At 44.4% G+C, this 72089-nt stretch overlaps 1 protein-coding gene across 1 annotated transcript; it reads right to left on the bottom strand.

Annotated features, from left to right (window-relative positions):
- Nucleotides 1-4885: 4885 nt before the first annotated feature.
- SEPSECS (Sep (O-phosphoserine) tRNA:Sec (selenocysteine) tRNA synthase) lies at nucleotides 4886-46380 on the bottom strand. Its single transcript, XM_055140761.1, has 11 exons — nucleotides 46156-46380; nucleotides 44704-44858; nucleotides 43051-43169; nucleotides 42553-42711; nucleotides 38917-39070; nucleotides 33594-33696; nucleotides 21820-21949; nucleotides 21582-21673; nucleotides 12152-12245; nucleotides 10469-10559; nucleotides 4886-5516 (listed from the first exon to the last, which is right to left on the bottom strand). The coding sequence occupies exons 1-11, from the start codon at nucleotides 46267-46269 to the stop codon at nucleotides 5210-5212; spliced, it is 1518 nt and encodes a 505-aa protein (XP_054996736.1). The 5' UTR covers nucleotides 46270-46380; the 3' UTR covers nucleotides 4886-5209.
- Between the last annotated feature and the right edge of the window lie 25709 nt (nucleotides 46381-72089).

Genomic DNA, 72089 nt, shown 5'->3' on the forward strand with positions numbered 1-72089 from the left:
AAATGGGAATGAAGAAGCAAAAATGAACACGGGGGGGGGGGTGGACAAAAGAAACCATGAATGTATGTTACCTTTCATATCCCTCTAGAAGCTCTTGTGAATTCGATGACCTCAAGTTTAAGTTAAAACCAGCAGCAGGAATAGAGAAAGAATCCCCAACCCTCCAAGAGGAAGCGGGGTGGGGGGGGCACGGGGGGTAATAATAAACACCACAGCTGACTTTTATACACCCGGAACTGAGACAGTGTCACGTAGCTCTCACTCATAGCTTCACGTCATTTATCTTCAATTAGAATTATTAGCTATTCAGCAACTGGAGCCAAAGAACTGCTGATACGCTGCAGATGAGAAAACATTTGCTCATCTCCCGGCTCCGGCTGTGCTTAAGCTAAATGGTGGTCACACAAGAGAGAGATCACTGGCTCCGGAAAACTGTTCGGGCTTATGTGTAGAGAGCAGGCTGCACTGGCAGCATATGCATCATGTCCATCTGCAGCATTCCTCCATCCCTCCTGGGGCTCCGTTGCAACTCTTCAGTTTCATTGGTTCTAAAATTCAGGCCTGAAAATCACACTAAAAAAAGTGAAAATAAAAATAATGTGTGTTTGTGTAGTGTGCACACTACATCACTGTGTGTGATGCCAGAAGTTAAACCCAGGTCTCAAATATGGGAGGGGGTGTGCCTACCACTGAAATACATGTCTGGTTACATCGTTTAATGTTTTTTTTAGGGGGGTGTGATTTTTTTTCTTTTTGGGTCACACCTGGCAATGTTCAGGGGTTACTCCTGACTCTGCACTCAGGAGTTAATCCTGGCAGTGCTTGGGGACCATATGGGATGCCAGGATCGAACCCAGGTTGTCCATGTGCAAGGCAAAAGCCCTCCCACTGTACTATCTCTCCAGTCCCCTGGTCACTCAACTTTTAAAAAAGATTTTATTATTGAATCATTGTGAGATAGACGCTTACAAAGCTGTTCATTAGGTTTCAGTCATAGTGTTCCAACACCCATTGATCCACCAGTGTACATTTCTAAGCACCATGTCCCCAGTTTCCCTCCCATCACCCACCCCCCAGCCCCCCCAGCCTGCCTCCATGGCAGACACTATCCCTTTAACACTTAGTTCTTGTCCAGTGTGATCATTCCCAGCTATTATTGTCATACTGGTCCCTTCTCTATCTTACCTACTCTCCACCCAACACATATTTGGGGTTGATCCCAACCATTGACCAGTCCTTCCTCCTAGTCCCTGTTTTCCCTGGCTGTGGATATGTCTTCTAATATATCTCTGACATCATCATCATCCTGTTGATTGTTGAGTTTCTCAAGCGGTCTCAGAAACATCTCCATTCGTACTATCCCTGAGATTTTAGAAGCCTCTCCCTACTCGTCCCTCCAACGATGCCGTACTGGAGGCTCTTTCAGGGTCAGGGGAATGAGACCCAACTTGTTACTGGTTTTGGCATATGAATACACCATGGGGAGCTTGCCAGGCTCTTCCATGTGGGCAGGAAACTGCCGATAGTTTGCCGGGTTCTCCCAGAGGGATAAGTAGGCTATAAGATAAAAGCTTCCGGGAGCTTACTTTTAAGTCTCTGGATGCTGGCCGTTGACAGGATTGCACGGCACTGGGGGCAGTCCCTGGGTGTGACCGCCTAGCTACTGGGAGATGGGAAATCTGGGGGGAGCAGGCCCAGTCCTGATCTGAGCAGCCTTGGAGGTCTCAACCCCAGGTCCCACACACCTGGGTTCCTCTGCTGGTTCCTTCATGCATGAGGCTCATCCAAACGTGTGGAGAGGGGCCTTGAGCATGGCTGTGGCTAGGCTCCGGAGGTCTTCGGCCGCCAGGAGCTCTGCTCAGGTTGGGGAAGAAAGCTGGAGCCCATCCCCTTCGAGGAGGCCCTGGGGAAGACAGCCAGGCACAAGGGCAAGAGACCCTTTATTTATGTATGCATGTATAATATACCACAAATGAATGCAGTGATGCAGTCATTCTATATCTGTCCCTCTCTTTCTAACTCATTTCACTCAGCATGATACTCTCCAAGTCCATCCATTTATAGCCAAATTTCATGGCTTCATTTTTCCTAACAGCTGTGTAGTATTCCATTGTGTAGATGTGCCATAGTTTCTTTATCCATTAGTCTATTCTCGGGCACTCGGGTTGTTTCCAGATTCTGGTGATGGTGAGTAGTGCTACAATGAACATAGTGTTTCTGCTGTGTGTTTTTGGGCCCCCAGGATATATTCCCAGAGTGGTGTTGCTAGGTCAAATGGGAGCTCAAATCTAGGTTTTTGAGGAATATCCATATTGGTTATACAACTTTTAAACCCAGGATTTACTCCTAGAAAATAAATGTTTTTTTGGGTTTTTTGGGTTTTTTTTTTCTCTTATAGGTCACACTCGGCGATGCTCAGGGGTCACGCCTGGCTCTGCACTCAGGAATTACTCCTGGCAGTGCTCGGGGGACCATATGGGATGCTAGGAATCAAACCTGGGTTGGCCGCGTGCAAGGCAAACGCCCTACCCACTGTACTAGTGCTCCAGCCCCAATAAATGTTAGCTATTTTTTTAAATCAGATTTCAAAGAGCTGAACATTGAAAATGTAATTTTATAACCTTTAGATGAAGTACTTTATCTCAATAACATCTCACCTTCCAATATTGTCAAATCAGTGTAACAGGATTATCCTGACACACCAGGAAGATGTGGGAATGGTACCTGGTATCTGCCTGAGCTCTTGATTTACACAACTAGAGATAAATACAACCCAGAAATCCATGCAGCCTTCTGTACTGTTTTTCAAGCATACTCCAAGGATGCCAATGAGTATTTAATTTTGAAAGCAGGTCCCATCTTTGAAATGGGTACATTCAATCTCATTCCAAAGGAACTCTTACAATCTCTAATATACCAATAAGCAGTTTGCAAAGTCTCCAAAGTATCTGTCTACGAATGTCTTGTTTTTATTTGGGGGCCACACCCAGCAGTGCTCAGGGCTTAGCCCTGGCTCTGCATGGAGGAATTATTCCTAAGGGGTATGGTGGACCATATGAAGTGCCAGGGATCAAACTCAGGGTGGCCATATGCAAGGCAAACACCCTACTGCTGTCCTATGGCCCTGCCCCACCCACAGAACCTGTTATCCCCATGAGCATCTCTTAGGAATGATGTTCCACCCAAGGAGGCCTGGGCATGGGTTTGGCATTTGGGTGTGTTCAAAAGCTTCATTCATCCCTCAGGCTGTAAGACATCAGTCTAAGTCTTTAAACTAACAACAAAAACCAGTGTTGTAGAGTGAGTCTAAAAATTCAGACTCAGAAAGGAACCAGTGAGCAGTGAGGGCAGAATGCACCTGTTTCTCATACTCCGTGGTTCTAGCTTTCTGAGCAGAAGTAGGTTTAAAATCCCCATGTCCCTCACCTTGGGCGATGGCCGCGCACATCTGAATGTGCCAACAAACACATAAAGGTTGCCCAAAGTGGAAATGGTCGCACAAGTCTTCATTTGTTCAAAGGGAAAATTGCTTAAGTGCCACACGAAACATTTCTATTTACAAGTGCAGAAACAGCAGCCTTGGTTATTTCACAGGAGGCTCTCTTATCTACAGATTGCACACATGGAGTTAGATTTTTGGAAGTATTACTGGCTAATTAGAGTTGCTATGGAAACTTCTCTTGATTTAAGGGGTTCATTCACTTTAGAGCTTTACTCAGAGTTGCCTCAGCATGATTGAAGTGCTGGACCAGAGAACACTTCGCTTCACAAAGTTGCCTTGTCCACTGTAGGACACTGAGTGGCACCACCTCATAGATGTTAACAGCACTCCACCAGCTGTGACTGACAGAAATGGAGCCAGAATCCTTGCTTGAGACCCAGAAATAGATCTCAAAAGAGATCAAAAGCCGCACTTAAACTTGGACCCACACAAGGCTGAAAAGAGAGGGAGAAATCAAGGTGGGGAAGGGTGGGTTGGCCTGGTGCCCACCCAAGCAGAGCCCAAGCAGAGCCCCTGGCAACCACTTGCTTCCACAATCCAAAATCTCCACCATGCCCCGGTCTGACTCCACGGTCTTGGGATGGACCTCACGAGACATAATCTGCTGCAAATTCAGGTATGTGGGTTTTGTGACTGAAATCTCCAGGCTTTCTAAGGGTGGGGATGGGCAACCTCACCCCATCTCCCTGTACTTCCAGAAGTCTCAACCATCACCTCCACACCCCAAAGCTGGCACCCAATTGAAAAGCTACTCCAGCCTTACCACCCTGACAAAAGTATTGAACACCTGAACAAACAAACTGACCTCTTAGTACCTGAACTACAAACCACAATGCACAAAAGGACAGAAAGAAGAAAAGTGCCCACCATACAGGCAGGCGGGGGTGAAGACTGGGGTGTTGGGGGATGCTGGGAGGGGAACTGGGGACATTGGTGGTAGGAAATGTACACTGGTGGAGGGACGCGTGTTGGATCATTATATGACTGAAACTCAATCATTAACAGTTTGTAATGGTCTATCTCACAGATACTCAATTAAAAAAAAGTAGAGAGTTCATGCCTGCTTCAGCTTTAATCAGTGGCTGAATAAATAGCAGCACTCCTACATTTAAAAAAAAATGGAGCCAAAAGTTGCTTAGATATAAATAAATTAGTTCTGTTCGGGAACTACTGCTGCTGAGTGAAAATTAAAATTTATACCTGGATTCCACTGCACCGCCAGCCCCCCCATACCCACCCACTCTGGGAACATCCATTTTACACGCATACTTTGACTTATACATATCAATAAACATCTAGCATTTGGTCACATTAGAGCTCTTTTTAAACTCCCTGTTATCAGAAATATAAGAAATTTATAAATGGGAGAGAAATGGTTAGGAGAAAGCAGACTACATACTTGAAAGATGTATTTTATTGTCAGATTAGCAAGAATTATCTGGATATCTCAGTTAACAATGACTCAAACAGAAAAATTCTTAGTATATATTATAATCTATTAAGCAGCATAAAGATTCAGGCAGTCTCATAATAAAAGGTCTTAATCATAAAAGAGGTTAGCTCAGACTGTATTCTATCCCTTGGCCAAATATTTCTCAACAGCTGAAATTCTCGAGCCAGAAAATCTCAAGTCTTGTCTTTAACTTGCTTGCTTGCCCTGTCGCGTCATCACTTCCCTCCAAGGACCAAGAAGAAACCCTTCGTATATCATGAAGAAGAATCCTGGTATGTCTCGAGCCGTAAATGATCTAGTTTTAAAGCCATTTCTTTTACACCTACATCTTTGGTTTCACCGTGATTGTCAACTTGGCATGTATCAATCTCTTTACTCTGTTCTTTTCTTACTGTCTTTAGACACTTGTCTAGTTTCTTTATGAACAGGTCCACATCCTGTTTCGTCATGCCAATGGCTGCTGCAGCATTGAGGTAAGCGCACGGGTAATTGTTTGCATGGGACATAAAGCCTTTGAAAGTGTAGCCATTCACGGTTTGCACAGACCCAAGAGGCACCACCCTGCAAGGGAAAAGATTTATTAATTTAATATGTCTGGCAAGGTTAAGAGAATATTACCTATAAACAAGATATCTGTGTTACTAAGTCATAGCTATTTATTAAAAAGTTAAAACACATTCATAAATCATGGTCTATGCAAAAAGAGTGTGCCCACACAGCTTGGCCAAATACAAGACTAATTCCAAGCCCCTGAGCAATGACGAGAAAGTACCTCTCCCCAAGCCCCAAATTATATGGGGCCAAGGATGTAGTTACTGAACTACACAGGCATTGCATGTGTGAGGCACTGAGTTCGAAATCCCAAATGCCACAAAGTGAAAAAACTAAAATAAAAATTGTATAACATACTGTTCTTGTATACAGAAGAATATTCCCTGGTGATAATCATGTTCTTGTTTTAACTCTTTATTGAGATATGACTGGGATATGACATATTTGTTTTTGGATATACAATAAAGTGAATGAAGTATTTATGTACACTGCCAAATTATCACAATGTGTGTTTTTCACCCTACAACCTTGTAGGATATCGCCCTCTTGACAACTCTCACGAATGTCTGCAATCTTACTGGCACTGGCTGCAATACTGTAAACGATCCCCAGAAATTCTTTTTAATTGGGATTCCATGACTCACAATGCTATTAATAATGGTTCTGGGCCCAAGCCAGAGTACTGTCAATAAGGCACTTGCTTCACATATGAATGACCTGTTTCAATCCCTGGTGCCCCATTTGGCTCCCCAAGCCCACCAGAGGTAAGCCCTGGGCATCACTGGGTGTGACCCCAAACAAAAGGCAGTTTCTCATGCATAGAATTCCAACACTACACCATTTCCCTCCCTCTCTCCACCACTACACACATCCCAGTGACCCTCCCACCCCACCACTACACACATCCCAGTGACCCTCCCTCCCCACCACTACACACATCCCAGTGACCCTCCCTCCCCACCACTACACACATCCCAGTGACCCTCCCTCCCCACCACTACACACAACCCAGTGACCCTCCCTCCCCACCACTACACACATCCCAGTGACCCTCCCTCCCCACCACTACACACATTCCAGTGACCCTCCTCTCCACCACTACACACATCCCAGTGACCCTCCCTCCCCACCACTACACACATCCCAGTGACCCTCCCTCCCCACCACTACAAACATCCAGTGACCCTCCTTTCCACCACTACACACATCCCAGTGACCCTCCTCTCCACCACTACACACATCCCAGTGACCCTCCCTCTCCACCACTACACACATCCCAGTGACCCTCCCTCTCCACCACTACACACATCCCAGTGACCCTCCCTCCCCACCACTACACACATCCAGTGACCCTCCTTTCCACCACTACACACATCCCAGTGACCCTCCTCTCCACCACTACACACATCCCAGTGACCCTCCCTCCCCACCACTACACACATTCCAGTGACCCTCCTCTCCACCACTACACACATCCCAGTGACCCTCCCTCCCCACCACTACACACATCTCAGTGACCCTTCTGTCCACCACTACACACATCTCAGTGACCCTCCTGTCCACCACTACACACATCCCAATGACCCTCACTCTTCCAAGGACACTAAGCCTACCTAAGCCTCCCTACCAAGAGCATCCCTCCCCCACAGCTCAATTTTGGGTCAGTTTTCCTGTTGAGTTGTCCCTGGGTGTGTAACTTTAGGCCCTGCTTATGAGAGCAATCGCTCTGTTTCTGTCCCTTTTCTTCTTACTGACTTCACTCAGCATGTGAACCTCTAGTTCCATCCATGTTGCTGCAAGTTGCATGATTTTGTTCCTCCTTGGAGCCGCATAGTATTCCACTGTGTCTATACACCACTTCTTTTTTTTTTTTTTTTTTTTAGAGTTAAACTTTTTTTTTTTATTTATTTTATTTTATTTTTTTTTTAAATTTATTTATTTTTAATTAGAGAATCACCGTGAGGGTACAGTTACAGATTTATACACTTTTGTGCTTATACTTCCCTCATACAAAGTTTGGAACCCATCCCTTCACCAGTGCCCATTCTCCACCACCCGTAAACCCAGTGTCCCTCCCACCCTCCCCAATCCCATCTCCCCCCCACCCCACCCTGCCACTGTGGCAAGGCATTCCCTTCTGTTTTCTCTCTCTAATTAGCTGTTGTGGTTTGCAATAAAGGTGTTGAGTGGCCGCTGTGCTCAGTATCTAGCCCTCATTCAGCCTGCAACTCCCTTCCCCCACATGGCCTTCGACTACAATGTAGTTGGTGATCGCTTCTCTGAGTTGACCTTTCCCCGGAACGTGAGGCCAGCCTCGAAGCCATGGAGTCAACCTCCTGGTACTTATTTCTACAGTTCTTGAGTGTTAGTCTCCCACTCTGTTATTCTATATACCATAGATGAGTGCAATCTTTCTATGTCTGTCTCTCTCTTTCTGACTCATTTCACTCAGCATGAAACTTTTCATGCCCATCCACTTGACTACAAAATTCTTGACCTCCTTTTTTCTAACAGCTGCATAGTATTCCATTGTATAGATGTACCAAAGTTTCCTCAACCAGTCATCCATTCTGGGGCATTCGGGTTTTTTCCAGATTCTGGCTATTGTAAACAGTGCTGCGATGAACATACATGTGCAGATGTTGTTTCGATTATACTTTTTTGCCTCTCTGGGATATATTCCCAGCAGTGGTATTGCTGGGTCAAATGGGAATTCAATATCTAATTTTTTGAGAGTCGTCCAAATTGTTTTCCAGAAGGGCTGAACCAGTCGGCATTCCCACCAGCAGTGAAGAAGGGTCCCTTTCTCCCCACATCCTCTCCAACAGCGGTTGCTTTTGTTCTTTTGGATGTGTGCTAGTCTCTGTGGTGTGAGGTGGTATCTCAAAGTTGTTTTGATCTGCATCTCTCTGATGATTAGTGATGCAGAGCACTTTTTCATGTGCCTTTTGGCCATTCGTATTTCTTCCTTGGTAAAGTTTCTGTTCATTTCTTCGCCCCATTTTTTGATGGGGTTGGATGTTTTCTTCTTGTAGAGTTCAACCAGTGCTTTATATACCATTGATATCAACCCCTTATCTGATGGGTATTGTGTAAATATCCTTTCCCATTCTGTGGATAGTCTTTGGATTCTGGTCACTGTATCTCTTGCGGTGCAGAAGCTTTTTAGTTTAATGTAGTCCCATTTGTTGATCTCTGTTTTTACTAGATTGCTTAGTTCCGTGTCACCTTTGAAGATACCTTTATCTTCAATATCGTGGAGGGTTTCGCCGACCTTGTCTTCAATGTACCTTATGGTTTGTGGTCTAATGTTGAGGTCTTTAATCCATTTTGATCTGACTTTTGTGCATGGTGTCAGGTCAAGGTCTAAACCCATTTTTTTGCATGTATACACCACTTCTTGATCCATTCATCTGCAGGAACTGTGTACCTCCTGAACCCCTCTCCTGCTCTGCTGATTCTTTGTTAAAGAACTGTAAGCTCTGGGAATCACAAACACCTTTACATTTCATTCAGAGAGAGGTAAAGAAAAATTTGTTTAGCACCAAATATAGAATCTGTCTTCACATACGCCCACTTTAAAGGAATACTAAAATTTATATGTAACACCACTTTGATCAATGGCCTTCTGTCACTTCAAATAAGCCACAAACTACCTCAAAAAAGCCACAAACCCAGATCTCTGAGCAGTGCTATGCAATGGAAAGTTTAAAAGGAAGGACCCAGAAGAAACTGACTGCTTACATGAATTTTTGGTACTTGATCTCATTGCTAGATCTGGTATAAACAAATTTCTAATAGTTTTTTTTTTTAAGGCCAAGAAGCACAATCTAGAAAGTGTGTCCATCCATACTCCCAAATACGTAAGCATGGGGGCGTGGCTCAAGTGGGGGTCCCAGGCTTCCCATGTGCAGCTAAAGCCCCAGACTTAGCCCCTGACACTTCCTGGTCACAGAGCACGAGGACTGACATGGGGTTGGTGGCCCCTGAGCAGCCCCTGGTGTGGGTGGTAACACACAGTAACACACAAACACTACACTGAGACACAATTACACGCTGAATTAATCGAAGACTGTTTCTTTTAAACACTTGTACTCTGGGCTGGGGGGTTAGCAAAGAGTCGGGGGCTCACAACACTGGCTGGATCCCTGGCACCACAGGGACCCCAAACACCGACGGGTAGGGCCTAGAGGAGATAGCAGTGCTCGGGCCCAGCACTGGTGCTGGGAGTGGCCACAGACACACTGAACACCACTTGGGAAGTGAAAAAAAGCAGAAAAAAAAAGGAGTATCTTCGATGTGAAATCTCTAATCTCTGGGAGTTGGGCAGAAATTCTTTAACAGAAGCCTGTAAAGAGGAGTACACAGAACAGGACATCCCAGGTCACTTCCCCCACCCCTAAGCCCCAACTTCAACAAATGTAAAGTGAAATTCTGGTTTGGGCAACGTCCCTCTAAGAACAAAGGAGACATTGATTAAGGCCGGGAATGCAGCTCGGGGTAGGGCACATGCTTCACAAACGTTAGGCAATGGGTTCAACCCGGACACCACAAAATGAAAGCGCATTTTCCAAAGGCAAGACTTAGAGAAGAACTGCCTGTCCTTTCTGCTTAGGAAGCCAACTTTTCCTTGACCCCTTTCACCCAGATTCAGTAATAAAGCTGACTTTATTTCCCACTCAACAGTGTGACAACCATGGAAGATCATCAATCAAAGAAAAACAAAGATAAAACTGTGCAGAAAGGTAATGAAACTCCATCTCCGACACAAACCAGTCCCTCTCCCTCCGAGGCCATTCGAGTGCAGCCAATGGGCAGGTGGGCGGTGATGCGCCTGGCCAATTCTCTCCTGCCGCTCCCTCCACAGAGAGCTCTCGGGGACAGGCACTTTCCCGTCGGGAAAGGCACTTGATCAGAGTTGCGTCGGGAAAGCCAAGAAGTCAAGGGCACCTGTGCCTTACCTGGCCCCGGAAACCTGCCGGGTGAAAAGCATGGAGCCAAGCTGAGTGACGGCTTTGTCACGGGGTTCATCTAGTGTTTGAAGTGTCACAGCTAAAAGAGAGAGAAAGAGAGAGAGAGAGAGAGAGAGAGAGAGAGAGAGAGAGAGAGAGAGAGAGAGAGAGAGAGAGAGAAGGAGCTTCATGAGTCTTGGATTACCAGCACGACCCACACTAAGAAAATACTCAGCGCTGAAGCCTCACATATTTTATTATCGTGTTAAATGACACTGAACGAAATCACCACCTTGACTGTTTTCAAATATCATGCAACCATCTCCTGTCAACTAACCATCACACCTGCTGCCTCTTCAATTCTGACTACTTAGGAACTTCCTATAAGTGGAATCGTCCAGAATTTGTCTCTTTGCGACGAGCTTATTCAGAAGGTAATGGAGACATTCATCATCAAGTAGCACTGTTTCACGATAATGCACTTAGCGGTAGTAAAGCTCTGTTTTGCATGTCAGACAAAAATATGCCATATAATTAGCATATTCAGAATTGGAACAAAATTTAAATATTACCCTTCCAAAGGGTGGAATTTCCAATTAAAAAGATAGAAGAATGACTTGATCAACCTGGCAACTTATTACTCAAATTGAATCAAATTGTAAGAACTTGCAAAATGAGAATGTGAACATACTCAGCCCGTACATATGACTAAGTATGACCAACCTCAGCATATAGGGCTGGAAGTGATCTCTCTAAGGTTATGGTGGGTAAAGTGGATTCTTTTTCAGACTACTACTAGTAGCCACTTATTTAGACTGACTTACCACACGAGATACTTGACAAATACAATCTCAGCCATTCGTTAGCAAAAGCATTAGAGGTTAGAGCACGGCAGCATCAGGATTCAAACTATACTCTATCAATCTACCAAACTATACCATGCACCTAGGCTATAATTATGCCAACTAGACGGAGGCTTCTCAAAAAAGAGACTGGGTGGGCTTCAGGAAATGGTGGCCAAATGGTTTCCCTCGGAAGCTCACTCCTGAAAAAGACCTGAACTACAAAGAACTGCTTCCTTACCTTCGTTGAACATACAGAAAGTATGAAATATTATATATTTCATATATATCATATATATCACAGATTCACAAGTTTGAAAAAGCAATTATGAAACGCAAAATTATGGAATGCATAAATGTCAACATTCATAGCATCCTGTGTAACATTCCATGTATACATGGCCAAAACACAAAGTCCTTATACAAACAGAAGAAATGATCGTAAACAAATAAATACATCAAGTTACTCTAAGTCTAATACGTACACAATAGCATTAAAAACAATCACAAAATAGTTTAAATTTCTGATATTATGGTCTTTATCAACAATAGATATTTTAAAAATATTTTCTAGTGTTATCAGCAACAAATAATTTTGGTTGAGAGCAAAAATTATTTTCTGTATATTCATATAATATTGATCTGGATTCTTTTGGCAATTGTTTTACCTTAGAAACAAATAATAAGCATTTCTAAAAATTAAACATTTTTTTAATTTACAAATGCACACTTGACTGCATTAAGAGATATCACCGGAACCAGAGAATTCACATTCTTTTAAACTTCCTCCCAGGGACAACTCAGAGGCAAAGTTGTTCTCCCCCACCCCCACCCCAAGAAAAATAATTACCTAAAGATATGGGGTTGTGAGGGGTCTGTAAGAGCCTTTCTCCATAGGCTTCTGATAGTGTCTTCAGTTGGCTCGACAAATAAGAAAACATTTCCTGTGGAAACAAAACGCGAGGTTGAAAGACAACCAAACACCTACTGCAAACCGCCAGACTAGCAGGACAAAGTCTGACTGGTGGGACGTGTGTGCTGGAACTCGGCTCACCAGGGCGCGGCAGGTGTGACGCTTGCCTTTTCCCCACAGAGTGACAGTGACGTCGCCACCACGGTGATCGGAAAGCACAGGACGAAGGCAGAGCAGGGCCGGAACCTGCCCGTCCCCTCTGAGGGACTCGGGTGCATGCCTCCTGGACCACTGCTCTAGCCACGCCCACCTCTCCAGTGGGCCGCTGCACTGGGCTCCTGCTCTGTCCCTGGCCTGCTCCCACACAGAGGCCAGAGTGGGCCTCCACAGGAGGCACCAGCGACAAATGGGTGGACATGGAGGGCACCACGCAGAGTGAAGTGAGTCAGGCACAGAATGACGGCACTCACTTGTGGCGCAGAGAAAAATATACAGTAGGAGACTAATACCCACGGCCAGGGAAAATAGGGGCTAGGGGAAGGTAGGTAAGAGAGAGAAGGGGTCAGTATGACAAGAGCAGCTGGAAATGATCATGCCGGACAAGAACTGAGTGTAAAAAGTAGGTAAAGGGACATACGTGATAACCTCTCAGCATCTGTATCGCAAACCACAATGCTTAAAAGGGAGGGAAAGAGGGAGGGCGGAAGGGGGGGGGAGAGAAAGAGAGAGAGAGAGAAGTGCCTGCCATAAAGCAGGCTGGGAGGGGGTGGCGGGAGGGAACCTGGGGACACTGGTGCTGGGAAATGTGCACTGGCGGAGGGATGGGTGTTGGAACACTGCGTGACTGAAACCTAATCAAGAGCAGCTTTGTCGGGATCTATCTCAAGGAAAGGCCGACCCCTGATGGAGAACCTTCCCAGCCAACCTGGCCCAGCAAACAGCCAGCCCTACGCCTTCCCCCCCCCGCCACCCCGCGCTCACAAGATGTGGGTCACACCCGCTTCTCCACCTGCCCCTGACGAGAGACCCTGGGCACCTGGCTGCCCCAAACTCCCAAACTCTTCTTCCCGCCCCAGCCTTCGAGGTGGCTGCTTCCCTGACACCGCCCGCCTCCCATGCCTTCCCACGCTGGAATCTGAAACGAGCTCCGCAATCGGGGTAGCGGACACGGATCCATCAGGCCCTAGGGCGCGGACTCCAGGCGCTGCCTTCCTCACCTCTGCATCCCCAGCATCAAGGGAAAGATGGGCCACGTTTCATATGAAATTGGAGAAAAGGCACTTTTTAAAAAAATTTTTTTCAGGGGATGGGAGGTGTTTGCAGCCACACTCAGAAGTGCTCAGGGGTAACTCCTGGCTCTGCCTTCAAGAATCTCTCCTGGCGGCGCTCAGGGGACCATATGGAATGCCAGGGATCAAACACCGGGCTGGTTTGATAGTGCAAGGCAAGGCAAGCGCCCTACTCACTGTACTACCTCTCCAACCCCAGAAAAGGTAGTTTAAAGATGTATTTCCCTTAAGTCACTGTCACTGTCACTGTCATCCCATTGCTCATCAATTTGCTCGAGCGGGCACCAGTAACATCTCCATTTTGAGACTTGTTGTTACTGTTTTTGGCATATTGAATGTGCTTGCCAGGCTCTGCCATGCGGGCGAGATACTCTCGGTAGCTTGCCGGGCTCTCCGAGAGGGGCGGAGGAATCGAACCCCGGTTGGCCGCGTGCAAGTCAAATGCCCTACCGCTGTGCTATCGCTCCAGCCCATAAAACCACATAAGCTGAAATTAACAATAAAAGGAATAAGTCCTGAGCACTGTCAGGTGTGGCAACAAAAGCAAAAGAAAAATATTTTTTGAAAAAAAAAATCATCCTAAGTAAGTGTACAGATAAAACCCATTTGGACAGCCACAGTTAAAACATTTAAGCACTAGTGATACACCAAAAAATAGGGCGACAAGTGAACCGGCAGAAAGTGACACCTCCCCTTGGGAGGCACCGAAGTTGCTCCCTCTTCTTCAGGGTGGGGCAGAACATCTGCACTGGACAGGATCCAAGAAGCTTTTCCAAGTCTGAAGCCCAGACATAACTAATTCGATATTTTTGTTTGGTAAAGATAAGAAGGGTGAGGTTTCTAACCACTTCATACATGTTCAAGGAGTCTATTTAAGCAAAAAAAAAAAATAAATTCCTATCCATGTTTACCCTGAAAAAATTCTGACCTGAAAAAAAAATCTGGTTATTCTTAAATGTTCAGCATGTTTTCTAAGATCGATTCTTAATGCAGAACTCTGAAATCTTAGGTAACAAAAATACGATCATCTTATACATCCACATTTGTCAAATCTAATGAAGTCATAAGCAAATGCCGCTGTTAAATGAGATAAAGTGCAGAGAAATACTTCAGAACAGAATCAAACTCCGCTTCAGAAACGAGGGGTGTGTGTGGGGGGGGGGGGGAGTAGAGACAGGCATCTTTCCTTGCACGTAAACATTCCCAGACCTCCTACCTAAACCAATATTCTGATATGCACTTCAGAAGGTGAAACAATCTGATAATTAAAGAAATGAAAGGCTTTTCCTATAACTGGAACAACTCATTTTTATTATCACACCAGCAAGCACCAGTGAAGAGTAGAATTCCTGGATTTCATTTGCATATTTCCATCCACCATCAAGTTAACTAGGTCATGGATTTAAAAGACTCTGTATTATTTATTAAAAGAAAAAAATGTTTGTGCTTAAATCACATTTTGATTCGGATATAATTGCTAATTTTTACTCAGCTATATTAGATACACTCAACTCTTAATAGACACATGAGGGTCTAATTCTCCTAGTCTCAATCCCTCAACCTTGCATATGCAAAATCGAATCTGACAGCCAGGAAATGCCTTTTACAGGCATTTCTAACAGTTTTCTTCCTAACAGTAGCAACAGTGAATTTGTTTCAGTAATAAGAACTAAATTAAGGTATTGTTGGAGCTGGTATAGTCCTCAAAACCATCACAAGTGCGTGGTACTTGCAGAGGAAGAGGTGTTTAAGAGTAGTTAATTTGTACTTAATTGACTTGGCAATTTCTAAAAAACAAAAGAGTAATGTTTCCTTAGTGACACCCCTAGAGGGTGCTTCTAAACTTGCTCAAGCGTACATGACTATTAAAACACCGAGTTCCCCTATGTTCAATCTCTAACCGTATAACAAATGGCTTTTAAACAATTCTATCAATCGCCCCCTAATGCCATCGGAATCCGGTTTTGACAGTAGCTCACAGGAGGATAAAATACCTTCAGACTACCAACATAATACTAAGGTACCTAAAACTCACGTATCACTAGCTTGGAAGTAATGAGACCAAAAAGAAAATATTTGTGAGTGAAGTTTACGTTAATCTGCAAATATTTATAGTACAGCAATATGCTACGTAATTCAATAGGCAAAGTTAAAAATATCTTCAAGTGCAATATATAGAATCCTACCATTGCCTACAAATCTGGGCCCTGCGTGCTCCCCCATTAATATCACTACATCTTAAATATGTTGTTTAGGATACCGCACCGCCGTTTCTTACACTAAAACTTAGCTAAGCAGTTTTTTAACCTAATATATTAATGGTAGTACAGAACCTGCACTATTTTTTGCTACGGTTAAATCTATAACTGACATTTATTATAAAATACTTCTGCAAAGGCAAAAATTTATAAGCACCCCGAGCAAATATATATAGAAAGATCTTACTTAAAAGAAATGAAATATTATCGATTTTCTATGTCTTTTGTGCTGTATTTAACTTAATTTTAAAAGACTTTCCACTAGAGATAAACTGAACTGTACACCTGAATGCTAATGTCAGCTGTATTTCCAGGATGAAAACACAAGACTTTACACGGCCTCTTGAGATGTTGAGTGGAAGTGGAATTAGATAGTGAGCATTGTCTTTCAGATGCTTTTCGAAAACTGATTTGCAGCTGCGGCATCAATTATTCCATGTAACCCCAAAGATATACATAATTCACTCCTTTTAAAAAAAAAAATGGTCATACGTAAACATGCGGTTTTGTGCAGCGAGATTAAGATGAAAGGAAAGGTCGAATCTCCAGCACCACACAATCACCTAAGCACCAGCAGGTGTGGCCCCCAAACCAAACAACCAAACAGGCCTGCCCCCTATTTCGGAGCCTGCCTCGTGGGGGGAGTAGGGGTGCCTCGCCTGGGCCTCCCTGCAGAAGGATAACTCAACAGCGCACAGCTCATCTGTGGGGCTGCCCAGATCGGGGGTCCACACGGCAGCTTCCGGGAAGGCCAGCTGCAGTTTGCGGCCCGTGTCCTTTCAGACTTCCCTTTGGCAACTCACCAACCACGGCCCACAACAGCCTTCCCCTCTGTGCCTCTTCCCTGGCTGCTCGATTCACAAGGAATGAGCCCGCCCCACCCCAGGGATCTGCTCCAGAAGCAATGCAGCATGCAGACAAACTTCTAAAACTGGATCTTTTATTTATTTATTTTGCATAGAGAAACACAAAGAAATGGTCTCTTAAAAATGTCACCCCCTACCCCGGCTGCTTTTAAGAGGGAGGTCAAAGTTGTGCTCACTGTCCCTTCAATGAAGCAGAGGTGCTGATCGGGAAGTGGCTGAGGGCAAAGAGGTTCGATTCAGACAGAGCTTCACTCTCTCTCATCCTTTCACCCTTCAAATAAGGCAGCTTGATGAGGTTTCTGACTTAACTGTGGAAAGGATCAAGCTTCTTCTGAAGAGAGAGGAAAAACTAGATAAAATAACCTCTAAAAATACCATTGTGGCGAAAAAGTGCACAGAATTTTTTTTAAAAATCCCAAGTTTACTTTTAAAGCTCCTTTTTTGAGTACGCAATAATATAAAAAGGAACTCTCCATGATGGTGTATATAAATAGCTCTAGCTGGAGCAAAATAGATCTGCCTCAGCTTCTCCAGAGCTGAACCAATAAACTATCATGATTAAAATTTCACAGTTCAAAAGTCCATTTAAACAAAAGACGCCCTTACTTCTGCAACAAAGCCAATAAAAATATATAAGTAAATAAAACACCACTATTTATGCCATAATTTATAATTATAGATGCAATTATGGTTTATGGAGAACATCTACATTTTTCAACTAAAGGACTGTCTATTGGATAAAGTTGTTAAAGAGCCAACTTTTACTCATTTGCATTGACAGTTTTCAAATGACCATTTTAATACTCGGAAGATTACAACTAAACTATAGATATTGCCTGCTCTAGGTAAATTCTCTAGAAAGAATTTTAAGGGGCCAGAGCGATAGCACAGCAGGTAGGGCGTTTGCCTTGCACGCAGCCGACCCGGGTTCGATCCCCGGCATCCCATATGGTCCCCCAAGCACCGCCAGGAGAAATTCCTGAGTGCAAAGCCAGGAGTAACCCCTGAGCATCACTGGGTGTGACCCAAAAAGAAAAAAAAAAGAATTTTAATAATGCCAGTGACTCTATTCACATCTCTAGAGTTGAGTTGTCCATGCCACTTCCAGATGAGAGCCGGGTCCACCTCGGCTCAAATGCCAACCCAGCACTGAGCGCATGAGTGGGTATGGCCAGAGAAAGCCTCAAAAGGGCAGGAAACTGGGCATTCGGGCACTTACATGGGTCCGTGAGAACGTACTTAAATTCCCCAAGCCTCAACTTTGTCATCTATGAAACAGGAATAGCACCTAACTGGCTCAGAATAGTAGATAAAGTAAAGAATATAATGGACTGAGCAGCTTTCCTGACATTCATCAAATGTTAGTTCTCTGCCCACCCACCGGCTCTTCACTTGCGTTTCACTAAAGAGTCTCCAAGTTAGAAATCACGTACATTAGCTAGCAAGACTCCCGCGGTTCCGACTGATACCCTGTGGCTCTCATCCTCTTCTGGCTAAGAGCAAAGGAACACAGGTCTGGGTGTTTCGGAGAGCTTCCTCTTGACATCCTGTGATGGAACCCTTTCAATTCATAATCTCCACTCAAACATAAAACCCCTCCCAAAGATTAATAAAGAACAAAGCCTCGGTGCCCGCGAGACCCACTCACCAGCCGAGCTCCACAGGCCTGCAGTCTCTCTCAAAGTCGGCAGATTCTCATTCATGCTAACAAGTGGGCAGGTGCGCGGGCTTTGGAATCGCCTACACATCGCCAACAATTTAAAGTTGGACTGTGAATGGTGAAGTCAGAAGAGGGGCTGAGGGTGTGGCTCAAGCAGTAGCACATGTGCCCTCCATGTACAAGACACCGCCCTGAGCCCACGCATGCCACCAGTGGAGCCTGCGTGCCCCCTGGGCAGCCTGCAGCTTCCAGAGGAAGCATGACAGAATCTCAGGTTCCAGAAAGAGACCCCGAGACGACTAACAAGGCCACAATCACAGGAAAGGTAGATCACTGGAGTAAGACAATCAACTAGGAGAAAGTCCTACTTCCAGAAGTACAAACCCTGCTAGGCAGAGCAGGATGCCGCCATCTTTTCATTCTATCATTATCGTTATAATTATTTTAGTTTTGGGGATCACACCCAGGGGTGCCAGCACAGAAACATAGTCAGCTCCATGGCGAGTGCCTTACCTCCTGTACTAGCTCTCTGAACGTCTGAACTCACTCCCTCTAAACATACTTTAAGTATATTCTTAAGACAATGCTCCTGGAAGAAATCAAGCTCGTCAGGTGAAGTCAGTATCATGCTCCCTGCTTTGCGATTTCCCAGGAAGATACTTATTAAGTCTCTGGGAAGCCACCTGGAACCAGCGTTCCCAAATGCCCTACCTTCGTTCACTCGCAAAGCGCACCAGAGCCGCGCCTCCGGGTTAAGGAGGACCACAAGATCAGAGGCCAGCCCAGGCTCCTGGCTGACAGCCTTGGGGCTGCCAACGTGCCAGGATCACACACTGGGGGGGGTGGGGGGGTCACACAGCAGAGCTGGGGATCACACTCAGCAAGGTGGCCTAGGGACCCAGACACCCAGAAACGCACAAGCGAGGCAGGACTCCACCATCGAGGCACATTGCAGGGCGACCCAAGGCCTTCAATTCTAAGAGCTGTGCACTCAACTGGTTTAATTTGCTTCTAACTTTAACAGCAAGTTCACTCAAAAGTTCTATTTATGTATTATAGAAAATAGTCAATATTATTGACCTCTGCTGCTTATACTTTCGAATCAAGAACAAAAAGCAGGGAATACCAAATAGTATTTGGCATTTAATTTAGTGTGTTGTAACAGATAGCTGATACGGTTTTGTAATAACCAACTGCCAAAAAGCTTTAGAGCCCATATGTAAAAAGTGTTCTTTAAAATACCAAAATAAGGGCCCGAAGTGACAGTACAGCAGGCAGGGTGCTTGTCTAGTACGTGGCTGACCCAGTCCGATCCCCAGCACCCCAAGTGGTCCCCAGAGCCAGCAGGAGTGATTTCTGAGCACAGAGTCAGGAGTAAGTCCTGAGCACTGTGCCATGTGTGGACCAAAACCAAACAAAAATCTAAGTTAGCCTAGGAGTGGGGGCAGCAGATTTTCTCCCTTGCAGAATACGTCTGTCCAGCAGCTGCCACACCTGACCTCACCTCAGCTCCATGACTGGGCTTCTCGAAAAAGCAGCCAAGCCCCCAGTGACTGTGACACCTCCTTCATATTTCACATATTAACAGCCCAACAGGAGCACAGCAAACTTGCTGATCTATTTTCTGACCATTCTGTTTGCCATTTTGTCTGTGACAAGCAATATGAAATAAGTTTGTGCCAACAGGCAGGCTTGGGGCTGGGGGTGGGGAACTGGGGGCCTCCTGAGCGGCACTTGGGAGGCCCAAAAATAAATAAAATAGGGCTTAGTCTGCAGGGCAAGCTAGCTGCATTGACAACGCCTCCTTAAGGCACCATTAGACTTGGTTCTTCAGAATTACAGCTATGCGGGGGCCAGAATTATAGCTACGTTAGTACAGCGGGTTCAATCCCTGGCACCCCCTAAGGTCCCCTGAGCCTCACCAGGAGGAATCCCTGAGCACAGAGCTAGGAGTAAACCCTGAGCACCACCACGTGTGGTCCCAGAACAAAGGATTACAGCTATATGGCACAGTTACATTGCTACCTGGATGGATCACTGATCTATACAGGGGAAAGCAATGGAGTGCCAAGGGTCAGACACCCAACCTCCCAGAGTAAATCCACATCCCACAGGCGGCCTCATCGGGTTACCTCTGTGTCCTTCCATTTCCCGTGAAAATGAGGGAACAGTAACGTCACCTCACAGGGATGCTGTGAGGATTCAATGAGTGCATGAACATGGATTCACAGAGGGCCTGTCACACAGGAACGGTTGAGGATCCGGTGTCACCAGGTCGCACATACATAAATGGACACACGTGCATATGCCTGGTATTGAGGGAGGCGGCATAACCCTGGCACTGGAAAACTATGCTGGCAGCAATTTGCTACAAACTAAGCACTTTTTTTTTCCTGAGCAGTGCTATGGTACTACTCTCAGCTCTGTGCTCGGGGATCCCTCCCAGAGGTGCCACGTGGTGCTCGGCAAGGAACTCAGGCCTCTGGCATGCCAAGCTCGCACCCACCTCCTGGGGTGCTCTCGCCAGCCTCCCCCAGAACTCGGCACCGAGTTCCTCTCTGGTCATTCCTGCCACCAGTATCTCACACTGAAAGCACATCTCAGGGCTTCCAACACTGAGGAGCAAGAGCCTGTCCATCTGTTACCTCCAACAGCCTCATCTTTTAGGGAGCCTCTTGTCTATTTTTTTTTTGCTTTTTGGGTCACACCCAGCAATGCACAGGGGTTACTCCTGGTTCTACACTCAGGAATTACTCCTGGAGGTGCTCAGGGGACCATATGGGATGCTGGATTTCGAACCCGGGTCGGCCGCATGCAAGGCAAACGCCCTACCCACTGTGCTATCGCTCAAGCCCCAGGGAGCCTCTGTCTTTAAATCACCTAAGAATTTCATTTTAATGAAATGGTGTTCTTCTTAAAAACCCTTCCAGCAGGAATTCCATAGAGATACGAAACAAAATCGCCAATCCAAGGACCTCGAGCTGTCGAGACAAGCAAGAAAGCAACGACTGGTCGAAAGCCACGGAGGAGGGTCTGATGAAAGCAGAACCCGGGGAACCATACCCAGCACCTGCCTTCCCGGAGACAACCTGAAGGAGTATCATTCTAATCAAAAGTCTACCTCAAGACAGTGCGGGGGCTGACCTCGCCTTGCGTGCTGCTGACCCCAGAGCAATGCCAGGAGTGGCCTCTGGGCTCAGGGCCAGGGCTCAACGCTGGGCCCAGGAGGGCATGAGTGCATGGCCCCAAACACACGCAAAAAGTGTATTTTCCACCTGACCGGAAGAAACTTACCTTTCTTTCTTTTAACATCCTTCTGTAGCCGTTCGATCCAAGTGACAGCAAAGTGATAAGGACATCCAGAGAAGGGGAAGCAGACGCTCTCCCTGAAATGGGAAAGAACCAGTCTCATTCCGGAGGCAAAGAATGTGTTGGAAACAAAGATTTAAGACCTACTGATGCAGCCTACGTGCAAATGGATTCCTTCAGTTAGATTTTGTTTTTACAGAACAACAACTGAATTATTATTTACCTGGATACATCTTGCTGATTTCCTGAATGAAGGCATCATTGAATCCAGCAATTATAGCGCCACCTACTGGAACCATAAAATTTTTGTCCAAGCTCTGAACGAAAGCATCTATTCTCCCAACCCGAGCCCCCTAGAATGAAATAACAACATAATATTACATTTTAGTCTCTAGAACAGATAAAAACTACTAGCAAACAAATACCGTCAAAATTATTCACAGACATCAAAAACGGATTGAGGATTTTTATTTTCTTTGTAATAGCTCTAGTAAAATATTTTAAGGGTTTTTTCACTGTTGGTTTTAAGAGGCCACACCCAGCGGTGCTCAGGGCTTACTCCTGGCTAGCTCTGTGCTCAGGGGTCACTGCTGGCAGGCTCGGGGCACAATACGGGGTGCCAGGCACTGAATGTGGGCTGGCCAAGCGTGAGGCAAGCAGATGCTGTACTACCACTCCTGCCCTGAAATTTTTTTTTTTTTTTTGGTTTTTGGGTCACACCTGGCGATGCTCAGGGCTTACTCCTGGCTAGCTCTGTGCTCAGGGGTCACTGCTGGCAGGCTCGGGGCACAATACGGGGTGCCAGGCACTGAATGTGGGCTGGCCAAGCGTGAGGCAAGCAGATGCTGTACTACCACTCCTGCCCTGAAATTTTTTTTTTTTTTTTGGTTTTTGGGTCACACCTGGCGATGCACAGGGGTTACTCCTGGCTCTGCACTCAGGAATTACTCCTGGCGGTGCTCAGGGGGCCATATGGGATGCTGGGATTTGAACCCGGGTTGGCCGAATGCAAGGCAAACGCCCTACCTGCTGTGCTATCACTCCAGCCCTGAAATATTTTGATGCTCTAAACAGAGTTTTTTTAACTGTGGTTCCTTAGCATGCTACAGCACTTTATACCTTACACTCTCCCTCCACGTATCACTCCTTCAGCCCTCACAACCCTGCTGTGAGGACGGCACAGGGCCGGCTCCAGGGAGGGGAGACCAGCAGAAATGGAGCTTTCCACCTTACACCCACTGCCGGCGTGTCGGCCGGATCGCCTCCCAGCAGGCCTGCGATGGCCGGTCACCACGCTGCCTGTGGGAGCTGCAGCGTGTCCACCACCGGCTCCTTGGGGGCCAGGGACACCCCCTGCTGCTAATTCTGTCCACGTACCATGAGGCTCCAGGCCACGCCTGGAAGTGGCTACCTGCATGACCAGCGTTGGCAACAAGTACTGTCCTACCCCGACTCAACCAACCCCAGAGAAAAGAACCTTTTTTGTGTTTCGTCTCCGCTAATGGATATTTCTTGTTTTATGTGCTCTTGGCAATGTCTCTCCATAACTCATTATTTCCTAATGTTGTAAGCTTAGATGATCTCATGCCACCGCAAATGAACTTCAAGTGAAAATCTAATATTCTGTGAAAAATTGCATACTTACTAGAAATGTTTAAAAAAAAAAAAAAACCAAGTTCTAGTCCCCATGCAACACCGTCTGTGACCTTCTGTCTAATGTGCTTCAATTTTCTCCTCTTAAACAAAGAGATACTATCTCAATTTCAATGAAGATAGTTTTTTTTCTTCCTCCTTTATCTACAGGCACAGATTTTTCAATCTGCACTCACAATCTACATTCCTATTAATACTGGGGCTGCCTCTGACCTTCATCCTCACACACTCGCTCCCCCCACGTCCCTATCTCAGGGCACGCAGGGGGCCGCAGAGCTGGGTAATCTTGGGGACCAGATCCGGACCACAGGTGGGGGCGGCAGGAGCCTGGGGAGGAGGTGACCGCTGCCTCGCCGCCCCTGCTCTCCCCTCCTCACCTGCTCACACGCTCCGGTCTGAGGCAATCCCCCCGTTTCTGGAGACCAGGGAGCACGGCCCAGACGACGCAGGGGGAGAGAGCCGCGAAGACACGCCGAGGAGTGGCAAGGCACACTCACGAGGAGCGGCTGCAGTTGCCGTGACCGGTGAGCTGGTGAGTGGTTCCTGGGCTACACTGGGGCGAGGGGTAAGCAACAGTCGGCACCCCAGCCTCGCCGGAACACTGGACGCCCCGGGGAGCTGCAGCGTGCTTGGGGCTGGAGCCACAAAGGACACGCTGAGCGGCCCAGAGGCCACTGGGCGAGTAGGGTGACGGGCCCACGCCCAGCGGGAAACTAGGGGTGTGCTCTAGGAAGGGCAGGGCTGTGCCGTGAGCTCACTCCCTCTGCTGGAGGAACACACACCCGCACCAACCACCGGCCCCTCCTGAGAACAAGCAGGCCAACAACCGCCAGACCACACCCATGGATGCCTGACACTCAGGCTCTTAACCCCCTGGGCCTTCGCCACGGCCATGAGGTAGCTGTGCCTAGGACGGCCACCACAGAGAGGAGCAACGGAAGGGACAATGCAAAGCAGGTGGCCTGTCCGAGATCCGGAATGTGTCGAGGGGCCAGAGTGACAGTACAGCAGGGAGGGCACTTGCCTTGCATGTGGAGGACCTGGGTTTGACCCCCGGCAGCCCATGGGGCGCCCTGAGCCCCACTCAGAGTAACCCTGAGCCTCGCTGAGAGGGGAGGGGGGAGAGAGGGAAATCAGGGAACAGTACACACAGCTGGGATGAGAGTTCGGCACCAGACAATACTGCCAGAGCACGGGCTAAGGAGCCAAGCCACCTCCGACAGCTTTCCCAGGCCTCCAGCCACCCAGCGGGAAGCCCTGGGGACCCCGAACCCTCACTGCCCCCGACCCCACATGCTACCCCCACTTCTACTACCTTGGCCCGAGCACCCCCATCCTACACACACACACACACAGAGGCATGCACACATGCACGCACACATGCACACATATGCACACACAATGCAAGGGGCTGGGGACTGTCATACCTCAACCTGGCCTGTCTGCGACATGAGCACCTGCCGGCCGACACTGGGCCCCCCGTCACTCCGCTGTGCAGGGCCCTCCATGGCTGACAGCCACACACCTGTAAGGCGGCCCTCAATCTCCTCACTACCCGGAGCCTTCCCCTGGGCCGGCTGCCTGGCTGCGGGTCCTGCCCACGTACGTGCTGTGGAGTCTGAGGCCAGGCTGCTGCCCACTGCACCCAGCTGCCGAGACGCCCGGGACCCTGCACAGCCCGCTCCCAGGCCCCTCCACCTACTCGACACCCTCGAGCCAGAGTCTTGCTCAAGATGGGTCTAATTTCCTGTTTGTTGTCCGCTTCTGCTCCACGAGGGCATGGAATTTCTTATATTCGTTACTGCATCCCCAGGGCCAACCCCTGGTGCCTGGGACATTGGGAACCTCACCAGTACGGTATGAATGGACAACCGAGTCTGCTAGTACTAACATCTACTTCCTCTAATTCCTAACAGGCAAAGTTCCTACTTCCCATGAGCTGTGTGAGTTCACAAAGTAAAATGCGGGGGGTGGGGGGGCTGCTGCAACATGTGTGTGTGTGTGTGTGTGTGTGTGTGTACGTGTGTGTACGTGTGTGGGGGGGGTGGGGGGGTCAGTGGCTCTGTTCAGTGGCCCAGAGCCACCTCCCCCGACCTCTCCAACAGAGAGAGAGAGGGGTACTGGGGTGGGAGGGACACAACACCACAGCCTGATGGTGAAAATGGCCCTATAATGCAGAATTGCCCGCATACTTGTAGAACATCTGAGGGGGCTTGCGGTTAAAGACACAGGTGTGATGGTCATTTACATAGATAAACACCTGGCAGAGGAAATTCTCTTGGGGAGATTAACTCAAGGTATGACAGTCCCCCGCCCCTGGCATGTGTGTGTGCATGTGTGCATGCGTGCATGTCACTCTGTCTCCCAGGGACAACTATATTGCTTTTATCTTTCCCTCTAGTTGTATATGTTATCAATATTTGCAGCTGTCTGGATAAACATGGTAAGAGACAAAGATCCCAACATTTAGTTCTCTGGGCAGAGAGCAAACAAGGCCTTCTCACTTAGTTCTCTGGGCTCTGAGAGCAAACAGGGTCTTTACCATAAATCCCAGACCAAGTCCTCGGGCCAGGTCAGCTTGCCCTTCCCCACGGGGGCCTGTCTCTTAAACTGTAACAGCTCGCACCAAGACCATGCATTTATGCTTTCTAGAATGCCCCATTCCGATGCCGGGGTAGCTTTGCCACTTGCGCCGGGTCCGTCCCAGTCCCACGGCGGGACCTCCCTTTTGGGGTGTTAGGAACTACAGCAACTGAAGCCTGAGTCAAGTAATTATGACCAAGTAATTATGCCCAGGGGTAGATAGATTTCAGAGTCAATCAACTTCCAAATATTAGGAGCATAGCATTAATGGTCTTTCTGTGTTTAACCAAAGAATATTGCCCTAGAGTACCACTGTACTGTTGTCCCATTATTCATCGATTTGCTCAAGCGGGCACCAGTAACGCCTCCATTGTGCGACTTGTTGTTACTGTTTTTGGCATATTGAATACGCCACAAGTAGCTTGCCAGGCTCCGCCGTGTGGGCAGGATACTCTCAGTATCTTGCTGAGCTCTCCGAGAGGGACAGATGTAGGATGACATTGCTTTGTCCTTTCCCCCCTTGCCACAAGGAGCTTAGGTTCATCCCAGTCACACCCATTAGGGTGCTCATTCCCATTCTTTTGTTTAGCTGTAACCACTTCTCTATGCTCTCTTCCCCAAAACAGTTAATCAGCTTTCCCCCTAATCTGACTCTGTTAATTTGTTTTTTATAATAAATTTATTTATTTTTAATTAATGAATCACCATGAGGGTACAGTTACAGATTTATACACATTTGTGCTTATGCTTCCCTCATACAAAGTTCGGGAACCCATCCCTTCACCAGTACCCATACTCCACCACCAGTAAACCCAGCATCCCTCCCATCCTCCCCAATCCCATCTCCCCCCACCCCACCCTGTCACTGTGGCAGGGCATTCCCTTCTGTTCTCTCCCTCTAATTAGCTGTTGTGGTTTGCAATAAAGGTGTTGAGTGGCCACTATGCTCAGTCTCTAGCCCTCATTCAGCCCGCAACTCCCTTCTCCCGAATGGCCTTCGACTACATTATAGTTGGTGATCCCTTCTCTGAGTTGCCCTTTCCCCAGAATGTGAGGCCAGCCTCCAAGCCATGGAGTCAACATCCTGGTACTTGTTTCTACAATTCTTGGGTGTTAGTCTCCCACTCTGTTATTCTATATACCATAGATGAATGCAATCTTTCTATGTCTGTCTCTCTCTTTCTGACTCATTTCACTCAGCATGAAACTTTTCATGCCGATCCACTTAAATAAAAAATTCATGACCTCCTTTTTTCTAACAGCTGCATAGTATTCCATTGTATAGATGTACCAAAGTTTCCTCAACCAGTCATCCGTTCTAGGGCATTCGGGTTTTTTCCAGATTCTGGCTATTGTAAATAGTGCTGCGATGAACATACTTGTACAGATGTTTCGATTATACAATTTTGCCTCTCTGGGATATATTCCCAGCAGTGGTATTGCTGGGTCAAATGGGAGCTCAATATCTAATTTTTTGAGAATCATCCATATTGTTTTCCTGAAGGGCTGAACCAGTCCGCATTCCCACCAGCAGTGTAGAAGGGTCCCTTTCTCCCCACATCCACTCCAACAATGGTTGCTTTTGTTCTTTTGGATGTGTGCTAGTCTCTGTGGTGTGAGGTGGTATCTTGTGGTTGTTTTGATCTGCATCTCTCTGATGATTAGTGATGTAGAGCACTTTTTCATGTGCCTTTTGGCCATTCATATTTCTTCCTTGGTAAAGTTTCTGTTCATGCCCCATTTTTTGATGGGGTTGGATATTTTCTTCTTGGAGAGTTCAACCAGTGCTTTATATACCATTGATATCAACCCCTTATCTGATGGGTATTGTGTAAATATCCTTTCCCATTCTGTGGATAGTCTTTGGATTCTGGTCACTGTATCTTTTGCGGTGCAGAAGCTTTTTAGTTTAATGTAGTCCCATTTGTTGATCTCTGTTTTTACTAGATTGCTTAGTTCCGTGTCACCTTTGAAGATACCTTTATCTTCAATATCGTGGAGGGTTTTGCCGACCTTGTCTTCAATGTACCTTATGGTTGTGGTCTAATGTTGAGGTCTTTAATCCATTTTGATCTGACTTTTGTGCATGGTGTTAGGTCAAGGTCTAAGCCCATTTTTTTGCATGTGGTTGTCCAGTTGTGCCAGCACCATTTGTTAAAGAGGCTTTCCTTGCTCCACTTCACATCTCTTGCTCCCTTATCAAAGATTAGATGATCATACATTTGGGGTTGTGTGTAAGGATATTCCACTCTGTTCCATTGGTCTACGGCTCTGCCTTTGTTCCAGTACCATGCTGTTTTAATTGTTACTGCTTTGTAGTAAAGTTTGTGACTCTGTTAATTTGTAAGGTCAGACCTTCCTAGGACACTGAACTTTATATCATAAGTCAATATTGAATATCATAACACTGAATATTATAATATTACCCTTCTCTTCTCCTTATGCCTTTTGAATAATTTACTTTAAAGCAATGTCCTTTTTGAATAGACACAAGAAGACAATATTATGCTTTTGTAACTTGGGACTTAATTGGCTTCGAATATTATTCATTCCCAGGCATCTGCCTTCTCCACTTAAGCCTCAGCTGCCCTCAGTTCCTAGCACTCCAAAAGCAGGGTCCCGACGAGGGATGGGACGGATCCAGGGCAAGCGGTGAGTTATGTGCTACCCTGGCATGGAGATGGGCCTGGCCAAAGTGCCTAATTCTTAACTATAAGAGCTTGATCATGGACAAATGCTGTAATGATCCAAAAGTAATGATGAGACTAGGACCCTGCTAGGGATAGGAAAGACTAATCTGGCCTGAGCATTGTAGTCTGAGATCGAGATGGCCCCAGGAGAGCAATTCTATAAGCTTTAATGCATTTCTTATTGTGTCCATAAAAAATGATTAACATTATGAATGCTTTGCTGGATGAGGAGAGGAGAAACACACTCATGGGACTCCGCCCTTGGGTGGATCCTCCTGCTGAATCCTCTAGAATCAGTCCTAGAAGAAGCATCCCCTGAGGGAAAGGAACTTTACTCCTATTGATTGTGACCACACCTATGTGTAAGCCCCAAACCCCTCATGCTGCTGGGGGGATTTAACTATGCTGTAAGAGTGGGTTGGGGGGCCAGATCCACAGATCCAGAGAGAGAGGTCAGAACCGGGAGAGAAGCAGAGAGAGAGAGAATGAAATAAACTGATCGAGCAAACAGTTTGACTTTCTTCCTTCCATTGCCTGCCCTTGACCAACAGCCACACACAGCAGTTCCAGAGCACAGAACTAGGGCAGTGAGACAGAGCCGCCCAAAGAGCCCGCGAGTGCACACGCCCGTCGGTGTGCTTTAGTTTTTTACAGACAGAGAAATTGAACCCGGGTCGGCCACTATGCAAGGCAAATGCCCTACCCACTGTGCTATCGCTCCAGTCCTGCTCTATAGTAAAATATGAAAAGACTATAGAGGAAACAGGAAAGTGGGTACCAATACACAGCACTTCAAATACAAAGCAGTACAAATACAAAGTTCAGAATTACCAGAAAGTTTTGGCTTATAAGTAATCAAGACTGACTTGGGGAACTATTATAGTGACAGGTAAACTACAAAGGAAAGGTTAAAGATAAACTTTTAACTAAATTAGGGATGCTAGCAAGGGCAGGGAGCTTCCCTGGGAGGAAGAAGGGGGCAATTCACTGATGAAGCCTAAAGCACTTAGGGTTAATATCCAGCAAGCTGCACACCAATCCTGACTCTTAATTAACCCTCTGTGTTTTGTGACTCCTGTACTCCTCTCCATCAATCCCTCTTCATACACACATTCCAAGGGCTCAATCCATTTCACTGCTTCACAAAAGTGCAGGTTCTTCAAAGTCAACTTCCTGGAGTTGACTACGGGTACATATCACAATATTCTCGCAATGAAGACATTCCAGGGTGCCATCCTTTCAAAAAGAATTCTAAAACATTTTTTGTTATATCTCTTTCTTCCTTAATTGCTTGAGCTCTGCAGTACCAGTCTCCAGACTGAAGTTGAAATGCTGTTTGTAGCAGGAATTTTGGGTGCTGGCGAGGCAGCGGACCAAAGGGGGCATTTTATAATGATGAGACCTGGGCGAGTCACTTCATCCTGGTGGCGCTGCTTCTACATTTGCAGAACAGCAGCAGGATACACTAGTATCAAGTTAATAAATTCTAAGAATATAACAGGATCCGGGAAGGGTGGAGGGAAGCCAACGGTCTGGCAGAGGACTCGGTGCTCAAATGCTATATGCACGAAATCCTGCCATTAACAGGATTGTGAATCACAGCACCTCAAATAAAACTTTTATTAAAAAAAAAAGAATGGGAGGAGAATCTAATAGTATGTTTGATCACGGTGGATACTCAGTAAAGGGTACCCTATTACTGATATGAATCACAAAAGGAATTCAAGCTAAGGGTAGCTTCTTAAATGTTTCACAAAACAGCAATGAGCATTCAACAAGGTAGAAGGATCTATTTCATCTACAGCAAAAGTACCACCACCTCTTTGTGTGAGGGTCACTTTAGAGAAAATGAAATATTTATGCATTTCCCTGTCTAAAAAGAAATGTCACTTTTAGAAGGTAATTCGGTATCTGCAACTATAGCTACGATGAAAACAATCATTTACCCATCCTATGGTGTTACCGTCTATTAGGATTTCAGATTCCTCACAATTGGAAAGCTCATGAAAAAGTAAGGAATCGCTATGCGGTCCAAGGCACCTTTTACAATCTATTGTTGAGCTTGTTTTATTTTCATCTTAATCTCTTCAAGTAATACCCTGAATTTCTAGAAGTCAGAAATTCACAAGTACCAAAACACTGAATAGTTCCGGGTTAAATACATAACATTTAGGTGATTATAAAGGAGTCATGGAAATAACCATGTAGAAAGAGCAGGCATGTGAAGAGAGTATATTTAAATTCATATCTTTATTTTAACTTTATATGTCAAGAGAAAGAGGAGAGAAGGGAAAAGAAGGAGTAGAAATCAATCAACCAAATACAAGTTTTTCAAGATCCATATGGGGAATAGTAAAACCTTCCTCTGTACTGTTTCGAGCAGATACAAGTTGCCTAGAATATGCTGAAGCCTTCGAAAAGTTACAGAATCTGTCCCGGGCTACACACTACCAACCCCAGTTCCATCACCTATCTGGCCCCGTAAGCACTGTCAGGAGTGATCCCTGAGCCCAGGAATGATGCCTGAGCACAGAGACAGGAGTGATCCCTGAGGCCAGGAGTGATCCTCGAGCACAGAGCCAAGAGTGAACCCCAAGTGCAGAGCCAGGAAGGAACCCCCAATGAGGGGCGATGTGGCCCCAAGCCAAAAATAATAAACAAAAAAATGTTCCAGATTCAACCAAAAAAAAGCTCCAGATTCACGGAGAAGGACACCAAGGGGTTAGGAGACAGTCTTCCTCCATGGGTCTTCAACCATGGGTTGGTTCTCTACTGTGTGGGAGCCACACCAGTGGGTAATCGGGTCTGGAGCTTAGGAGTCTAGGGTCCCATCTAGGGGGACTGGGGGCTCGAACATGCATTGCTGGGGAACAAAACCCAGAGTGTCACGTGTGCAAGGCCTGTGCTCCACCACTGCAGCTAATCCCGGCCACGCCAAAGGCTTAGGGAACCCCAGCAAGTGAGGTGCCCGATTCACCCCATCTCTGACCTTTCTTAGTTACGTAAACTAATCCCTTTTCTTGTCAGTTAAACCAACGTGAACTGGGTTTCTGTTACTTACATTCAATTCAATCCTGACTGAGATTCTCTGTAACTTAAGAAATTAAATAAATCAGGTGTTACTAGCATAACAAAACACATTGATATCAGAAATAATACTCTTAAACTCATTCTGATCAAAGGGGGTGAAGAGACAGTACAGTGGGTAGGGCACTTGCCCTGCACAGGGTCAACCCAAGTTCAATCCTTGGCACCCCAAACGGTCCCTCAATCCCCACCAGGAGTGATGCCTGAGCACAGAGCCCCGAGTATTACCAGGTGTGATCCAAAATCAATCAATAAATACCAATACTTGTTAAATAAAAGCCCAGTTCAATGGTATAATGTAAAAAATGTGCATCTTTAACATCAATACACATGATTTTAAAGGGGGGGAGGGGGCTGGAGCGATAGCACAGCGGGTAGGGCATTTGCCTTGCATGCGGCCGACCCAGGTTCGATTCCCAGCATCCCATATGGTCCCCTGAGCACCGCCAGGAGTGATTCCTGAGTGCAAAACCAAGAGTAACCCCTGTGCGTCTCCAGGTGTGACCCAAAAAACAAAAATAAATAAATAAATAAATAAAAGGGGGGGAATGAAGAGGAGGAAGCTGAGGGGGAGTGTTCTTTTACTGCTGTTTTTACCCATAGGGTGGCCCTAGGAAGGTGAGAGGACAAGCAACTCCCCAGGAGAGCAATGAGAGAGTGAGCAGAGTGGAAGCCTGACAGTCTGTGCAGGGGGAGCAAGCGGGGAGCAGAACCAGGGTGAGCATGGCCCAAACAGCAGGGCGGAAAGAGAGGAGCAGAGAGTGCATACAGGAAGCTGCCCAAGCCTGAACACACAGGCCTGGCCTCTAGGACTCACATTCCGAACAGTCTGGGAACACCTACTTCCAAACTGGGACCCAGAGCGGGTTACTCAGACATAGCTGACGCTCTTAAAAACACAATTAAGGCTGCGAGACTCCACCGTCACACTGCACAAGTCTTATTATATAAATGAAGTCATTTCCAGTCAAGGGTACTAAGGTAAAGTCATTCCTTAAATAATAAATATGTTAAATCATCAATATATTAAAAAGTGTCACCCTCAAATAATGTCATTTAAAATGTGATGCGGGGGGGCTGGAGCGATAGCACAGTGGGTAGGGCGTTTGCCTAGCACATGGCCAACTCGGGTTCAATTCCCAGCATCCCATATGGTCCCCAAAACACCTCCAGGAGTAATCCCTGAGTGCAGAGCCAGGAGTAACCCCTGTGCATCGCCGGGTGTGACCCAAAAAGCAAAAAAAAAAATAAATAAAAATTTAAAAATTTTAAAAATAAAATAAGATGTGATGCAGGGACCTAACAATGGTTGCACTGTCCATCTTTTTGCTTAACACTGCAGCTTCCAAGAACCTCCTGTTAATGACAACTTACTGCCGTGTTTAAAATACCGTCTCCCAGTATGTTAGAAAAATGAGAATCTCGGCAAGAAAACATTCTCAGACAGTTTAAAAAATATACTATGTGTGTTGGGGCAGGGGTGGAGCGATAGCACAGCGGGTAAGGTGTTCGCCTTTCACACGGCCGACCCGTGTTCTCGGAGAGCCCGGCAAGCTACCGAGAGTATCGCACCCACACAGCTGAGCCTGGCAAGCTACCCGTGGCGTATTCGATATGCCAAAGACAGTAACAAGTCTCACAGTGAGAGACGTTACTGGTGCCCGATCGAGCAAATCGATGAACAACAGAATGACAGTGACAGTGACACACGGCCGACCCGGGTTCGATTCCCAGCATCCCATACAGTCCCCCGAGCACCGCCAGGAGTCATTCCTGAGTACATGAGCCAGGAGTAACCACTGAGCACACCACACGCCGGGTGTGACCCAAATAGAAAAAAAAAAAAAAGAAAATTCTGGCTGTAAATGTTCCATGGTCCATGAGGCTTGAGGTACAGGATATTGTAAGGAGAACAAAGTCATAATCCTCTGCTATGCTGAAGTCGATTTTTCTTTTCTGGCCCTATTTCTTTAAAGTCTCCTACCTGCTGAATGAGATGCATACACTTGGAAGACTGCACTCCGTAAGCATTGTTGACTATGTGTGGAATTCCATACTTAGCACATATCACAGACAGCTCTTCTAACCTGCAAACATATTCAAGAGAAAGACATGGTCACACTGTGTTTGATAAATGACAACGGATTAGTTTTTAATTTAGTAGCTACCCTTGGCATACACCAGCAGAAAGAAAAGTGATAAAACTGAGAACATCCACTACAATATAATCTGGTTGCTTGGAAATACATATCAAGCACCAAAGGCCCCCAAAAGAGTTCAATCTAACACTATCACTAAGTAAGAAAATGTGCGTTTATAAAAATGAATATAGATGGTAACTTTAAAATTTCCTATATAAAAAGCAAGAAGCAGATCATTTATAATGATTCCTTCCAAGGTAGTGTTCAAATGCTTTGGCTATTTATCATACTAACAGTAATATCTGGAAAATAATTAGCACATCTTGAAATATTAAAAATCTCACACTAAACATCCCATAAAGTGAAAAATATATTTTCTAAGTGATTAATTTTTTGGTTTGGGGGCCACAGTAGCTGTACTCAGGGCTTATACTCTTGGCTCTGTGCTCAGGGACCACCAACTGTGTGGTTTGGGAAACCTTATGGGCTGCCAGGATCAAACCCAGATCAGCCATATGCCAGGCAAAAGCCTTACTTGCTGTATTATCTTTCCAGCCCTCAAAGCAACTTTAGTGCTTTAAAAAATACAGATCATTAAAGTGTTTTTGTACCAAAATAACATTTCTAGCAACTCAGATACAAAAGAATCCTTCAAACTGCTGTTGATTTTAAATTCACTCTTTTTTTTCATTTGGCATTTATATTTAGGCAATTTCAGATTCTAACTTTATGCAAAGGAAGATAATAAATTCCAATTAGCACGTAATAAATAGATAATTTTTCACAAAACTAAATATTCCTTGCAACTAAGGTCATTGCTAATAGAAATGTCTTCACAGTATGAGGCCAAAACTAAATCCTATGGTTGAATAAATTTTTTTCTCATTCTCTCTCTCTTTTTTGGGGGGATCACACCCGGCAATGCACAGGGGTTACTCCTGGCTCTGCACTCAGGAATTACTCCTGGCAGTGCTCAGGGGACCATAGGGGATGCTGGGAATCGAACCCGGGTCAGTCGCGTGCAGGGCAAACGCCCTACCCACTGTGCTATCACTCCAGCCCCCTTTTCTCATTCTCTTTCTATAACAAAAAGAGTTTACAGGGGAAGTACTTTTTACCCTAATATGTAAAGTTATTTTCTAAGGCAGGGAAATGCCTAGAGGGCCAGAGAACATGTTTCTGCATGTAGGAGCCAAGATTTGACCCTCCCCCTCCAGCACCACACTGTCCCCTGAGCACCCCAGAGGGATCCTGAACAACAGACAGGTACCCCCCAAAAAGCACCGAGCCAGAGGTAACCCCTGAGCATCACCAGATGTGGCCCCCTCAAAACATTCATTCTTTTTATAAGACATTACATAATTTTGTTATCTATTTTTGCATAATATATTTTTTCAGTACGTGTGCAAAGTCATTAAACTACAAAGAGCACTGACAATCTATTTCTCAGTTTTCAATTATTAATTTCCATGAAGTTTTTCACAAAATAGCACCAAAAAAACCCCTTCTGTTAAGCTAATCACATACGTATCAGATACTGATAATTCTTCATTAAATGAAAGATACTTTCACGTGTTTGTGTTCTAATGAAAGTATTTTTGATGACAAGCTTCCTCGTTTTTTTTTTATTTTATTTTTTTTTATTGAATCACAGTGAATTACAGAGTTACCAAGTTATTCACAGTTGAGTATCTGGTGTGCATTATTCCAACACCAATCCCATCACTAATTGACAAACTTCCTTGAGTAAAAGACACTATAATAACCATTTAAACAAGAAAAAAAAATACTTAAGTAGTTTTAAGTGTTCTGAATGAATCTGTTTCGGCAAAGCAAAAAAGCAGAAAGTCAGTAAAGTTTTATTCTGTGTAAACTGAATCCAAACCTTACAAGCTAATTTAAGGTATATGTTGGAAGAAATAATACCCATCCCGTTCTTTAGCATTTCCTTTGGCTTTGATCCATGATACTCTGTGCAATTTATTAATTAAAACAGTGAAAATATATCTACCCATTAAAATTAATAAGGAATTAGGGCTAATGTGAAGACATTAAAATGTATCTTGGGGAGGAAATATCCTTCTTCCTTGGTTTTTCTTCCCTCTGTGGGAAGGAGCGGCGTGGCGTCCACCATATTATGAGACTTTTAAACAGGTATGAACTTGATGGCGTGGGGGAAAGAAAAAAATATGTGTTTTGAACTTGAAACAGCGGGACACCTGGGCAGTCTCAGGCCTGGGCCGGTACCGGCTCGAGCTCCGCCGAGATTCGACCCAGGTGGCCATGCCTTTGCACAGCCGCTTTGCTGCTGAATGACCAAGATCCAGAGCCAGCTACATTACTTCTGGTCCCAGCAAGTGCTTGCAGCCATGTCTCCAGACTCTGAACTAAGCTTTTGCTCCATGCTGCCCCAGGAAGGAAAATGATGCAATTTCCAACATAAATCTCCCTGGACTTAATTACTAAAATACAGAAATCCTAAACCGCGCGGCCGCGGTATCTCTTCATTCTCATCAGTGGAAAACTAATTATCAAATGTTTCCTTGTCAATAGTGCCGTATTTTGGGGGGATAAACTCCAACAAGAATAGTGAATTCTGTGTTGAAACTCCAAAAACAATAGTGAGTTTTGTGTTGAAATATGGAATGTAATCAAGGTAAAGAGAAAATGAAGTGAAATTTATCAGTTATGCAGGTGCAGGTGGGGGGACTGGGGGGTGGGGGGTGGGAGGTATACTGGGGATTTTTTGGTGGTGGAATATGGGCACTGGTGAAGGGATGGGTGTTTGAGCATTGTATAACTGAGACATAAGCCTGAGAACTTTGTAACTTTCCAGATGGTGATTCAATAAAATAAATTTTAAAAAATAAATTAATTAATTAAATAAATAAAATAACGCACAGCGGGTAGGGCATTTGCCTCGCACACGGCCGACCTGGGTTCGAATCCCAGCATCCCATATGGTCCCTGAGAACTGCCAGGGGTAATTCCTGAGTGCAGAGCCAGGAGTAACACCTGTGCATCGCCGAGTGTGACCCCATCTCATAAAATAAAAAAATGTATCTTGAAGTTTCATAAAATCAAAAAAATCCAACTTAGGAAGTGAATACTATTTTCCTAATGCTCACAATTAACAGAAACATAAGTTACAAAGCACTGCTAAAAAGTGGGAAAAATGAGACTATTGCTATCAAATAAAAATCTTAATTTTTTCCAAAGGATGTAGTATCTATTGGATCTCCACGCATACTGTAAATATTAGCAGTTGGTCAAAATAAAACAAAAACAAAACTACCCTCAAGGACAAATAATGAAATTACTACAAATAGTCATACACTGTTTTAGACATGTAACTTACTTCTATGACAGTAAAGCTTTTTCTGTCATAGTAGTTTAGTAGTTTCTATTAAACTACTAAAAAATAAAGATGTCTAATATTCAATAAAAATTTATAATCTACTTGAAAAGTAATAAACACATAAAGTATATGCAAACTAATATTAAAATAAAATTCACACACATCAATGAAGCCAGGTAAATTTTCAAGAGCATCATTTTAAACTCATCTCTTCAAATCTGTCTTCAGGGGCCAGAGAGACAGTGAGAACAAGTAGTATGTATGTATGCTTGCCTCGCACATGGCCGAGTTCAATCCCACATGGTCCCCTGAGCCCTGCCAAGAGTGATCCCTGAGCTTAGCCAGGAATAAGCCCTGAATACCACGAGGTGTGACCCAGAAACAATAGCAATCTGTCTTTAAGACAATAAACGCTCACATAAATTCACTGTCACTGTCATCCCATTGCTCATGAATTTGCTCGAGCGGGCACCAGTAACGTCTCCATTGTAAGACTCGTTACTGTTTTTGGAATATCAAATACACCACGGGTAGCTTGCCAGGCTCTGCCATGCGGGCGGGATACTCTCGGTAGTAGATTGCCGGGCTCTCCAAGAGGGACGGAGGAATCGAACCCGAGTTGGCCACGTGTAAGGCAAAGATCCTACCCGCTGTGCTATCACTGCAGCACCACATAAATTCATTACTGCCAAAATGTGTGATTCATAAATTAAAACTACATAAAGGATTGGAAAGATACCCCAATAGGCAGAGCTCATGTGCATGCAGAAGGCTGAGGTTCGGTCCTGGTACACTGTGGGGGTGCCTCAGCACCTCAGGGATGCCCCCTGAGCACCACCAGCCATGGCCCCAAAACTAATTAAGTAAAACCAAAGTATAACTCAGTGCTACCACACTAAAAATCCAGAGTCAATAAGTATTCATAAATTATTACAACTTTTGGGGACTGGAGTGATAGCACAGCGGGTAGGGTGTTTGCCTTGCACGCGGCCGACTGAAGTTCGATTCCCAGCATCCCATATGGTCCCCTGAGCACCTCCAGGAGTAATTCCTGAGTACAAAACCAGAAGTAACCCCTGTGCATTGCCAGGTGTGACCCAAAAAACAAAACAAAACAAAAAATTATTACAACTTTGGGGCAAAATGTTTTAAAGTGACAAAAATATTCCTGTCAAGATTAGATATCTTTATTAGCAGAACTAAGTTTATTACACTTCTAGAACAAAATTTTTGTGAGCATCCTTTCTTTTAGCTTTTTTAAAGAAAAGAAAGAAAACATTTGCATATTTCTCCAAATGCAAAGACAACCAGTCTTTACACCTATGTGTACATGTGAGCTTATGCTCCAACTTAAGAGAAGTTAAGAACAGTAGCTAAATACTAAATACTTCTATTTTAAGCTTGCTAATACAGAGATTTCCTACATTTAAATACTAAGTCTATGATCAAAGAAGTAAAGGTGGGAGAGGAAACCATCAGTTATCCTTATAAAATCACACTGCTGTTAAATAATGAGGGAAGATACTGAGCAATGAGAAACAGAAAAAGAACCTGAGAACAGGGCTTCCCCAGCCTTGGCCGGTGATGACGGGGTCTCCACTCAGTTGTCAACTCTCTTATCCCAATCAAATCACTGCATGCCATACAGTGAAAAAGCAGTCTGTTTCTGCACACGGGCAATCTACTTCCTTAAACACATGTGTGACTCACCTATCTGCTGGCAAATGAGCATATTTGAGAATCAGTGTTACCTGCATTTTACCTAAAGACAATGAACCCCGCAAGGATGAGATTCACAAATCATTTACCGATCAGGCACCCGTGGAGCAAAACAGGATGTGGTCGAATGAACACACAGAATGCAATCAGGCCCAAGTTCCTGGACTTTAGCCTCCACCGCGGTCAGGTCTGTGCGCAGCTCATCACCTTCTAGAATGTTCTCTATCACCACGGGCTCAAAACCTAATCAAGCCAAGCAGAAATGAACACATCAAGGTACACTGAAATCAGGGAAGAACCTGGAGCTCCAGGAAGCCGTGCAATTTCTCTACCCAAGTGAACTGCGAATAGTGATTTTGGTCAATGAGTCCTCCCTCTGGTAATAAAGACCCAACTCAATACTGATTGGAGTCAAAGGCAGGTCAAAAGAACTAGACCTCACGGAGAATCACAAATCCATTTAAACACTTTGCTCTGAGAAAGATTAATTCTATAAGGGAAAAACAAAGCTTTAAAAGAAAAGAAGGAACAGTCATTGATGACAAAATAAATCAAACTCAATTTCAGTCCAGAGACCAATCTATTTTAGTCATTGGCAATAAACTTCACTTTCTTGATGAACAAAAAAATAATAATTCAACTATTAAAACAAATCAAAAATATCAACTCCATGTTTAACAGTCAAAAATAAATGTGATGCACATCAACAGCTTAACGTATTAACTGATCTTTTCATAACCTCCTAAAATTTAAATATGAAATTGCTTTTAAATTTTTATTTGAATTAGCCAACTAACTAATGGTAAAAGTTCCACCCACACAACAAAGGTCCAAAGGAAATATAATGGTCGAACTGATCCACATAACAGAGTTGGAGGGAAGGGGAGAGACGGTGTTGGGTTCTTTACAGGAGGAAGATGGGTACACTGGTGATAGGTGTGGTGTTCGAATTATATGCGTGAGAAACCATCATTGATAGTATTATAAACCACAGAATCTCAAATTAAAAATAAATTTAAAAAAATAAAGAGAACTGTGAGGAAAAAAGTTCCACCCACGTAATTATGTAAGCCTATATGGTAAATATTTAGATATCCATAAACTTTAAAAGCTGTTATCTGGAGCCAGAGAGGGTAGGGCACTTTCCCTAAATAGCAAATGCAGTGGCAGGTGGCATGTAGTCAACCTGGTTCAATCCCTGGAAACACACATGGTCCCCTGAGCCAGCCAGGAACGATCCCTGAGCACAGAACCAAGAGCAAGCTCTGAGCACCATCAGAAGTGTCCCTTCCCCCACCATAAAGAAAAAGGTTGTTATCCAATATATACAGAAAATATACAAAGTATTAAGTATTTGTGGTAGTGGGCAATAATTAGACATGGGAGTACAATATAAGTAAGACTTAGAACTTGTTTTAGGGGAGACTAGGACATGTCTTGGTTTTGGGGTCTCGCCCAGCTGTGTGAAGGCTCACTCTGGTGGTGTCCAGGGGACCATATGTGGTGTCAGGGAGCACAATATATCACTGTATCACTGTCATCCTGTTGTTCATCGACTTGCTCGAGCGGGCGCCAGTAACGTCTCAATTCTCCCCAACCCTGAGATTTTAGCAGCCTCTCCTTACTCGTCCTTCCCAACGGTGCCAGGATCAAACCTCATCAAACCTCAGAGGCCCACAGCAAGGCACACGCCCTACACACTGTGCTATCTCTCCATCTTAGAATCTGGATAGAAAATAAACAGGAAATTCTGCAGATAACGTTATTCGAACATCTTCAATTTCCCTAAATACCAAATGCAGTGGAGGGCTAGATTCATGGACTTGAGCGCTATAAGGGATTTGCAAACTATTAGCTGAGCTCCCTCATTCTGAAGATAAGGGAGCCAGAGTTCAGGAAGATTAAGAGGCTTTCCAAGGTCACACGATCAGTTAAAACAAAGTTAAGCACCAGTAATTTTACCTTCCGCACCAATTGTTCATCCCAAGGAAAGTGAAGTTTATTGGCATTGACTAAACAGATTTCTTTTTCTCTGGGTTGAAATCAAGTTAGATGTCTGCATTCTAGCTGCAGAATATAAAATCTCAAGCCCTCTAAAAGTCATCAATCCAAATATACTTGTTCAGAGATGTCGCAGGTTTGTTATCCCTACCTAAACAAACAAACATTTACCAAAGTCCAAGGGAGAGCAAATTTTTTTCATTATTTCTAAAATTCTGGGGGGAAAAAAATTCTGTAGACCAGCTTCTCAAACGGGACTGCAGCCCTAGGCACAAGCACATATCTGAAGATGAGAGTTCAGAAAACTTTGTTTCTAAATAAATATATGTTATTTTGATTTTTTTTTAATCATTAAATGTTTGATTTGGAATACCTATTTCTCAGGACTGGGATTGTATAAAAATTTCTCAAAAAAATGAATCACAAATGGAAAAAGTCTGAGAGGACCTGAACTAGACCCAATCCTATTTTTGCTTTCAAACAATTAAAACACATGTTTTATTAAAGACTATCTCTACCTTGCTTCCTAAAAATAGATACCATCCTAAAAGTAATAATCATAATAATAGCTCTAAATTATGGTAATAAGCCATAACATGATTTTGAAAAAGTTTCCAGTTTTTCAAATATGGAGATGCTTTTCAAAAGTTTGACATACAGTGATTTGATTTGGATAAGAGACTTGACAACTTATATGCTACTTCAAATAATGAATACGTTTTTTAAAAGCCATGAAATTTCTGCTACATGACCTTATTATGAGCCCCTTTAAATCAGCTTCTTCAGGACTATTTAAGCAGTGTAAATGAAGTCCAACAGTTTCATTCAGACTAATGCTACTCAAAAATACCTTAAATTAAGGAGGTCAATACAATAACGCCAATTTGGGACTTTGCTCTCACCTAAATTGCGTGATGCCTGTATCCATGCATTCTGATTCATGGTAATAACACTGGTTAGTGTACATTCATCGAACATACCAGATGCACCACTTTATGCTCTGGGGACAGCTACTGAGCATTTTCATGTGTCATCCCATTTACTCCTCACAATAGGCCTGTAATCATATCCCCACTTAAGAAACAGGAACCTATAATTCAGCTTTGATTCCCTTTCTGAATATACACCCAAACAAATTCAAAGCAGGGATGAGACAGGTATTTGTACACTTCTGCTCACTGCAGCATGACTGCCAAGCACTGGAAGGTAGAAACAACCCAAGTGACCAACAATGAATGAATGAATGAATGAATGAATGAACACCATGTGAGTTACAGGCAAAGAGATACCATTCTGTTTTTAAAAAGGAAATTATCATCCATGCTCTATCATAGATAAACCTGCAGATACATGCACGCTAAAAGTTAGTCATGGAAGGAAAACACTGAATCATTCCACCTCTACAAAAGATCTGGAGTAGAAACCCACGGACAGAAAGGAAGACGATGGTTTAGGGGGCCAGGGTAGGTGGAGGGGGAATAACTGAGGGTAGAGTATCAGTTTGGGAGAATGAAGAAGTTCTGGAGACAGGCAGCTGTGACAACTGTACAGCAACACATACATACTTTATGCCACAGAACTGTACACTTAAAAATGGTTAGAACAGCTGATTTTCTATTTGTATATTTTACCACAATTAAAAAGGTATGAACAGATGCAATTTCCTTTCATCTCTGAATAAACATTTGAACTAAAGAAGAGAATCTAGAGAACCCTTCTCTTACCTGCTGTAACCATCGATTTAAAGCAGGATTTCTGATCTATCCTTGGCCATATAATATACTTCGCTTTTGGTCTTTTGTGTCGCAATGTTAAAAAACACAAGGTTAGACTCATACCAGTTGCCATAGGAACTACAAAGCAGTTGGCCACTGTCTGGACACCTGTGAATGAGAAATAAAACAGAAAGTTGTTATTCCACAGTTAGAACCAGCTTCCTTTTGAAGAAATTACAGACTTCTCTCAAATACTAATTCAGTTACCTAGCATGGCTTCTACACTTGTTCTAGAACTCTCATTGCCAAATTCACACTCCAGGCTTATGGCCCGATGAAGATCTTATGGCTATTATCTCATTTGAAAGGCTTTCACATGTGTGTATATATACTTTCTTTTTCTTACAAGTCATTCATCATTTTTTGGAAAGAGGCATTGTAATAAATATTAGAAAAAGGTGAGTGCAGCTGGTCAGAGAAAAGTATTATGATTAACACTGTACATACCAGCCAATTTTATGATGTCCAGAACCAAAGAATTGGTAATTTTGTTCAATAGACTAGAACCTGCAGCTTTGGGTTGCACGGCAGAAATATCACCCGATCGTCCAATTCCATGAATGAACCTGAGCAAAAAATGGGCCAACAACTGGACAAAAATATTCAGTGTTCTAAGCAATCTACCATACATTATACAAATATAACTAACCAAAAAATATCAGAAGCAATATTTGACTATTATAGATGAATCTGATAAAATCCTAATAACGTGCAAATAACCTGGAAATTGAAACAAATTCATCAATTACGCTGTGGCGGGCAGTCTTCCACAGAGGTCACTGTCAATTTCCTTTCTCCCTGTGCCCATCTGCCACAACCGGAGATGAGCCTAATTTCTCTCCGCTTGAAATCTCGGACTCACAAGGCCAAGAAGAATGTAGCACAGGCGTTAATCTGAAACATCTGAGCTAGGTCTTCAGAAACCTCCGAGTTTCCTCATGGAAGGGCTGGTCAGCCTTTTGCCATCCAGCTACCTGCTGGGAAAGCCCCAAGACACGTGGAAGAAACTGAGCCATCCTAGATAAAGTAACCAGTTGGACTATCAGACAACTGAACTCTTAGCACACATCTGATGACAAATGTAGGAGAGACCCAGACAATAACCTGAGTCAGGCCCAGGGAACAATGATAGTAAACAGTTGTTTTAAGCACTGAAGTTTCAGAGTGGTTCTGTTAGCAAAAACAGAAGACCAGAACATGCACATTAACTTCTCTCTTTTCTGCACACGGGGATTATCACAGAACACTAGCACATTTGACCACTACTGAAACTTCACATGCAAAATATTTTTTAGCATATATTAACAAGCTTGTTACCAAGGTTGTTGATAACCAGGCCTTTAACATACAACTATCAATGGTTTTGACCGCAATGGTTTGTATTGAAATAAATTTCTACTATTCTCAAGAAAACTTCATCACAATTTACTATCATGGGAGACAAGAGCCAGAGTTTACCTATATTTCAAAGAAACACTGAAGAACAGAGGGACGATCATATATGGAACCAAACTCAAATGACTATTAGAACTGACAAAAAAACTTCTAGGAAATCTGGGGGGGAGGGAAATTACTAAATTTAAGATGACCTTTAATATACCTTTTTTAGACCTATCCCAAAAAGCAAGTTACTTAGAATGCACACTTAGTTCAGAACAGATTTAAAATATTTTTAAAGTGCTACCTTTACATCATTCTTTCAAAAAATTCAATATTAGAAAATAAACATGGAAAACTATAAACTATACCTTAGGTCTTAAGACCAGAGTAGGCTAAACAAGACAGATCACTTAGCCAACACGTTACCCACAGAGGCTGACAGGGTAACACCAGGTACTGGAACTTGTATCCTTTCTTCCCTCCCTTCTCTCCTTCCCCAGTGTCTGAGATCAATACCCTAGACTGTACCAGCGAACTCCACTGTCCTAAATAATACCTGCTCAGGCCATTATTTCCACCTCCCTATCGCACCTAAGTCATGGTCCATCTGAACAGGGAAAAAGCTGCTTACAAAGGGACACTTGATAATTCCCTATGATGCCGTCAGCTTTGTTTTAAATCAGAGGAAAATGTTTTCACAAGCTACAAAAACAAACATACCTGTAATGCCGCCGGGCGACTAAAGCTGAAGCCACTCTCCCTTCCCTTTCTCCCACACCACAATTGCCCAGGAAATTGTTGCTATCCATGACTGCCAGCTCATGCAGGAAGAGTTCAAGTGTGCTTTCATCCCAGCCGTCCTCTGGACACTTGCCCTTAAGAGAGACAAATGAAAAGCTGACACTCATTATATTGAAGAAAACTAGAAGGGGCCATGGAGATGGTTTAATGGTCTGGAAGCATGTTTGGCATGCAGGAGGTCATGGTTTGGGGTTTGATCACCAGGCACCTCGATCCCAAAAGCACCCCACAGGAGCGACCTCAACAACCCTAAGTATCCCTGAAATGTACACCGGTGGAAGGACAGGGTGTTGGATCACTGCATGACTGAAACCAAATCCTGAACAGCTTTGTAATTGTCTAACGGTGATTCAATTTAAAAAATATTTTAAATAATAATTTTTAAAAATAATAAGCTCAGACTGGATCGATAGCACAGGGGGTAGGGCATTTGCCTTGCACGCGGCCGACCCGGGTTCGATTCCCAGCATCCCATATGGTCCCCCTAGCACTGCCAGGAGTAATTCCTGAGTAAAATGAGCCAAGAGTAACCCCTGTGCATCGCTGGGTGCGACCCAAAAAGCCAAAAAGTAATTAAATAAATAAATAAATAAATAAATAAATAATAAGCTCATGGTCTATGCAGACTTTGTATATTAAATGTTTAAGACAGGGGGAAAAAAGTATCTCTGAGCACTGTGGGGCATGGCCTAAAAATCAAAAGAAAAGAAAAAAAAAAAGAAAACGATCGTTCCCTAGAATCTTACTTCGGTGATTCTTAAGGCTTCTTCAAGTGTATTCTACCATGTTCCTGTCTTTAAAAAAATAAAACTAAAACTCACTGTTCTGAAGAGGACGAAGAGGGAGGTAAGCCAAATAGTGCCATGTTACAAGTCTTTGATTGCGACAAGCGATGGCTAAGGCTGGCTCGGATGTGTAAACTGCAATACGGGAGAGTCACCGAACACCAGCAAGCACCCCCCATCTGCAACGAAGGCTGCAGCCCCAATCAGGGCGGTCGGTGCAACTAAGGCTGCGACTGCAGCAACCTGAAAGCTCGGGGGAGGGGGCGGGGCGGGAGGGTCGTTGCAGGGAGGCGCTAAGGCGGGCAGGTGCGCGGCCTGGAGGGCCCAGGTCGAGGGTCTCCAAGGAAAGCGAGCTCCCGAGTGCTCCTGCGCGGGGACAGTGAAGGTGCGAACTTTGTCCTTCGCGCACACACCGCCCCAAAAAGAAGGGGCTGGGGGTGGACGGAGCCAACGGGACTTCCCTTCACTCCGGCTCTACATCCCGACGCCCCACCTACATCCACACCCGGGGGACACCCCTGGGTGCTGGGGCGGAAGAAGGCGACGGCGTGCAAGCCGGGCGGGGGTCCCGGCGGCGGCGCGCTACCTTCTCCAGAAGCAGCCGGATGAGGTGCTCGTGCGAGCGGCGGGCCTCGCAGCCCTGCCGCACGTAGGCGGCGGACACCAGCCGCTCGCCCGCCGCGAAGCTCTCGCGGTTCATGCCGGCGGGGGGCGACGGTGCGGGGACCGCCACCCACACGACGGGGTTCCGGAGGCCGCTGACTTCCTGGACGGTACGGCGGGGCCGAGGGACAAAATCCCTCTCGCCTCGCTTCGCCCCTGCGCGGGCCCGCGCCCGGCGCATGCGCAGCCGCCTCCCGCTGAGCCCGGGCCCCGCCCGGCTCCTCCGATTGGTCCAGGCTGGGCCTGGCGCCTCTGAAACCGACCCAGGAGGAGCCGCGCCGCGCTGGGTCTGAGCCCGAGGGAGCTCGGCCGCGGGGACCCGGCTCGGAGAAAGCCTGGGGTCCCAAGGGAGATTTGCGTAGCCCCTGCTTCAGGCGTGCACATCTTGCACAGTCAGGCCGTGTTTCCAGCCTCCTCTTCCTAGTCTTATGAGAGCATCACTACGGAAGCCAGGGGGGGTGCAGCTTCCTCCTGTAGCGGCTCGTGGTCGGCTTAGGGCCCGGTGAGGAACTGATACAGTTGTCGAGTATAGAAGGCAGTGAGATGGCAACTGAAACGGGAGAGTGACTACTGGCGTTACCTGGATGAACTCCAGAATCCTAATACCCTGAATATTATAACTTCCCTAGTACGGATTATAATGAGGTCAAGTAATCTGGCAAAGCAAAGTTGAAACCATGCGTTTCTTTGATAGTTTTCCATAGACCCAAAGAATGAGAAGTTTCTAAACAGTTTTTGCCAATAATAAATTTTCAAAGATTTGTTGATCTTCTCTCTATATGTTAAATTTGCTTTAGGCACCGTTGATGTATGGTGGACAAAACAGACAAAAATAAGAGAACCTTCTTTCCACGGAGTTCACATCCTAAATAATGCCACTCAATATTATACATTATTCTAATTAATTTTAAATTTATGTCTTCTACTAATTTAGTCTTCTACTAGCACGACCTCTTATGGCCTAGTTCTCCCTCTCGGAGAACCAGACAAGGTACCAAGAGCATCTTGCCCGCAAGGCAGAGCCTGGCAAGCTCTCCGTGGGTATTGGATATGCCAAATATAGTAACAATTATGGGACTCATTCCCCTTACCCTGAAAGAGTCTCCAATGCGGCACCACTGGGAAGAACGAGTAAAGAGAAGCTGCTCAAATCTCAGGGCTTGGATGAATGGAGACGTTACTGGCACCCGCTCAAGCAAGTTGATGATCAAGGGGATGACAGTGATACAGTGGTCTTCCTAGTTACAGTATTTCACGCTTTCACACTCAGCCTTTTTGTTTTTATTTGCATCACCATGACATACACTTGCAAAGCTGTTCATGATCAGGTTTCAGTCATACAATGTTCCAACACCCATCCCTCCACCAGTGTCCATGTCCCACCAACAATGACCCCCTTTACCCTCCTGCCACCCCCCACCCCTATAGCAGACTCTCTCTCTCTCTCTCTCTCTCTCTCTCTCTCTCTCTCTCTCTCTCTCTCTTTCTCTCTCTCTCTCTCATCTCTCTCTCTGTGTCTCTCTCTGTCTGTCTCTGTCTCTCTCTCTCCGTCCCCCCTACTCCCAGCCATGGGCATTATGCCTTGCAATACAGATACTATTCCAACTCTCATTACCAAAGTGGAACTGCCTCCCCTGTCAGGCACCGCCCCCTCAAGCCATGAGTCTAATATCTTCAACTCAGGTGTGTGAATCCTGCAGTCCTGGTACACTCATACTCTTATCCTTGCTTCATGCTTTGCAAAGCTTACTACCGGTTACTACTGATTTCATGCTTTGCAAAGCTTATTGCCGCTGATTACTCTTGTCACGTGAAATAGCATTCCTGCTCCTTTTTTCTTTTCCATGTGTAACACACACACACACACACACACACACACACACAGACACACACTTCCAGAAAAAAAGGACCTTGGGTTTTGCTCTATTCCTCCAAACACCTTGAGTTCTAACAAATTACAAATGAGGTTAAAAAAGAAAACTTTTTAATGCAGATTTAATAAAATCAATAGGTCATTGAGCACCCTGGTGTGCACTATCAAAGATATAAGAATTAAAAGGCAAGAATTAAAAAGCAAGCCTTCTGCTTTTTTGCATTTTAAACAGTAATTCCTGGCTTGCCCTTATCTGCCGTGATCTAGAGCCCACTTGGCATTGATTCATACCTTTGGCAAGTGCCAGTTGTTAAATGTTTGATCATATGGGCTGTTTTTCAAATACAGCACGTGCTCTTTAAAAATGAATTACAAAATAATAATAATAATAATGAAATAATAAATTACGGGGCCATAAAGATAGTTCAGCTGGTAAGGTGTTTGTGTTGCACATAGCCAATGCAGGTTCAATCCTTGGTATCCCATAACAGTCCCCTGAGCACTGTTGGGAGTGATTCCTGAGTGCAGAGCGAGGCGTAAACCCCAGCAATGAAGGTGTGACCCCCAAACCAAAATAAGTAAATTGGCAGAAGCGTTTGCTCGGTGAAATGAGGCCTTGGTTTACCTGCAGGAGGTTTTGTTTTGGACGCTACAGGATGTGGCCTCTAAACCAAAAGTAAGCTTACAATCATGCCGTCTTTTTTAAATTTATTTTTAATTTTTTTAATTTTATTTTTATAGTGTTCACAATGGACTGGAGTGATAGCACAGCAGGTAGGGTGTTTGCCTTGCATGCAGCACATCAGGGTTCAATTTCTTTGTCCCTCTCAGAGTCTGGCAAGCTACCGAGAGTATCCTGCCTGCACGGCAGAGCCTGGCAAGCTCCCCGAGGCTTATTTGATATGCCAAAAACAGTAACAACAAGTCTCACAATGGAGACATTACTGGTGCCCGCTCGAGCAAATCGATGAACAACGGGACAATAGTACTACAGTGCTACAGTTGTTCACGATGATTTATTACATTCAATATTCCAACACAAATTCCACCACATTACACCTTCCCACCACCATTATTTCCAATTTTCTAGCCACCACCCAAGCCTGCCCCAATAGAAGGTTATAAATAATTTATTTTATAATGCTTTTTAAGCATAATTTGCTAAAAATGATCAAAAAAGATTTCCTTAGAAGAATGTGTGTTAAGAGAGTTGTATCTCACCCTGAAGTCATTAGTCCCTCGTATAAGAGATTACTGACATTTTATTACAGGTTGAGCCTGTGTGCTAATATTTTTTTAATTGAGATTGGTTGCCTTCTTCTTTACATCCCTTCCAATGTGGTGTACAATACCTGGTATATCAGTGGTATAGAGTTTGCAATGTCACTCCATGTCACTGCAGTATTTCTAAAATTTTTAATGGGGTGATACAGCTCAAGTTAAGTTTTTAACTGGACGGTGGTGACTTTGGGGCCCAGATGCATCTCTGCAGCTTTTTGATCTCTATCAAAATTTATTTATGAATCTCTGGATCATAGCCAGTTAGGAATTCATGTGGCACCAGAGGCAGTTCATAGGCTTGACTGCCAGGCTCCGAGAAGAACAGGGAGATGGCGGGTGGTAGCCTATCATGCCAAGTCTTTTATTTATTTATTTTTTGGATGTAGGAGTACTGCTATTTATTCAGCCATTGATTAAGCTGTTTGAATTGGGTATGAACTCCACATTTTTTTAATTGAATCACCATGGGCTGGAGCAATAGCATAGCAGGTAGGGCGTTTGCCTTGCACGCGGCCGACCCAGGTTCAATTCTTCTGACCCTCTCGGAGAGCCCGACAAGCTATCGAGAGTATCTCGCCCACATGGCAAAGCCTGGCAAGCTACCCATGGCGTATCTGATATGCCAAAAACAGTAACAACAAGTCTCACATGGAGACGTTATTGGTGCCCGCTCGAACAAATCAATGAGCAATGGGATGACAGTGACAGTGAATCACCATGAGACACAATTACAAAGCTTTCATGTTCGAGATTCAGCGTACAATGATCAAACACTCACTCCTCCATCAGTGCACACTTTCCACCACCAGTGTCCCTGGTATGACCCCCCACCCCCATCCCAGTCCTCACCCTGCCTCCATGGCAGGAAATTTCCCAAGTACTGTCTCTCTACCTTTGGGCATTATGTTTTGCTCAAATTTTCCTACCACCATTCAAGCCTGCCTGTCAGGGGCAGATGTGAGATCATTTATTGTCCATTGCTCATTTTGAATATCTTGGGTGATGCAGCCACATGCTTCTGGAATCCTAGATTGTAAATGGCTGGGTTCCAGAGACATTTCTGTAGGGCACTAATCCATTTTGGGATTCAATTGGGCGACTTTGGACCAAGGCTGCTGGTGCGCTAAGATGGCGCCCAGAGGCACATTGTGGAGGTGACAGCCGGGCTGACGAGCAGGCAGGGAGCCAGGGACGGATAGCCCAGCACCTCTGCTGCCATGTGGCATGGAGATTTAGTCCTGGAACCCGCATACCTGGGCCTTGCTTGTGGAAGCTCGCTGCTGTGTCTCTGGCTTTTGATCTCTTTCAAGATTTATCTATGAGTCTCTGAAGCAAGGCCAGTAGTAGAGTTTACAGGGTGGCACAGTCGTGGGGGTGACTGCCAGTGCTTCCATGTGTATTAGGAAGTGGGGGGAGGTAGCCGACCCCAACTCCTGAAAACCTGGAGATTTCTGTCACAAAACCCGCATACCCAAATTTTCAGCAGATTATATCTTGGTGAGGTCTCTCCTGAGACAGTAGAGTCAGGCTGGAGTTATGGTGACAGTTTCGAACTGTGGAAGCAAGCGGCTACTGGGGGCTCTGCTTGAACAGGCACAGGCCAACCTCTCCCCCTGCAATTTACTGTGGTCTGTTCAGCCATGCACGGGTCCGAGATTAACTGTGGCTTTTGGTCTCTTTCAAGATTTATCTATGGGTCTCTGAGATAAGACCAGTAAATGAGCTTATATAGCTGAGTCAAAGGTGGTTTGTGGGCATGACTCCCACATACCTAACTTTTGGCAATTTAATTTCTTGGTAAACTTGATCCCAAGTTGTTGGGGTCCAGCAAAGGCACAGCAGCAATTTTGAGGTGTCAGGAAGCCTGAAGTCACCATTAGGCTGCTGATGCACTCAACCTGCAGGTACAGGTTGACCTGTTGGCGGCCTCATACCCCTGGCCAAGTCTTTTAAAGGAAAAATACTTTTGCTGATCTCTTTCCAATCCCCTTTTATTTGAGTGGGGGCCAGGGCACACACCACAGTGCTCAGAGGTTGCTCTTGGCTCTTGTCTTAGGAATGACTCCTGGTGGTAGTGAGGGTGCCAGGAGCTGAACCAGGGTGGGCCACATGAAGGCAAGCATCTCACCTGCTCCACTCCACCACCCGCCCCCTCCCTTTTTAGTTTCATTGTGTTGGTAGCCTCAAATCGGCCAGAATAAGAGCATTTATTCCATGAAAATCAGCAAACACCATGATCAGGCCTTTCCCTCCGCACATCTGTCCCCGAGCCTGAACATGTACCCACTCACCCCTGTTCCTCCCTGTGTTTCCAGGGCCCCCTGCCATTTATTATGCTCTTATCACTAATCACTGTAGCACTGTCATCCCATTGCTCATCAATTTGCTCGAGAGGGCACCAGTAACGTCTCCATTGCGAGACTTGTTACTGTTTTTTGGCACATCGAATACGCCACGGGGAGCTTGCCAGGCTCTGCCATGCAGGCGAGATACTCTCGGTATCTTGCTGGGCTCTCCAAGAGGGGTGGAGGAATTGAACCCGGGTTGGCCGCATGCAAGGCAAACACCCTACCCACTGTGCTATCGCTCCAACACCTTATCACTAATAATTTTCAAATTTAATGTTGGTTGTTAATTTCCTGTCTTCCCCAACAGGTAGACTTTGCACTATTAATTAGCCAGGGCTATATTTCCTGTCTCTGTTTAGGGTCTAGTTCTGAGCACACAAGAGATGGTCCACAAACATTATGGAATTATATAGAGTGGGTTATTTGAGAACTGTGTTAAACTATACAGAAAATCATAAAAAGCAATGAGGATTTAGCTTTTTTATTTTATTTTATTTTAATAAGGTTGTTCAAATAATTTATTACATTCAATATTCCAACACCAATCCCACCACCATTATACCTTCTCACAACCATTATTTAAAATTTTCCAACCACCACCCAAGCCTGCCCCAATTTTAGGCCCTAAAAACTTTATTTCATATTGCTTGTTATGAATAATTCTCTAAAAATGATCAAAAAAGATTTTCTTTAAAGAAGTGTATTGTATCTCACCCTGAAGCCATTAAGCCCTTGCATAAGAGATTATTAACATGTTGTTACAGGTTGAGCCTTGTGTGCTAATATTTTTTAATTGAGATTGGTTGCCTTCTACCTTACATCCTACCCAATGTGTGCTATTCATGGTATATCAGTGGTATAGAGTGTGAGATGTTGCGCAGCTGCAAATGCGGCCACACACTCCAGCAATTCTAACATTTTTAAATAAGGTGATACAGTTGGAGTTAGATTTTTAACTGGGCGGTGACTTTGGGGTCTGAGGCATCTCTGCAGCTTGTTGATCTCTCCTGAGATTTATTTGTGAGTCTTTGGATCATGGTTGGTTAATGAACTTCTTTGGTGCCAGACGCAGTTCGTGGACATGACTGCCAGGCTTCTGGAAGAACAGGGGGATGGGAGTAGGTCCTCCATCCGCGACTTCATGAGAATCTGGAGATTTTGGTCACAAAGCCAGCATACCTGATTTTTCTAAAGAATTCATTCATGAATGAGGCTCATCCAAGCCTGTGGAGATCGGCCATGAACATGGCAGCGATTGGGTTCTAGAGGTTTTTGGCTGCCAGGGCTTTGTTTGGGTGGGTGGGAGGGATTCACCTGCCCCCCTTAGAGGGTGCCCTGGATATGAGGTTCAGCCTGGTGTGGGGGTCTGAAGGCATCTCTGCAAAATTTGGTTTATTTTATTTATTTTTTTTAATTTTATTTCATTTTTGCTTTTTGGGTCACACCCGGCGATGCACAGGGGTTACTCCTGGCTAATGCACTCAGGAATTACTCCTGACAGTGCTCGGGGGACCATATGGGATGCTAGGAATCCAACTCAGGTCGACTGCATGCAAGGCAAACGCTCTACCCGCTGTACTATTGCTCCAGCCCCAAATTTGGTTTATTTTTAAAATAAGTACCAGCTTTCAGATTTGGGGAAAGTAGAATTCATATCCACAAGAGCAACTATTTTTTCAGATTCATATTTGAAAAGTGTTCAAAACAACTTGATGTGCTGGGGATTAAACCCAGGCTGGCCGTGTACAAGGCCTTCCCCACTGTACTGTTGCTCTGATGTAGGACCTAATCATTTTTCATGTCTACATAGACAAATAAATATCATGGTTTAAAAAAACAGTTTCACAGCCTAAGTGTGTCTTATACTTCTGTAACTAGTTCTGTAACTTTGGGTGTATCTCTATAACCTTGATCATTTTTAGAGAATTATTCATAACAAGCCATACAAAATAAGTACAAAGTAAGCTTTACCTGTGTCCTTCTTCTACAAAATAGGGCACATGAAAATAGCGATAGTGTTTAAATGAGATTTAATTGCTTAGTAACATTTCCCCTTGATCTGTTTATTATACAAATGGTAGTGGCCAGATCATGGGTGGTGATAGAACTCTGACCCGTGCTCACCACCTCTGTAACAAGCCCAACCCCCTGTGGCAACTGGCCTAGGACAATAAGCTTTCCAGCTGTGACTCCAAGTTCTTAACTTATTTCTCCTGCTTCCAAGTCAAAACCAATTCAAGTCAAATATGTTCCCCAAATCAGTGGACATGGGTATCCCATTTCTGGTTACATAATCTCCAGCTTTCCTTTGTGAACAACCTCCAATAAGTACACAGCTTGGCTTTTTCACTAGCAAGCTTCTCACCCTACCCCTGCCTGCTTCTGAGTATGTCATATAAGTGGTAGAAAGGGAGGTCAACTACCAAGTAAAGGGTGCTTGGAAGGCCTGGCCAGAATGGGGGACGTGTGCTGAAAGTGGACTATAGACCAAACATGATGGACACTTAATATCTGCATTGCAAACCACAACTCCCTAAAGGAGAGAGAGAGAAAGTAAAAGGGAATGCGTCTACCGTGGGGAGGGGGGATTGGGGTGGTGGTGGGAGGGATACTGGGAACACTGGTGATGGAGAATGGGCACTGGTGGAGAGATGGGTCCTCAATCATTGTATGACTGAAACGTAAGCACAAAAGTTTGTAAGTCCATAAGTCCGTAACCGTACCTCATGGTGATTCACTGAAAAAATAAAATTTAATTTTAAAAAAGAGAAAAAAGAAAAGAAAAAGAAAGGGCTGCCAACTCCCTTGCTCTGGGATGCTATGGATTAATAGGCCCTGTTTGTTATTTACACTGGCCATCACTGTGGTCCACAGCCTGGGACCAGAGGCACTCCCACAGGGGCTGGAGCGATAGCACAGCAGGTAGGGCATTTGCCTTGCATGCGGCCGACCCAGATTCAATTCCCAGCATCCCACGTGATCCCCTGAGCACCTCCAGGAGTGATTTCTGAGTGCAGAGCCAGGAGTAACCCCTGAGCATTACTGGGTGTGACTCAAAAAGCAAAAAAAAAAAAACCCATAGAGGCATTCCCACAGAAGCCCATAGTGCCATGCTACTTAGGGCTTCTCAGTCTTTGGCAACAAGGTTAAGTCAGCACCCACTCTGGACTGTGCTATTTTTCCAGTGAGTTCCTCAGCTTTGTATTTTAACTGGCACCTAGGTAGGCTCAGGCCATCCTGAGCTCTCTTTGTACTTCTGCTTCTGGGCTCTCTTTGTACTCCTGTTTTGGTGCTTTTGTTGTACGTTTTTGCAGTACCAGGATCAGTCTCAGGGTCTTATATGCACAAGCAAGTCTTGCTCCCTACCGCAGAGCTGCATTCCCGTTTGAGTACTTCAGTTTCGTACTGTGCTGTGTACAGGTGTTTGTCGTGCAAAGGAGACCCGAGTGCAGAGCGCAAGTTTAGAGCCTGCAAACCATTACACTGGCCGCCGAGTGCACAGTTCTTACCAGGTCAGCTTCCAATTAGAGAAACTTTGGTGTAGATTAGTAACATAACTAAAGAAATATCTGTTTATCTTGATTTTTTGTTGTGTTCTGAGAGTTTACCTGCGATTTAGAAGGTGTTTGCTCTAATTTTCTGTCTGCCAGATGGCACCAATTGTCAGGCCTGCATTCAGAGAAGAACAACAAAGATCACAAGCATCCCTTTCAATCAATCTGTTCTCATGGAGTCATCTAAGCCTAAATCCTCTCCTTCTCCAAAAAAAAAAAAAAGGCTACTTCTTATACGGGTTCTTATTACAATCCTTATTCTGTTGCCTACCTCTCTAAATAACTTAGCTTTAGCAATGAGGATTTGTGCTTTCAACTGGTCACTCTGGGGTACCTTGGACTTGAATACCTCTTTTTACTTGACAGGCCGCTTAGAAGAAACAGGAAATTAAAATTTCTCAAGTCAGTGGCCACCAATTGTTTTGTTATTGCACAGAAACTGCCAGAAGAAATTCTGGTTCATAAAGTTTCCCTAACAGATTCATTGCAGAGTGGGGCTGGTGATAGCACAGCGGGTAGGGCGTTTGCCTTGCACGCTGCCGACCCAGGTTCAATTCCCAGCATCCTACATGGTCTTCCAAGCACGCCAGGAGTAATTCCTGAGTGCAGGAGCCAGGAATAACCCCTGTGCATCTCGGGGTGTGACCCCCCAAAAAAAAAACAGATTCATTGGAGAAAGGAGTTGAGTAATTTGACCAACAAAAAGGCAACAACAACTAGTCATTCTTTCTTAGTAAATCCTCCTCCAGTTGACTCCCTCTATCCAGATGTCCTCTTTCTTATCCTTCAGATCACTCTCTTTCATTGCTTCCTTTCTCTCCTTGACCAGATGTCCAATGACTCAGTGAAGACTCTTAACAGATGCTTCTAGATAGTCACCCTCTTGTGAGTCAAATGAGCAAATAACAGTAGATTTTAAACTTTGCACCCAAGACAAATTAAGTGCTAAAATGAACAATTTTCCTGTTATGAAACAAAACCAGCCACTATTCATACAAGAATTTAGAATTTTGATGAGTGTATGATGCAAAAGTACGTGTTAATTAGAACTTCAGATAGCACAGTGGTTGGGCGTTCGCCTTTCAGGAGGCCGACCAGAGTTCGATTCCTCCGCCCCTCTCATAGAGCCCAGCAAACTACCGAGAGTATGGAGCCTGCGCAGCAGAGCCTAGCAAGCTACCCGTGCATATTGGATATGCCAAAAGCAGTAACAATAAGTCTCTCAATGAGAGACATTACTGGTGCCCACTCGAACAAATCGATGAGCAAGGGGATGACAGTGATAGTGATAGTGATGCTAAATCTTGGATTGCATGATTGTACAGATCCAGAAAGGGATGTATAGGATTTCTTTTCTAAAAATGAACTGAGGATCAAAAAAAATAGTCCTGAAAACTGGGACTAAGTCTCCTAAAAATAGCATCCCCCAAACATTTCCAATAAAAATTATTTGATTATAGTATGATCATGCAAATGTAAGAGATATAATATTTTCATGATAGTGTAAAACATCTGACAACTTTCAAGGTATAAAAGTCATTCTTACATCTCGTTTTGTCAAGAAGTTAAGCCTGAAGTTGATAGCTTAATTCAAAGGTAGAAATTTTAATGGGAAATAGTTCGTTTGCCTAAACTAAAAAGAAAAAAATCCATCACAGCATTTTGAAAGGGCTTTAAAATCAAAGTGAGACAGAACCCAAAATAAACTCTAATCTTAGGGATCAAACAACTAGGTTACTTCCCAAGCAACCATTCTTGACAAGAACTCTCTAGATACTGTAAATAAAAGGAACTCCCCCAAATAATGTCCCACCTTGCAAAAGAGGCCAAGACAAAGAAAATTCCTCAGTTCTGATCAATAAGGATACTCTAAAGAGAGACAAAGCTTCCCATATCCTAACATGCTTAAAAATTCAAGATGAGACGCTAGAGAAATAGTTCAAAGGCTTGGCAGCTTGCTTTCCACGTTGGAGGCCTGAGTTCGACTCCCTGCACTGCTGGGAGCAACACACAAGTGTAGAGTCGAGGGCAGCCCTGAGCACTGCTTGGTGTGACTTCAAAACTGAACAAATTCAGGCTGGAAATAAAAACATATCCACAAATATAGTTCAATTTTATCAATTCCTGATAGGCAGTGGCACCACTCTTGCTTTACTAAGCCCCTTTGCTCAACTCTTCCTCCCTTAGGTAAGCTTACATACATAGGATAGTTCTTTCAAATGACCCACAGATTTCTCTATCTCCCGGCCATTAGCTATAAAGCCCTTAAATGAAAAACCTTCCATTCTGCTCTGTGATAGCCCTTCCACAGTTTAATAGGGAGACCTGCTTTAAAAATGGACTGGTGGGGCTGGCGCGATAGTACAGCAGGTAGGGCGTTTGCCTTGCATGTGGCCAACCCTGGTTTAATTTCCAGCATCCCATATGGTCCCCTGAGCACCGCCAGGGGTAATACCTGAGTGCAGAGCCAGGAGTGACCCCTGTGCATTTCTGGGTGTGACCCAAAAATAAAAAAAAAAGAAAGAAAAGGACTGGTTATACTACAGAAGGGATTATTTCTTAAAGTTCCAGAGATATACCTCTATTCAGAATCAAATTATGTCTACTACTGACATATATCCTTGCCTGGTCCCTGACATTTGATGTGCCCCCAAGTCAAGATCTTGACCTCGTATATTCTATGAGCTTAAAAGTCCACTGGCGTGGAAAAGCTAAATGGAGAATAACTAAGAGGTAGACATATCCTAATAAACTGCCTCAGATATCTCTAATATCAATTTAAAAGAAGGGATGAGAGCTCTATATAAAGGCCATATGGCAAAGATCTTCTCACATCCTGTGCTAACTCTTACAACATCCAGTCTTGCCAGTAATCAAATGGATCTTAATGCTTTCAAGAACTCAGGACAATCAATTAAATATTTTGTCTTTCAGTAGTATCTGAACCAAATACCATATTGGTATCACTCTGGTTGAAATGTACCTTCCCTTTGTTTTTTTCAGAATGTTTCTTTCTTTTTTTAATTGAATCACCATAAGATACAGTTACAAGCTTTCATGTTTGGGTTACAATCATACAATGATCAAACACCCATCCCTCCACCAGTGTACATCCCCTACCACCAATCTCCCTAGTATACCCCCTTTCCTACCCTCCCCCTGCCTCCATGGCAGATAATTTCCCCCATATACTCTCTTTACTTTTGGGCATTATGGTTTGCAATACAGATACTGAGAGGCCATCACGTTTGTCCTTTATCTACTTTCGGCACACATCTCCCTTCCCAACGATGTCTTCAGCCATCATTTTCTTAGTGATTCCTTCTCTATTCCAGCTGGCTTCTCCCTGCCACCCCGCCCCCAGCTCATGAGGCAGGCTTCCAACTAAGGAGCAATCTTCCTGGCTCTTATGTCTACTGTCCTTGGGTGTCAGCCTCATGTGATGTTATTCTATACTCCACAAATGAGTGCAGTTCTTCTATGTCTGTCCCTCTCTTTCTGACTCATTTCACTTAGCATGATACTCTCCATATCTATCCACTTACAAGAAAATCTCATGACTTCATCTCTCCTAACAGCTGCATTGTATTCCATTGTGTAGATGTACCAAGATTTCTTTAACCCGTCATTTGTTCTTGGGCACTCGAATTTTTTCCAGATTCTGGCTTACCGTAAATAGTGCTGCAATGAACATAAAGGTACAAGTGTCGTTTCTACTGTGCTTTTTTGCATCCTCAGGATATATTCCCAGAAGTGGTTTTGTAGGGTCATTTGGAAGCTTAATTTCTAGTTTTTGAAGGACTGTCCATGTTGTTTTCCAAAAAGGCTGGACCAGTAGGCATTCCCACCAACAGTGAAAGAGCGTTCCTTTTCCCACATCCACACCAGCACTACTTGCTTTTGTTCTTTTGAATGTGTGCCAGTCTCTGTGGTGTGAGACGATATCTCATTGTTGTTTTGATCTGCATCTCCCTGATGATTAGTGATGTGGAGCATTTTTCATGTGCCTTTTGGTCATTTGCATTTCTTTTTTGAGAAGGCTTCTATTCATTTCTTCTCCCCATTTTTTTGATGGGGTTGGAGGTTTTTTTGTTGTTGTTGTACAATTCTACTAAAATCTTGTATATCCAGGATGTTTCTTTTTTTTTTAATATAATATAATTTTATTTATTTTTTTTTAAATTTATTTATTTTTAATTAGAGAATCACCGTGAGGGTACAGTTACAGATTTATACACTTTTGTGCTTATACTTCCCTCATACAAAGTTTGGAACCCATCCCTTCACCAGTGCCCATTCTCCACCACCCGTAAACCCAGTGTCCCTCCCACCCTCCCCAATCCCATCTCCCCCCCACCCCACCCTGCCACTGTGGCAAGGCATTCCCTTCTGTTTTCTCTCTCTAATTAGCTGTTGTGGTTTGCAATAAAGGTGTTGAGTGGCCGCTGTGCTCAGTCTCTAGCCCTCATTCAGCCCGCAACTCCCTTCCCCCACATGGCCTTCGACTACAATGTAGTTGGTGATCGCTTCTCTGAGTTGACCTTTCCCTGGAACGTGAGGCCAGCCTCGACGCCATGGAGTCAACCTCCTGGTACTTATTTCTACAGTTCTTGAGTGTTAGTCTCCCACTCTGTTATTCTATATACCATAGATGAGTGCAATCTTTCTATGTCTGTCTCTCTCTTTCTGACTCATTTCACTCAGCATGAAACTTTTCATGCCCATCCACTTAACTACAAAATTCTTGACCTCCTTTTTTCTAACAGCTGCATAGTATTCCATTGTATAGATGTACCAAAGTTTCCTCAACCAGTCATCCAGGATGTTTCTTAACCACAACTAGGATGCCAATGCCTTTTCTCTTCCCCCTGGAGAGGATGACAATATAACTAACAGTCATGCCATATGAGTTCATTGAAGTCTCTTCCTATTTTTCTCAGTCCTTCAACAAGTCTTAAAAGATCTAAATTTCTCCTTTTATTCAATTCTGGTACAATATAGATAATCTTCTTTATTCAGAGAGCAAGAAAGCTTGTTAAATGGATTTCACTTACTAGCTCTCAGCCTTAGAAGAATGGGAACATACAGTTTCAATAGGTAAATTACAGTTTTTCCAAAGTACAATCCATTGTTTAGGTATGGCATAGCTCAGGGGAAAAAGAATCACTCTCCTCTTATACTAAAAATAATTAAATTTTCCCCAAACCTCCCTCTTCCAAAATCACAATAGGATAGAATCTCTAGGTTTAACTGAACATTGCAGATACGTTTTTCTAATATTTAAACAGCTTCTTATTTCTGGGCTAGAGAGATAGTACAGAGGTTGAATCACTTGCCTTGCAAATGTCCAACCCCAGCATCACCCTGGTTGCCCAGCCACTGGTAAGCTCTGAGCACCATTGGATGTGGCCCCAAACCCAAAACAAAAATGGGAATAAACATCTTTTTATGATTTGACTTAGTTCTCAATAAAAATCTTTCTTTTCTGGAAACCTAAACATGACACAGGCCTTCAGTAACCTGAAGAAAACTCCAAGTGTTAATCACTGGTCCAAATTTCACAGTAAGGAAGCAGTTTAGACCTCACACAGTCAGAAGTTAATCTCAATAAGGGTCTTCAGACTGAAGATTTTCAGAGGTTTTCCAGAAACTTTCAAACTTTGAAAGTTGAGATATCCCATGCTATTTAAAACAAATAGTTGTTCTCAAATAGTGGACAGTTTCCTCTCAAAACTTTGAACCAAAATTTATGTATTACTTCTGTTTTTTTAACCTTCTTTCTTATTTTATAATAGCCTCTAGCATTTGTCTACCCACAATAGCCCCTTTTCTTTTTTCTTTGAAATATTTATAAGATTATAACATACTGATTCTAATATCACTCTTAGGTTACCTCAAACAGTTATGACTTCCCTCATTCTACTGACTATTGGATATGCCATCTATCACCAAGCCCTTGTAATAAAAAAATGAGCAATTCCAATCTTATTAAACAAAACTATAGGTAATTGTGACCAATGGTGGGTTTTTTTTGCAATCACGTAAATAAATTGTTCAAAACAATCAACCCATTGCTCTGATAGTTCCCCTCCTTCCCTGAAAAAAAGAAATTACTATTATAATCTGCTTATCAGAATTGGAGTGTCATAACAAACTTAATAGAACAATGGGGAAGATACTAGAAAAGGCTTCCTAAAATTCAAATATCTATCCCAACTATGGAAGTTCTTCCAACCCTGCATGAATAACATCTTTCTTCTCTTTATCTTCATATGCCTCTTCCATATCTTGCTTCATTTTATTGGAAGGACACATTATCCTATTTGCTGATGATAATGCCTCATACATTTTACAAATATTATCTTGTGTCCTTGTTTTAACACAATCAAGTAATTCTGTATTCCATACAATAGCTTTATTCCATGAGTATTTTAATTGTATAAAGCACCAAGTATGGTTTTATGCCACCAGGACTCATATATAAGTTCCCAAAAAAAGGACCATTCTTGATTATACATGCATTATACCTGAGTGAATTTCTGGCTCATTATTCAAATAGTTTTCCCAATGGTAAAATCATCTAAACAAAAAAGAATGTAAGAAATTTACTGTTTACTCAAGCAAGAATTATTAATGATAACATCTCTGTTCCAGATAAATATGTCAGTTTCAATCATGGATAATTTCTCTTCTCTTGATTTCTTGTTAACAGATCACACAGTGGTAGCAATATTATCACTACATGTTCTTAATGTACTTGGGACAATAAAAAATCCAAGGTAGAAAAGACCATATGTTGCTTTAAGTAGATACAGCATTAAAGGGAAAAAGCTATTTAGCTATCTTAAGTTGATCCTCATGATCTGTGGAATTTTCTCTCTTTCCCTGGGTTATTGGGTTACTAGTTTTGAAGCAGTTTGTGGGTGTGACTGTCAAACTACTGGAAAATGGGGGATCTAGGTCGAGGAGGCCCAGTCCTGATCCGAGCAGGGTTGGAGATCTCAGTCATGGGTTCTGAACACCTGGGTTTCTCTGCTGATTCCTCCATGCATAAAGTTCATCCAAGTGCGTGGAGAGTGGCCTTGAGCATGGCTGTGGCTGGGTTCTGGAGATTTTCAGCTGCCAGGGCTCTGCTTGGGGTGGGGAGATAAACTCAACCTGCCCCCCTCCAAGGGGCCTGGGTAAAGAGAGCGTGGCACGGGGGCAGAGGGTTCTGTGTCACTCTCTTTAGGGAGCTTTGTTTTATAGTCTCTGGATCTTGGCCGTTGATGAGATTATATGGTGCCGGGAGCAGTTTGTGGGTGTGACTGCCAAGCTACTGGAAAGTGGGGGATCTGGGTGGAGTAGGCCCAGTCCCAATCCAAGCAGACATGGAGATCTCAGCCATGGGTCCCACATACCTGGGTTCCTCTGAAGGTTCCTTCATGCGTGAGGCTCGTCCGAGCATGTGAAAAGTGGCCTTGAGCATGACTGCGGCTGGGTTCTGGAGGTTTTTGGCTGCTGGGGTTCTGCTTGAGGCGGAAAGAGAAACTCAACCCACCCCTCTCCAAGGGGCCCCGGTGAAGATAGCCTGGTGTGGGGGCAGGAGGTTCTGGCCACAAATTGCCACATCCACAAACTGCCCCTGGTGCCATGTAATCTCATCAATGGCCAAGACCCAGAGACTATAAAACAAAGCTTCCAGAAGAGAGCAACATAGTATTTCCTCTGTCTCTCTTGGAGAGCCCAGCAAGCTACCAAGGGTATCCTGGCAGCACGGCAGAGCCTGGCAAGCTCCCCATGGCATACTCAATATGCCAAAAATAGTAACAATGAGAGTTCTCATTCCCCTGACCCTGAAAGAGCCCCCAATACGCCATCGGGCTACGCTGGCACACAACAGGGATGAATGGAGACGTTACTCGCGCCTGCTCGAGCAAATCAATGAGCAACGGGATGACAGTGACAGTTTTAAAGCATTTTGAGAAACTATTACCCCACATCCCACCACCATCACCATCTACCAGCCCTGTCCCAGAGACTCGTGATTAAATATAAAAAAAGATCAACTAGCTGCAAAAAATTTATTTTATGCCCTGTCCTGGCTGAGACCTCCAGGGTGATCTCAGGAGAGGGGATTGGGCAGGCCAAGTTCCCACCCTATGAAAGCCCTGGCAGCCACGCTCACCCCAACAGCCGCCACCAGGCCTCCAGCTGGACTCCACGGCCTCACCAATATGCTCGACAGAGGTGCTAACCTGCCAAACATTTCTGGTAAGTCAGGGTTGGTTGGTTTGTTTTAAACTCCCGGCCTCCTCCATCCTCCTACCTTCCTGTACTTCTGGATGCCCCAGAAACCACACCCAGGTCCCATTGCTGCCGCTAGGTAAGCTCATCTCCTGGCCCTGTTCCAGAGACTCATCATTAAATCTCAAAAGAGATTATCACTGTCCTCCCATTGTTCATCGATTTGCTCAAGCGGGCACCAGTAACATCTCCATTATGAGGCTTGTTTTTACTGTTTTGGCATATCGTATACGCCACAGGTAGCTTGCTAGGCTCTGCCATGCGGAATTAACCAGCCATAAAAGTTGGATACCCTGTCATGACTGAGACCTCAGGGACAACCTCAAGAGGGTGGATGGGCCAAGTTCCCGTCCTTCCAAAGCCCCAACTCTTGCACTCACAACTCAGCAGTTGCCAACATTCCTCTGGTGGAACTGCCCAGAGTTGTTCATTAGAGGTGATTGAAAAGCCAAGGATGAAATAACATGAGTTAAATTGGGAATCAGGGATAAAAATAATTTCACAAGCATATGAATCTATCTGATCTGAATAACAAGAGATAAGTTGCAGAGTTAAGCTAGAACTTTGTTGAAAAAGTTTTCATTGGCAGACTAGAGAATCTAGACATGTTCTTGAATAAATTGAATTTTCAGTAGAGATTTACCTCTGATTTAAACTAATAAGAACTAAAAAGAGCCTGTGCTCAGGCAGTTCTCTAAAGACCCCCTTCAGGATCTCATCCAATCCACCAAACACAATGAGGTGGGTATCATTATGCCCATCCCATTTTACAAGGGATTAAACTATGCCTAAGAGAAGTCAGAGGATTTCACTAAGAGTTGAGGACAGTAGCCCCAGGACTCTGATCAGGCTATCTGTTTTGGGAAACTGCTCTTACCTATTTCCCCAACACTGTCAGAGCCAGGGAGCATTGGGTGGTCTAGGTATTAGGCAAGTAAACATGCATCCCTGAGATATGAATGGATTAACAAGAACAGACCCAGAAGAAAAGAGAAAACAGAAACATTCATTGAATTCATAGGTGTAATTAAATCCCATTGGGCAGAAGAGTAACAGCTATTTTGGTAACAGACTTCCTTGGTGCTCAAACCCAAGCTCCTCTGATTCACCACCATTCATGTTTCATCCATCTGCAACTTTTTTATGTTTTACTGCCCCTTTCTCTCCATGACCCCAACTATTACCGGACCCAGGCTTTTGCCATCTCCCTTCTGATAACTGTGAGTATGTAATGACACCTCTGCTTCCACCTTTGCTTCTGACCCCTAACCCAAACCTCACCCAGCACTGAGAATTATCTTCTAAGTATACATAGAATTTCATCTTCTCTTGCTTGGAATCCTTCAATGGCTTCTCATTGCACTGAACATATAACCCACCCTCCTTGCCTTGTGTAAAGGTTCTACAAAAGATACTTCCCTCTGAGTGGGTTTCCACCCTATGGACCTCCTTGAAGACCCTCAACTACAGCAAGATTTTCTTTTCTCACCTTTATTCCTACAGCCTTACCAACACCACCCCTTTCTTCCTTTTTGAATGACTAACTTCTATTCATCCTTCAGAGAAAATATCACCTCCTCTGAGAAACCTCCCCTTTCTACCTTATCCAACCAAGAACCTGTTTGAAGTACAGGTTGTAGATATTCATTTTTAGGTCTTTTATAAGTTTGCATCTGGGTTGAAATCTTCTGGAAGACAGGAGCCCTTAGTAGTCACCTATTCTTCCTAGCATTTGTTGGTGCCAGCATGCACAAAATAATTTCAATGAATAATAAAAATGGGTCCCAAAGACTGATTATTATTGAATAGTTTCTGAACAAACTCACATGTGGAGGGAGAGGAAGGACCAGAGGTGCATAGGGAGCCCCACAAGGAGGAGGAACCCCTGAACTGGACAGCTATCTTCCAATGGCAGGGGCAAATAGATAGATGAGGACCATGGCATTCTGCTGTTCAATTCACATGTGGTGAAGAGTTCGGGGTGGGGAAAATGACAGTCTCTTAAGAGACTCGGCGGGATCTGGCTGTCCTCAGCCTCATTAATGAGGCCTCTTAAGCAATTTGAAGCAAAATAACTTCCACACCAACAGCAGACTTCAAAGAGCCATTGAAAAGAGGAGGAACAGAATCAGTAACTAGGTTATTCAGTGAAGTCTCCTGTGATTAGGAAAAGCAAAGAAGGCAGTAATTACATTTTGCTGAGGCCCTGCATGCAGAAAGCATGGTTTTGCCTCCACCTGGCCTATTTCAGAAGGAGAGAGAGGAAAGAAAAAGTAGAGGTAGCAAAAGGCAGTTTATGACCTGCCCTGGAATGAGTAAAGCTTTCTCTCCTCAGAGGGAGGAGTGGTGGGAAGAGAAAACTTCCTCAGAGTCTGAAAACTGGAGTGACAATTCCTTGCAAAAGCAGGAGCAAGAGAGAAGCAGTAGGAAACTTGTCAGGAGTAAGGCTGCGAACAGGCTGGGAGCCAGGGGCTTGCAGACTCTCGAAAGAGACGGAGTTTTGCAGGTTTCTGACTCCCAGTAAGGCAGGCTGCAGGCGGTGGAGTTCTGGGTGAGGAATGTGATCAAGGACTGGGGGTGAGTGATTTCTGGACTCAGGCAGATGGAATTTGAAGTCCACCTCCTCTTCTTCCGCCAACATGGGTACATGCAAAATTGTGCAAGGGGCCAAACAATGGCAGGAGAGGAGTAGTGAAGGGTTGCAAAGGTCTCAGCCAGAGCATGGCACAGAGCAAGCACTCTGCCAAAGTGAAACCATGAGCACTGCTGTTCCGGCTGTTCTTAGCCCTGGTCATGAGAAAGCCACTTGACCTCAGGCCTGGGGAATATAGACGAGCTCACTCAGCCTCTTCCTCATGGACCTTCCCAGAGTTGGAACAACTACAAATGACATGCTCCAGACCCCCAACATGCATTCTAAAAACCAATTAAGTTTGGCCAGTAAAATGGCCGAGCAGGAGCAGTTGGGCACCTCCTGCTGCTTTCAGCTGTGAGTTGTCTTTGTTGCCTTTGACAAGCCAGACCGGAGGGACAAGCAGGATCTTGGTCTCTTCGTCTGTTCTCTAGTCTCCTAGGTGACCGAAGGTAGCTGACTTTCTCATAGGAACATGGTCTCAGCACCGGATTATGAGTATCAGTAGCCCCCAGTGGAGACCTTGAAGGTCATGGCTCTGTGGTCGGTTAGTTCTGTGGTATTCTGTGGGTCATCTCTGGGACCTGTCTGGGACCCACACCCTTAAAAGTCCCAATGAGTATGCAAGTCTCTACTTGTCTCCTCAACAGTCACTCTGCTTCCTAGATGTCATCTGATTCCTCCGATAAGTGCTTCTCTTCTTCCCATTCTCAATGTGCACCTCTCTTTTGACAAATATAAAAACATTAGGGGCATTGTTCACTTTTCCTGGGAACACTGTTTTCCCTGAATTAGTCACTCCTATTCAAAGGCTGATTTACCCAAACCTTACAGAACGTAATTAAGACATTGTCACCCCCTGGTGACAGCTGCCCAAACTACAGTTGTCATACTGGGAAAGGAACACATTAACTAGAGCAGTTGTCACCATCACAAACCAAGCAAGGGCAGCCCGCTCAATACTGATGTTCTTATACTTGAAAATGGAGATATAGAGAGAAAAGAATTTGTGGAGAGAGGGAGCCCCAATGCAATAGTAATGTAGGTAGGGCACTTGCCTTGAATGCAGCCAACCTAGGTTCAATCACCGGCATCCCATATGGTCTCCCAAGTCCTGCCAGGAATGACCTCGAGCTTAAACCAGGAGTGAGCCCTGGTTTAATACCATTTGTGTGGCCTGAACAACAAAATAATAATAAGCAATAATTTCTACAGCACTACTCAGAGAGATGGAGCATCAGTGACTCCACATTTGATCATCCCATCATTTTGGGAAATATAGTCTGTTCATGGGCTGGAGCGATAGCATAGCGGTAGGGCATTTGCCTTTCACGCAGCCAACCCGTGTTCGATTCCTCTGCCCCTCTCAGAGAGCCCGGCAAGCTACCAAGAGTATAGTGCCCGCACAGCAGAGCCTGGCAAACTACCAGTGGCGTATTGGATAAGCCAAAAACAGTAACAATAAGTCTCACAATGAGAAACGTTACTGTTGCCCGCTCGAACAAATCGATGAGCAACGGGATGACAGTGACAGTCTGTTCATCAAGAATGATTCACCCTGGTCTCTCTGGTGGCTGCATGACCTGGGAAAAGTGACTCTCTTTGCAGGGGACCCAAATTCTCTTCAGAAGGAGGCAGGAAATTAACACACTCTGCAACGGTCTCCTCTATGTTTCTCTCCTGAACAAAGATTGCGCTGACCATCTGGTGCCTATGCTGGTAAGGGTGTCCCTCTGCGTCTCGCTGGATGTGAATCTCTTAACATTCTAGACTTTTTTTTTTAGCCTTTTGTGAGTTTGAAATCACTTTACCAGTGTCTCTATTCTGCACAGCCCCAGAACGACTTAACACAGAAAAGAGAACAAGTTGTGAGCCAAAAGAGACAAAAAACAAACAAAACAAAAAAAAAAACAACAGCCAGAGCCCACCTCCATTGGAAGTCACTAGCACTCGGACCTCCTTCTGCTCCCTGAAAGCCTATGTGGCACTTCCCAGGGAAGTGGAGAGGGACTCCTCGTCCAGTTCTTTATGACCTACCTACGGCTGGTACAAAACCACTGATTTGTATTCAGTCAAAAGACTAAGTTTCTTGAAAAGTCCAGCTTTGGAGTTCAAGAGTCAGGGGCTCACACTTGGCCTCTGTGACTTCTGCCTCTGTGTTCCTGTCTCCTTAGCTCTGTGATCTTGGACTAGTCACTTCACGTCTTGGTGTATTTCACTCTCCCAACATCTACAAAGGAGCCAATAAGAACACCTACAGGATGGATGGTAAGTACTAGCACTTAATACAACTCCTTTTCTCGAGTCGCTTTTCTACATTCATCTTGCTTTATAATATTTTGTCTTATTTTTGTTTAGTCATCTCAAAAAGCAGTTTGAGACTGGACTAGATCGGTTACTGACTGGATTCCACCTGACGTCAAAAGAACACATGGCCGCCCATCTATGAGGTGGTCAAACTTCTTCGTCAAGACCCTGAAAGAACTGTTTGAGGCTCTTTGTGTTCCTGGAGCAAGCAGACACCATTGGGCTACACTAGCACGTGATAGGGACTGATGGAGATGTTACTGGTGCCCGCTCAAGCAAATCGATGAGCAATGGGATGACAAGTGATACAAGTGACAAGTGATTTTTGTTTGCTTTGGTTTTACTTTTGCTTTCTCCAAAGCCATTTTCCCTCCCTCTTTTTCTTGCTTACCAAAGAAATCTCCATTTTGGAGAAATTAGAAACAAGATTTCCTTTCCTCTCAACAACTTTACTTTGCTGCTGTTCATTAGGTGTGACCATGTGACTGAGCTTTAATCAGAGTAACATAAGTGAAAGTGACTTGTACCACTTCCTAATCAAGACTGAAAGAAACAGCTGAGCCCCTTCTGTGTTCTCTGTCCCCTTTCAGTAAAGAGACACAACTCCAGCTGTGATCCAAGAGGGTGGTTTTATACGTGTGTATTGAAATATATGTGTATCTGTGTATGTGAGTGTTTGTGTATGAATTTACTCTAAGGAATTGAACTGAAGCACATGATCATGAGGCCTAAAAAGACCAAGATCTGCAGTTGGCAAGCTAGAGACCCCCGAGAGCTGATGGTATAGTTCTGCTATGAATGACGCCAAAAGGCCCGAGAATCAGAAGCGCCAATGACATAACAAATCCAAGCTCAAAGAAAGGAGAAGGGCTGGGGGCGTCGCACAGAGCTGGCCATCAAAGTAGCAGAAGCACAAGATGAGTGGAACCCAGGTGAAGGACAAATGCTTTCCAAACAATGTCTTACTATCCTCTTCTCAGCATGAAAAATAAATTACTATTATGTTTGAGTCATTATACTGGTATTTCTGCTGTAACATGGGATTAGATGGTGTTGGCAATGCTGCATACTTAACGGAACTATGCATCCAAAATAGTGCTTTTAAGACTATGAACATATCATCAAAATACTTAAAATGTATGTAACTTTGTACCTATAGCAACAACAAAAAATGTAATTAACACCTAGAGAAACAAATTGAAGTCCAAACAGAAAGATCAGCATGGTTGTGATGACTCCAGGCTATTAAAATAAAATGTAAAATAATTTGGAAATTATACGGATGAAGAACAGATCAACCAATGCAGGAGGTTGGGTAGTGTGATGGAAAGGGCCAGACTTAGCAATGAAGGAATAATTATCTAGCTTGGTTGATGTAGTAGTTATATTAATCTCTACTTGTGTATCAATTGTATAGAAGCATACACACAGAATGAATACAAAACTGGCTAAATCTAATAGGTACTTTGGGTTGTTCCAATGACCATGGTCAATTTCCTGGCCTTGATATTGTGTGACAGTGGTACAAAATGATAACATTGGAAAATTGGGTGCTGAGTATAAAGAACAAGTATAAGTATAAAGTATAAAGGTACATTCTTCTCATTTGCTACACAGTTATTATTATTTAAAAGTTGAAGATTAGGAAAATTGGGTTGTGATGTTGTCTGTGGTTGGAAAAATCCTGCATAAGGCACTGATCCTTGAGCTAGTGACGCTGCATCTGGCCCCAACAGGGTGGCCATACACCAGTCTAGGAAGTTATATGTACTTTAATTCTGAGTAGCAGTGCACTGTAGCACTGTCATTCTGTTGTTCATCGATTTGCTCGAGCGGGCACCAGTAACATCTCCATTGTGAGACTTGTTGTTACTGTTTTTGTCATATTGAATACACCACGGATAGCTTGCCAGGCTCTGGCCTGCAGGTGGGATACTCTTGGTAGCTTTCCGGGCTCTCCAAGAGGGACAGAGGAATTGAAACCGGGTTGGCTGCATGCAAGGCAAACGCCCTACATGCTGTGCTATCATTCCAGCCCAAATATTAGTAACCAAATAAAATATAAAAGAAAAAATCACTAAGAGAAAGTTTCATCTCAAAGACAGAGAAAGCAGTGAAGACCTGTTGGAGTCATCAGTCGAACAGAGTAGAAGGGTTGGAGAAATAGCACAGAGGTAATATACACTTTCCAGGCATTCGACCGCCGCGTTTGAATCCCTCACTCCTCATATGTTCACTCCAGTACTACCAGGGGGTCACTACCGGGCACAGAGCAAAAAATAGTCTTTTAGCACTGCCAAGTGTGTCCCCCTCTCCCAAATACAAAAAACAGAATCCAGAGTGGAAGTGCATGCAGGATTGGGTGGGTACCTTGGGGAGGAGAGCAGGCATGCAATTCTGGTGGGTGATTTTCTGCCAAGCCTCCTGAGATGAGGCAATGGAATGGGGAGTTCTCATTTTCTCAAATGCAAGCACCTCAGTCAGGGGAAGGACCCCAGCAAAAGGAGTTTTGGAGGCAGGGGAAAGCACAGTGAGCAGAGTGTTTGTTTTGAAAGAGGTACCACCAGCAATGACCACTGAGCGCTCAGGGTCTGGAGTAAGCCCTGTGCACAGCTGGGTGTGCCCCCTAAAAAAAAAAGACCCCAACTAAACCAACAGAGGTGGGAATGGAGACCATAGTCGCAGCTGACACACATTTAGCAGATGTTAATTTGGGCTGGTGGCACTGGAAGGGATCTTTGCTTTCCTCTTTATACTTTCAATTTTTTAAATTTGGAAACCCCTTACTTGTTTTTTTATTAAATGTTATCGAATCACTGTGAGATAGTTACAAGCTTTCATGTTTGGGTTACAATCACACAATGATCAAACACCCATCCCTCCACCAGTGCACATTCCCCACCACCGATATCCCCCCCTCTCTCACCTTCCTCCTGCCTCCATGGCAGACAATATTCCCCATACTCTCTCTCTACTTTTGGGCATTATGGCTTGCAACACAGACACTGAGAGGTCATCATGTTTGGTCCATTATCTACTTTCGGCATGCATCTCCCATCCCAACTTGTTCCTCTAGCCATCATTTCCTTAGTGATCCCTTCTCTATTCCATCTGCCTTCTCCCCTCTGCTCATGAAGCAGGCTTCCAGCTATGGGGCATTCCTCCTGGCCCTTGTATCTACTGTCCTTGGGTGTCAGCCTCATGTGATGTTATTCTATACTCCACAAATGAGTGCAGTCCTTTTATGTCTGTCCCTCCCTTTCTGACTCATTTCACTTAGCATGATACTCTCCATGTCTATCCATTTATAAGCAAATTTCATGACTTCATCTCTCCTAACAGCTGCATAGTATTCCATTGTGTAGATGTACCAAAGTTTCTTTAACCAGTCATCTGTTCTAGGGCACTTGGGTTGTTTCCAGATTTTGGCTATTGTGAACAGTGCTGCAATTAATATATAGGTACAGATGTCAATTCTACTGTGCTTTTTTGCATCCTCAGGATATATTCCCAGAAGTGGTATTGCGAGGTCATATGAAAGCTCAGAGAGTCTCTTGCCCGCACTCCTGGCTGTCT

Source organism: Sorex araneus, chromosome 5 (assembly GCF_027595985.1).
Source record: "Sorex araneus isolate mSorAra2 chromosome 5, mSorAra2.pri, whole genome shotgun sequence".
NCBI lineage: Eukaryota > Metazoa > Chordata > Mammalia > Eulipotyphla > Soricidae > Sorex > Sorex araneus.

What these genes read in the sequence shown, in the direction of transcription:
- SEPSECS (XM_055140761.1), bottom strand. Translation starts at nt 46,269, where the DNA reads ATGAACCGCGAGAGCTTCGCGGCGGGCGAGCGGCTGGTGTCCGCCGCC. An exon ending in GGACATCATAAAATTGGCTG is followed by an intron (nt 42,712 to 43,050) that starts GTATGTACAGTG and finishes TCTCATTCACAG; the next exon opens with GTGTCCAGACAGTGGCCAAC. An exon ending in AATCAGCAAGATGTATCCAG is followed by an intron (nt 21,674 to 21,819) that starts GTAAATAATAAT and finishes TTCCCATTTCAG; the next exon opens with GGAGAGCGTCTGCTTCCCCT.